The 70,137-nt window shown below is 44.8% G+C and overlaps 3 protein-coding genes and 1 pseudogene across 10 annotated transcripts; 1 reads left to right on the top strand and 3 right to left on the bottom strand.

Annotated features, from left to right (window-relative positions):
- The first annotated feature begins 4,758 nt into the window (after positions 1-4,758).
- Positions 4,759-60,569, top strand: HEATR4 (HEAT repeat containing 4). Of its 2 annotated transcripts, none has more exons than XM_034992686.1 (17): positions 4,759-4,773; positions 21,639-22,588; positions 23,757-23,947; positions 25,136-25,276; positions 29,268-29,471; positions 29,688-29,831; positions 33,630-33,809; positions 35,470-35,630; positions 36,274-36,378; positions 38,786-38,904; positions 39,593-39,773; positions 40,306-40,375; positions 41,199-41,388; positions 42,652-42,730; positions 43,687-43,846; positions 45,223-45,281; positions 59,115-60,569. In XM_034992686.1, exons 2-17 carry the CDS (start codon positions 21,708-21,710, stop codon positions 59,271-59,273), a joined length of 3,024 nt encoding a protein of 1,007 aa, XP_034848577.1. In that variant the 5' UTR covers positions 4,759-4,773; positions 21,639-21,707; the 3' UTR covers positions 59,274-60,569. The 2 variants fall into 2 exon arrangements, with proteins under 2 accessions (XP_034848577.1, XP_034848576.1); XM_034992685.1 differs by lacking the exon at positions 4,759-4,773 and adding an exon at positions 10,773-10,857.
- On the bottom strand, positions 5,448-10,779 carry LOC118002326 (acyl-coenzyme A thioesterase 1-like). Its single transcript, XM_034992692.1, has 3 exons — positions 10,115-10,779; positions 7,844-8,046; positions 5,448-6,210 (listed from the first exon to the last, which is right to left on the bottom strand). The coding sequence occupies exons 1-3, from the start codon at positions 10,683-10,685 to the stop codon at positions 5,626-5,628; spliced, it is 1,359 nt and encodes a 452-aa protein (XP_034848583.1). The 5' UTR covers positions 10,686-10,779; the 3' UTR covers positions 5,448-5,625.
- On the bottom strand, positions 11,882-12,640 carry LOC118002510 (annotated as a pseudogene).
- Positions 22,345-47,647, bottom strand: RIOX1 (ribosomal oxygenase 1). Of its 7 annotated transcripts, XR_004677020.1 has the most exons (4): positions 45,676-47,647; positions 44,391-44,561; positions 27,053-27,110; positions 22,405-22,490 (listed from the first exon to the last, which is right to left on the bottom strand). XR_004677020.1 is itself a non-coding variant. In XM_034992690.1 (3 exons), exons 1-2 carry the CDS (start codon positions 47,401-47,403, stop codon positions 44,427-44,429), a joined length of 1,863 nt encoding a protein of 620 aa, XP_034848581.1. In that variant the 5' UTR covers positions 47,404-47,647; the 3' UTR covers positions 22,345-22,490; positions 44,391-44,426. The 7 variants fall into 7 exon arrangements, 5 of the variants coding, with proteins under 5 accessions (XP_034848581.1, XP_034848582.1, XP_034848580.1 ...); XM_034992690.1 differs by lacking the exon at positions 27,053-27,110 and having other exon boundaries at positions 22,345-22,490; XM_034992691.1 differs by lacking the exons at positions 22,405-22,490; positions 27,053-27,110 and adding an exon at positions 32,803-32,955.
- Positions 60,570-70,137: the final 9,568 nt, after the last annotated feature.

Below are 70,137 nucleotides of genomic sequence, written 5' to 3' on the forward strand. Positions count from 1 at the left end.
GTTGAGGTGTATTCCCTATAACCCTACTTTGTTGAAGGTGTTTGTTTTTTTTTTATCATGAATGGATGTTGTACTTTGTCAAATGCTTCTTCTGTGTCTACTGAAATGATCATATAGTTCTTATCCTTTCTCTTATTGATGTGATGTATCACACTGATTGATTTGTGAATATTGAACCACCCTTGTGACCCAGGAATAAATCCTGCTTGATCATGGTGAATGATTTTTTTTAATGTATTGTTGAATCAGTTTACTAGTATCTTATTGAGGATTTTTGCATCTATGTTAATCAGGAATATCAGCCTGTATTTCTCATTTTTAGTGGTGATCTTTATCCAGTTTTGGTATCAGGATAATGCTGGTTCATAGAATGAATTTGGAAGTTTCCCTTCCTGTTCTATTTTCTGGAATAGTTTGAGAAGAATAGGTATTATTCTTCTTTAAATGTTTGGTAAATTCACCTGTGAAGCCATCTGGTCCTGGACTTTTGTTTTTTGAGAGTTTTTTGATTACTGATTCAATTTCTTTCCTGGTTATCAGTTTGTTCAAATATTCTATTTCTTCCTGCTTCGGTATTAAAAGGTTATATGTTTCTCGGTATTTATCCATTTCTTGTAGGTTGTCCGATTTGTTGGCATATAGTTTTTCATATTCTCTTATGATTGTTTGTATTTCTGTGGTGTTGGTTATTTCACCTCTCTCATTTGTGATTTTATTTATTTGGGTCCTTTCTCTTTTTTTCTTGATAATTCTGGCTTGAGGTTTATCAATTTTATTGATTTTCTTCAAAGAACCAGCTCCTGGTTTCATTGATCTGTTCTATTGTTTTGTTTTAGTTTCTATATCATTTATTTCTGCTCTAATCTTTATTATTTCCTTCCTGTTGGTTTCAGGCTTTGTTTATTCTGCTTCTAGCTCCTTTAGGTGTAAGGTTAGGTTGTTTGAAATTTTCCTTGCTTCTTGAGGTAGGCTTGCTTTGCTATAAACTTCCCTCTTAGAACTGCTTTTGCTGCATCCCAAAGGTTTTGCACATTTGTGTTCATTTTCATTTGTTTCCATGTAATTTTTTATTTCTTCTTTTATTTCCTGGTTGACCTATTCATTGTTTAGTAGCATATTATTCAAACCCCATGTATTTGTGGTCTTTCCAGATATTTTCTTTTTTTTTCTTTTTTTCTTTTTTTAAAGATTTTATTTATTTATTCATGAGAGACAGAGAGAGAGAGAGGCAGAGGGAGAAGCAGGCTCCCAAGGAGCAGGGAGCCTGATGCGGGACTCGATCCCAGGACCCTGGGACCATGACCTGAGCTGAAGGCAGACGCTTAACCATCTGAGCCACCCAGGCGCCCCTCCAGATATTTTCTTGAGGTTGACTTCTAGTTTCACAGCAATGTGGTCAGAAAAGATACATGGTGTGACTTTGATCTTCTTGGACTTGTAGAGGCTTGTTTTGTGAGCTAATATGTGATCTAGTCTAGAGAATGTTCCATGTGTACTTGAAAAGAAATGTATTCTGTTTTAGGATGAAATGTTCTTTTTTTTTTTTTTTTTAAGATTTTATTTATTTATTTGAGACAGAGAGAATGAGAGAGACAGAGAGCACATGAGAGGGGGGAGGGGCAGAGGGAGAAGCAGGCTCCCTGCCGAGCAGGGAGCCTGATGCGGGACTCGATCCCGGGACTCCAGGATCATGACCTGAGCCGAAGGCAGTCGCTTAACCAACTGAGCCACCCAGGCACCCAGGATGAAATGTTCTTAATATATCTGTGAAATTCATGTGTTCCGGTGTGTCATTCAAAGCCATTGTTTCTTTGCTGATTTTCTGTTTAAATTATCTGTCCATTGATATAAGTGGGGTGTTAAAGTCTCCTATGATTATTGTATTATTATCGATTAGTTCCTTTATGTTTGTTATTAACTGTTTTATATATTTGAGATATATATACAAAATATAACTATTTTGTAGAATGTCCGTTAATTTGGGCTTGCTTGAAGCTTTTCTCATGATGAGACTAGGGTTATGGGTTCTTGGGAGGAAGACTGCAGGGGTGAAGTGCCACTTTCAACACACTGGTCATACCAAGGTTACGTGATATCAACACAATTTATCCCTGATGTTTACCTGGCTAAGGTAGTGTTTGTTATGCTTCTTCATTATAGAGTTACTCCCTGTCCCCCTTTCCATGCTGTACACTTTGGTAGTGTAACTAAGTATAGCTGCCTGCCTTTTGACTTCTAAGTTTTCAGTATTTTCTAAATTTCTACAATAAACGTATATTTCCTGGAAAAAAAAAGCCATAACCAATTTTAAATCCTACCTATACTTCAAGTTTCATCTGAAATGCCACTTCTCTTAAGTCCTGCCCACCTTTCCACCAAGTTAGATGTGGTTTGTCCCATCCTTATGTAATACTGTCCATATGGCACTTTTATTCTGTTCTATCTCTACACTAAAATGTTATTTCCCCCACTTGTTTATACATCCATCTTATTTCAGAAAGGATTAGAGGGGCTCCTCTCCTTCCTGTGTCTGCTGCAAGGCCTAGTCTACAAGGGACATGGTCATCCACCTCTTAACTTCTTTTCTTCTGTCCTGAGGCTCTCTCAGGAATCTGCTCCAGAATCTTTGAGGACACTAAGTATTCCAGCATGATAAACAGTGAAGAAATTACCTTGGAGAGTATAGTTAAACCAGTCCAGTTTTTCTTGCCCATGTGCTGAGGAAAGCATGCAGAAAGCACAATCGGTAGTATGAAGAGAAGCCCCCAGCCCCACTATTACCTTCTTGGCCATGGGCAGAAGCATCCCTGAGCCCACTGAGGTGAGTGGAGATTAGAAACTATAAGCACCACATTTTCTTCATGTAAAAACAACCAACCAATCTTCGACTCTTTCATACCTTTTTGTTTCTTTTGGCTTTCAGTTTTCTTCTGGTTTAGTCCTGGCTTGGTAGAGCCAGAGACCACAAGCCTCTCTAATTAGCACCCCTACTAAGAGCTTTTTTTTAATTAAGATTTTATTTATTTGACAGAGAGAGACAGAGCGAGAGAGGGAATGCAAGCAGGGGGAGTGGGAGAGGGAGAAGCAGGCTCCCTGCTGAGCAGGGAGCCCGATGTAGGGCTCGATCCCAGGACCCTGGAATCATGACCTGAGCCGAAGGCAGACGCTTAATGACTGAGCCACCCAAGCACCCCAAGAGCTCTTTTTCAAGACGGCATTTTATTTATTTAGGTGCTGTCTGAATCTGAGGCAGGATTCTCTGTCATGTAGCAATTTAGAAAATTCAATGATAAAACAGAAGTGGAAAGGAAATGTAAGTAAGTCATAATTACTGTAATTACATAATTACAATTTAATTGTTGCTGCTGGAAAAGATCCAGTTGCCATATTTACATCTTAATAATCTTCCTGTTCTTCTATAATTATGAATATGTTTCCAAATGTTATTTGTAAATATTTTCTTGAAGACGTCTCCACTCTGGAAGTTTAATCTTAAGGCCCATGGATGTAACCATCAATTTCCAAGCCTTCCTAATTAATTACCAGAAACAACCTTGCTAGTGTGTAATGCCCAATGTGCAAATATCTGAATTTTGTTAGGGAGAAGAGTTTTAGATTGATATCACAGTCATCTTTTTTTGGTTAAACAAATGTTAACAGCAATCACTGACTCTAGCAGATTACATTTGCTTTAAAATGTGAACAGGGGCGCCTGGGTGGCTCAGTCGGTTAAGCGTTTGCATTTGGCTCAGGTCATGATCCCAGGGTCCTGGGATGAAGTCCCACATCGGGCTTCCAGCTCAGCCAGGGAGTCTGCTTCTCCCTCTGCTTCTGCCCTCCCCGTGCTGGGCTCTCCCTCTCTCTGTCAAATAAATAAAATCTTAAAAAAAAAAAAAAAAAAGGTTATGAACAAGAGCTGTGCTTGCACATATTCTTTCTCTTATCTCCCAGAGTTGTGAGGATTAAATGACTGGCATAAAATTGGTGCCTTGGAAGCATATTTCCTTTCCCAACTGCTCTCCCCCTTCCTGGACTAAAATAAAACCACTGTCATCAGTTCCATGTGTTGCTGTGGCATCAGGTTTGTGTCAAGTAAAAGCTGCCTCTTCCCAGCACTTACTTGTTTTGTAAAATCAATATTTTTAAAATGACATTTATGCAACAAAACACCTTTTTTATTGGTGTATATATATATCCATGTTAAAGCAGGATATGTGAAAGGACACACATGAAAATCATCACAAAGATTATTTTGTGGAGGATAATGGTAGCCTAGGGATTGATGGGCCACTTTGGCTAGATTATTTTGAGCTGAAGGCAATTGAGACCCTGCGGGCTCAAGAGAAACTTTTGCCCTTCCCTTAACTACATGGAAGAATCTAAATTGAGGGTCTTTCCCAGAATAGGGTTATTAACAGAGATAAACTGTGTCTGAGTGACCCATCTGTATGGCCGGGTAAACATCTAATTATCAAACATCTGCTCTTCTTATTGCCCTGTGAAGTGCATTCCTTCCCTCCGAAGTCCTAGACCCCTAATCTTTTCTCCTTAGTTCAGGATGACGTACATACCTTGTTTTGCCTGTCTTTGGAATCTCCATGTCTGTACGGATTTCCTGTGCATATGCTATCAGATTTGATTTTCTCCTGTTAATCTGTCTCTTGTCAATTTGATTCTTAGCCAGCTAGAAGGACCTACGATGGGACAGGAATTCTTGCTCCCCGACAGTAGTGACAGTGGCAAGAACACTGAAAGGAGACGGCATCTTCACTTGTAATGTTCCAATATTTAATCTTTAACAAAAGTTGCTTATACTTACGGCTCTCTTTTCATTCCTGACATAACTTGTATGGAGACTATTTTTTTAAGATTTTTTTTTTATTTCTTTATTTGTGAAAGAGAGAGCACAAGCAGGGGGAGCAGCAGAGGGAGAGGGAGAAGCAGGCTCCCTGCTGAGCAAGGAGCCCCACGCGGGACTTGATCCCAGGACCCTGGGATCATGACCTGAGCCAAAGGCAGACGCTTAACTGACTGAGCCACCCAGGTGTCCCATATGGAGACTATTTTTAATGGTGATGTCATTTAAAGAGAAAGGAATAGGGGCGCCTGGGTGGCTCAGTTGTTAAGCATCTGCCTTCGGCTCAGGTCATGATCCCAGGGTCCTGGGAACAAGCCCCGCATCGGGTTCCCTGCTCGGCGGGAAGCCTGCTTCTCCCTCTCCCTCTCCCCCTGCTTGTGTCTCCTCTCTCACTGTGTCTCTCTCTGTCAAATAAATAAAAATCTTTAATAAAAATAAATAAATAAAAAGAAAGGAATAGGGGCGCCTGGGTGGCTCAGATGGTTAAGCGTCTGCCTTCGGCTCAGGTCATGATCCCAGGGTCCTGGGATCGAGTCCCGCATCGGGCTCTCTGCTCCTTGGGAGCCTGCTTCTCCCTCTGCCTCTCTCTCTCTCTCTCTCTGTCTCTCATGAATAAATAAATAAAAATCTTTAAAAAAAAAAAAAGGAATAAAAACCCAAAAGTGTTAATACAGCAGGTGAACTGTCTTTAATTGTTGCTGCTTAGCATTTATTAGTCTCACCCTCCTAAACTTCAAATAGTGGGTTATATTTTCAGGAGAGTCCCCCTAACTTTTCTCCACCAAGTGTTTGTGGAAGAAAGTCTGGAGCTGCTTCCAAGCATCCACCTGGGCCATGGCATGAGCCCTGGGCTCCCCTCCCCAGATGACGGGACCACCCACGAAGATGTGTAGGGAAGCCCGGCACATGGGGAAGTAAGGAGGCTCAATGTAGTGCCCTGTCCCAGGGTAACAGATGATCTGGGGCTTCTCCCTACCGTGGGCCTGTAAGCACTTAGAGGCCTCATTAGCAAAGAATTCACTCTTCCAATTGTGGTCATCCTGACCTACAAGGAACAGGAAGGCACTCTCTGCCCTTTCCACGGGAATGAAACTCTTCTGGTCAGCTCCTTCCAAAGGGCTGTTCAGGACATGCAAAATGTCTGCCAAACCGTCTTTGGTCAGCCTCACTCGACTTGGGTCTATAGCCAGAGGGGGCAAGGTCTCATCTTTGTAGTGTAAGGCTCCCCCGACAACGGCCACAGAGCCATTGATTATGACGGCAGCGGTGATACCCTTCAGGAATGAGGCCATGGACAGGCAGAGTTCACCTCCTTTGGAACTGCCAAGCAGCCCGACTCCCGGACCCTTTACCTGAGAAAACGACAGAGGAAGGAGAATGAAGCCATGAACAGTGCAGTGTGATGAGCAGTGCCTGGAATTGGAAAATAGGTGCAACTGAGCCTGAGACTGGGCTCTACCATTGGCCAAGTTTTGCAACCTTGGGGTATTCACTTATTCTTCCTCTCTATTTTCCTTTCTGCAATTTCTCCATCATCATTCTTGGTGACTTCAGCAACCATGTGGAGGGTACTCTGCTTTCTCAGCATTCGTTTTTCCCATCCATCCTTCCACATTTCACTTACGTTTGCTTTCCACTGCCCCAAAAGACCATGCCATACCTCTCCTACAACCTCAAGCCTCTTAACCTTTAACCCTGTTCTCTTTCACTGTCAGCTCTTCACACCAGGTGGAGAAGATAAAGCTCTCCAGTAGGGACTCCGCCTCTTTTCACCCTGCGGCGTCTACTTAGTTCCACAGGAGTTCAAGCTCTCTTGCCTTCCCTTGGTTTCCAAAGTTCCTCTGTGCTGACCCCTGCTGCCTGCACTTGGAATCTCCTCCACTCTCATTCTCCAGGACTTGCTCCTACAATTGCATCATCTCTCTACTTCTTCATCACTTTCTTCTCTGGCCCATTCCCATGGGCATGCTTAATGCTCTACTTTCATAACATTTCCATAACAAACCCTTGACCTCACATCCACTCTGCCCTAGTTTTCTACTCTCTTTCACAGCAAAATTTGCGGGGACCAATTGTCTCAGTTGTTCTTTCAGTCTTCCCTTCTCTACCCCATCCCCTCAGGGTAGTTTGGGTCTGCAGCATCCCATGAGGACTGCTCTTGCCACAGTTACCAACATCTATTATAAATGGCCCTCCAGTTCACCTCTCAACAGCAGTCCTTTTCTCCTTCTGGCTTCTACAACAGCACCCTCGACTCTTTTCAACCATTTATTCCTCCTAGAGGAAAAGTACTAGGAAATGAAATGATACATTATGTCATCCCAACTTTTCAGAGGAGGAAAGAGAGGCCGCAAGATCACAGGGCTGGTTGGCAATTGGTGAAATAAAAACTTAGATTTAACTCTTGTCTGTCCACATCTCATGCTGGTGCCACTGCACACTATCACCTTTTCTAAGAGTTCCAAAGCTTCCCATCCACTGAGCTCTGAACCGTAAAATAAGCAGTGCTTATCTCCTGATCCTCTGATACCCCGAGCCTATGACCCTCAAAACACTGCCTAGTACCAAGGTTTCTGGCTGCCCAGTTCTTCTTTAATACTTAACACTGTGCTCTCAGAGGAGCCCCATGAAGAAGAGAGGGTTGTTATACACGAACATTTAACGTAGGGCCTTCTGGAGACAGTGATCCCCTTCCCCTTTCCCTCTACTTCCGGTTTCAAAGCCAGGGTTCTCAAATATGTTTGGGCTTATTATGATATCCTATAAAATACTAGAATTTAAAATTCCAAACCAACTAAGAACATCTTTACTAGCAGGAAATACGAGAACATAAAATTGCATAGAAACGGTCTATGAGAAGCGACTCAGTGGTAGTGTGTATTGGGGACTGGGAGTGGCGGTGGTGAACTTGTCACGTTCTGTGAAAACTAAGAGCAGTTATGAAGACACCGATACATAGATCATAAAACCTTCAGAAGTTCCAACCTGAGGGTGATCCAGCAGGTAGTTCACAGCTTCTTCAAAGTAGTCCAGGTGGAGGATCTCTAGGCCTTTGGGGAGGTCTTCATAGTTATGATAAGCCAGAGCCATCACAGCAAAACCCTTGCCAGCCAGCAGACTAGCTCGTTGTTCCAGAAGGCCACTTCCAACTCCATAAATGTCCACAATCCCGGGAAAGGGCCCCGGTTCTTTGGAAGAAACAAAGCACAAAACTGAACTATTTCCCAAACTCTCTGCAGTGGGGTCAAAAGCCCTGTGTTGCCTACTTGGTGATGTCAAAGTTTTCTACTGACAATCAGAAATGCTAGAAGACCTCTCTGGTCTTCAAAGATCCAGACAGTGGCATAGGCTCAATCCACATTTCTCCTATACCCAGAGCCTCAAAGCCCCACAGATTTTTTACAAAAAGCATGCTTTACTTTTGTAATGAAAAATAATTTACAAGCAGACAATGAAAAGAGCAAAATCGTTACCCCCTCCACCCCCAAAGCTGACAATGCCAAATGCTAGAGAGCAGGTAGAACAATTGGAACACTCGTACACTGCTGGTGGAAATGTAAAATGATACAGCCACTTGGGAAAACAGCCGGGCAATGTCTTATAAAGTTAAACACGTACGTACATATGATTTAGCAATCTCATTCCTAGGTATTCACCCAAGAGAAATGAAAATTTGTGTTCACACAAAAACGTGTATGCAAAAGTTTGTAGTGACTTTATTCATCATCTCCAAAGACTTGAAACCCAGCCTGGAAACCCGTCCTTCAACTGTTGAATGAATAAAACTGCTTTTGGGTTTTGTTGTTGTTGTTGTCTTAAAAGATTTTATTTGAGAGAGCGTGCGCGCGCGCGTGCGCGCGTGCGCGCGCGCACACACACACACACACACAGAGTGGGGGGGGAGGGGCAGGGAGAGAGAGAGAGAAAGAGGAGAGAAAAAGCAGCAGAGACTCCCACTGAGCAGGGATCACGACCTGAGCCAAGGCAGCCATGCTCTACTGACTAAGCCACCCAGGTGCCCCTTTCATGCTAATTTTCTTAAACCTTAATATACTGTGAGAGTTAGAAGCAAAGTTGCTATACTGAGAAATCATTAAAAAAAATCATTAAAAGGGGGGGGCACCTGGGTGGCTCAGTCGTTAAGCGTCTGCCTTCAGCTCAGGTCATGTCATGATCCCAGGATTCTGGGATCGAGACCCGCATCGGGCTCCCTGCTCAGCAGAGGGCCTGCTTCTCCCTCTCCCACTCCCCCTGCCAGTGTTCCCTCCCTCATTGTGTCTCTGTCAAATAAAGAAATAAAAAATCTTTTTAAAAAATCATTAAAGGGATGCCTGGGTGGCTCAGTCGTTAAGCGTCTGCCTTCGGCTCAGGTCATGATTCCAGGGTCCCAGGATCGAGTCCCACACTGGGCTCCTTTCTCAGCAAGGAGCCCGCTTCTCCCTCTGCCTGCCTCTCTCTCTCTCTCTCTCTGACAAAGGGGCGCCGCCTGGCTGGTTCAGTCGGTAGAACATGGGACTCTTTTTTTTTTTTTTTAATTTTTTTAGTGTTATGTTAATCATACATCATTAGTTTTAGAAAGCATGGGACTCAGGGGCGCCTGGGTGGCTCAGTCGTTAAGCGTCTGCCTTCGGCTCAGGTCATGATCCCAGGGTCCTGGGATCGAGCCCCACATCGAGCCCCACATCGAGCCCCACATCGAGCCCCACATCGAGCCCCACATCGGGCTCCCTGCTCCGCGGGAAGTCTGCTTCTCCCTCTCCCACTCCCCCTGCTTCTGTTCCCTCTCTCACTGTGTCTCTCTCTGTCAAATAAATAAAATCTTTAAAAAAAAAGAAACAACAACAACAAAAAAAACGACTTTGAACCACCGGGGCACCTGGGTGGCTCAGTCTGTTAAGTGGCTGCCTTCGCGCAGGTCATGATCTCAGGGTCCTGGGATCCAGCCCCCCGTGGGGCTCTCTACTCAGCGGGGAGTCGGCTTCTCCTTCCCAGTCTTCCTCTGTGCTCTCTCTCTCAGATAAATAAAACTTTAAAAAAACAAACTTGGAACTACCTATGTTTTTGTTTTCACTTACAGCTGTCTTGTCCCTTACGTCTTCTAACTGACCTCTCAGTTTTGGAGAGGCAGAGCCATCTCCCCACCAGAGCCAACTTTGAGGCCCCCACAGACCTCTGTAATGTTGGGAGCTACCTCCTTACTGTCTGTAGAAGTGCAGGAGACAAGAGAAAGGCAAGCCTGGGACCCGGGGCGCTCACCTGGGGGCAGGAAGAGCGTGGCGCGCACCCGGCCCGCGCGCACCGGCTCCCGCCGCACGCCCGGCCGCAGGAAGTCGCGCTCGTGCACCGCCCGGCCCAGGACGCGCCCGGCGTCCGGCTCGTGGCCGTCGAGCACCTCCAGCTCCACGGCGAAGGGCGTCTGCACGTCCCGCTTCACCAACCGCACCAGGGGTTTCTCGGGCTCCAGGGCCCAGAGCAGCCCCATGGGCTCGAGCCCCGTGAAGCTGCCGCCCAGCGCGGGCGCGCGCGCCAGGTCCAGGAGGCCGCCGGCGTCGGCTTGGTACCGCGCGTGGGCCCGGAAGAGCGCGCCCTTCTCGTCGCGCAGGGACGCGCGCAGCGTGACGGGCTGTCGCGGGGCCAGGCCGCGCACGGCGATGCGCACGGGCTCGTCCCAGCTGCAGCGGCCCGCGGGCTCCAGGCTCCAGGTCGCTGTCTTCCGAGCAGGGGCCCATGGGACCCGGCCGCCAGACCACAGCTTTGGAGAGCCCGGCAGGTGGCTCCATCGGCCGAGTCCGGAAGCTCGCAGGTTAACGCCGGTGGAGGACACCATTTTGCCTTTTGATTTTAGTTCTCGTGTCAAGTGAACAGGGCAGTGAAGAAAGTTAGAAACTGCTCAAAGAGCCTCTAGCGGCGGGCTGCCTCATCCGCATGTTAAGCGCCAGTGGGGCCGAGTAGCCCGCCAAATTGATCTTGGAGGGCCAGACTGACTCCTATCCCACCAGGTCAGTGGCTTACCTTTAAAAGCAAGAGCGAAAATGACACACAAGAATTTCATGCTGAGGGCGCCTGGGTGGCTCAGTTGGTTAAGCGACTGCCTTCGGCTCAGGTCATGATCCTGGAGCCTCGGGATCGAGTCCCGCATCGGGCTCCCTGCTCGGCGGGGAGTCTGCTTCTCCCTCTGACCCTCCCCCCTCTCATGCTCTCTCTCTCTCTTATTCTCTCAAATAAATAAATAAAATCTTAAAAAAAAAAACAAAAAGAACTTCATGCTGAAAACCCTGCAGTTTATGTCAGGGAAGACTTTCCTAGCTCTGCTTCTCAGGAGCTCATTGGCCTGTGCAGTTTGCCGCATAAGGGCTGGCCCTGAAGGATTCTGGCAGTTAGGAAAGTCTCCAGTCGCCAAAAAAAAATTTTTTAAGTTAATTTTGAGTGTGTTTTTGTTATTTTTCCACGTTTTTTTTTTTTTAATCATTTTTTAAAAAGTTGTTTGAGATCGAGCACGAGCACGAGTAGGGGCGGGGGGCCGGCAGAGGGAAAGGGAGAAGCAGGCTCTTCGCTGAGCTGGGAGCCGGATGCGGGGCTGGGACCCTGGGATCAGGGCCTGAGCTGAAGGCAGAAGCTTAACCACTGAGCCACCCAGGCGCCCTTCCAGTCGCCAAATTCTTTTTTTTTTTTGCATAACAGGTTTATTTTTTTAAAAGGTATGTAGATAGATAGGGGCGCCTGGATGGCTCAGTTGGTTAAGCGACTGCCTTCAGCTCAGGTCATGGTCCCAGGGTCCTGGGATCGAGCCCCGCATCGGGCTCCCTGCTCCGCGGGAAGCCTGCTTCTCCCTCTCCCACTCCCCCTGCTTGTGTTCCCTCTCTCGCCGTCTCTCTCTCTGTCAAATAAATAAATAAAATCTTAAAAAAAAAAAAAAGGGTATGTAGATAGTAAACAAAGTAAACAATCAGATCTTCACTTCTACCCAGTATTATCTGTCCTAGAACTCTTCCATTAAGTTCCAGTCTCTAAACATCTTAAATTTCAATAATCGTCCTCTTCATCAGAGTCCATGATTTTCTTCTGTTGAATTTAACTGTGGTTTTCTTTTCTGTTTGTTGGTTTACTTTTTCAAGGATTTCTATTAAATCTTGTTCTGATACCTTCCCACTTAGTTGTCCCTATCTTGCCATCTGTATGAGGTAATTCTCTACTGCTTTAGGTTTTTCGGGCTTTACAAGTGCTAAGTTACTGAAGCGGGACCTGGCTGACTGATCCAGGGCTTGGGCTAAGATACTGTTTCTCATTTCTGCTTCCCTGTGCTTTGCTTCCCATTGTGCTGCATCGCCCGGACCCCCGCGCTTCGCCCGCAGTCCCGCCGGCCTCTGCTTCCTCAGAGCCTCCAGCCCCTCCTCCGCCGTGGTGCAGGCGTCCGGGGTTGAGCAGCCGCGACCACACTCCTGGTCGCCAAATTCTTAACAGCTAAGAGGACTGAAGGACAGGAATTGAATTTTATCAGTTTGTTGAGTAATTCACTGTCATTAATTATCATAAGACCTTTAAAAGTGTGCATCATGGTGTTTTGCTTGTGTATTACCTGTGTATAGGCTTAACTTCCTCCCCCATCCCCACATTTAAGGGGCCTGGAGTTTTACTAGCTGTGTGACCACAGCTTCCTTCCTTATAGGTGTAAAAATAGCCGAGTGAGATCATAGTTATTATACTGCCTTGTCGAGTTTGCTGTACTTAGGCAAATGTTCTCTCTCTCATCTGGGACCTCTCACCTTTTCCCCACTTCTTCATAAGCTATGGATGGGTTCCACCTAGTAGTGGGTTCTTCATCAAACTTAAGGCCCTTTCCATGACCTTGTATTTGATTTTACATTCCTGATTTTTTCATATTTATTAGAGAAACCTGCAAATTGTTTAAGCTCGATTCAAGCCCACACCTGTTTGCCACTGCTCCCCATGAGACCACCCTCAAGGACCTTCCCAACCAACCCTTTTTACCTAGTTTCAAATGTTCTTATGTCCTGCTGGTTATTAATCATGCAGTTCCCTGTAGCTCTAATTAGTTTTGCACTGGTTCTGTGGAATATTTCAGTGTATTCTGTGCACAGAAACTAAAGAAAGTAAATAATTATAGTTCTTAATCCTTACAAGAACCTTACGAGAAAATTAAGGCCTTGAGGAAGAGAGGAACTGATTTGCTGAAGATCAAACAACTAGAAATACTGGGATTTATTTATTTTTAAGGATTTTATTTGTCAGAGAGAGAGTGCATGCGCACACAAGCAGGCGGGGGTGGCAGGCAGAGGGAGAAGCAGGCTCCTCATGGAGCAAGGAGCCTGATGCAGGACTTGATCCCAGGATCCCGGGATCATGACCTGAGCAGAAAGCAGATGCTTAACCGACTGAGCCACTCAGGTGTCCTGAAATACTGGGATTTATATCTTTGCAATCAGATTCCAGTCTGTGCTCTGAACCATTATGCTTTAATTGTTCTTACATGATATGTCCTATGTTAAAGATTTGTAAAACATATTCATATATGGTTGATGGATGCATAAACTGGTATGACCTTAAAAAATATATATTTAAAAGGTACATTCCCTTTGACTCACAATTCCACTTCTAGGAATTTCTCCTAAGTAAGTATTTGTGAATGTATGTATATATTGGCTATAAGGATGCTTATCATATTGTTGGGGTTTTTTTGTTTTTGTTTTTTAAAGGTTTTATTTATTTGACAGAGAGAGACACAGCGAGAGAAGGAACACAAGCAGGGGGAGTGGGAGAGGGAGAAGCAGGCTTCCCGTGGAGCAGGGAACCCGATGCGGGGCTCGATCCCAGAACCCTGGGATCATGACCTGAGCCGAACGACTGAGCCACCCAGGCGCCCCATATTGTTGTTTTAATAGAGGAAAAGTGAGAAACAAACTAGCAATATAAATTTGGTTTAATCAATTTAATTGTGATGCAGTTATATAACAGAAGAGATGTAGCCATTAAAGATGTTATAGCAGAATATGATGAGGAAACTCTCATGACATTGAAAGCAGGTAGAGATCCATATAACCTTAAAAAATGTGTATTGATACCTTTAAAAAAAAAAACTAGTCAACAATTACCCAAACTGTTGTTTCTTAGGCTTTGGGGTATTTTGGATAGTTATAATTTTCTTCTTTGTCCAGAATTTCTGTCAGAAATAACATGGCTGGGGTGCCTGGGTGGCTCTGTTGGTTGAGCATCGGACCCTTGATTTCAGCTCAGGTCTTGATCTTAGGGTTGCCTTGGGCTCCACACTGGGCATGGAGCCTACTTAAAAAAAAGAGAGCGAGAGATAAAAGAAAAAAAATAACATGGCTTTCACAATTAAATAGGGTTTCTAAAAATGGTGGTATTATACAAACCTAAAACTTATCATTTTAACCATTTTTAAGTGTATAGTTAAGTACACTCACAGTGTTATGCAGCTATCACCACTATCTCCAGAACTATATCACCCAAGCTGAAAACCCTTGCATCCCCTGGAAACCACCATATTTTTTTTTGGTCTCTAGGAATTTGACTATTCGAAGTACCTCATATAAGTAGAATCATACAGTATTTGTCCTTTTCTGTCTGACTTATTTCAGTTATGTCTTTCACGTCCATCCATATATGTAGCATGTATCAGAACTTCCCTCCATTTTAAGGCTCGTCTACTGTATGGATGCAATACATTTTGTTTATCCGTTTATCTACTGATGGATTTTGGATTGTTTCCACATTGACCATTGTGAATGTACTGCTATAAACATGGGTATACAAATACCTGTTTAAGAATCCCTGCTTTCAGTTCTTTTGGGTATATACTCATAAGTAGTAGAATTGCTAGATCACATGGTAATTCTGTTTAATTTTAAGACTTTCAGTCTTTTCCCCCTTTTGTAAGGGTTTCAGGGTATTTTTTTTTTAAGATTTTATTTAAGGGTCCCAGGGTCTAAGCACAGCTTGAGCCCCGGCACTAAAGTGAGTGTTCAAGTTGGTCAGCAAGATCCGGCGACCACCTGAACAGCCCCAGGTCAACAAGACAGACAGAACCTCATGCCCAGAAATCTTTTCTGCTGTCAGGACAAATTCTTTTCATAAGGGAACTCCTAAAGACCAGTATTCTGGAGGCCTGGGATTTTACTAATAGAAATATGGGATTTGAAGAGTTGCCTTGTAAAAACAGTGTCACCACCTGATTATCTAGCCAGGATTTGAGGAACAGGAGAGATGGAATTAAACTGTGTGATTGAAGGAGATTAAGTGGAGGTGGAGATGAAAGGGGAATGGAAAAGACCCCAAAGACAGACCCATTCTACTTTACTATTTGTTCTATCAGCCTAGTAATCTGAAGCATGCCAGAGTGGGCTGTTCATGTGTTTCCTCTTTCTCAGCAGGACTTATGAATGCTTGTAGGGGAAAAAATATTGAGCTGCACAGACTTAGAGGTTTATTTTCAAAGAATGACCAAGAAATCCGTTGTGCCATCCATCAGTAAATACAATGCAGTTTCCCAAAGTTGTTTACAAAAGGAAATTAAATAAATAGCTGAGGATACCACTGATTGAACCTGCAAATTCTGTCAGTAGACCCATGGAATTCTAAAGAGGTGGTTGCCTGGTAACCAATATAAACAGCTTTGGAACCTAAGAAACGAAGGAAGGTTTAAGATGCAGAACCTTGCTTCCCCTTGAAGACTGAGTTGCAGGAGGCCGTCTTGAAGGTAATTTCAAAACACTGCTACTTTACCAGTATCTGAAAAGAGCTTTTAGCATCAGCTGAATGAGAGGCAGTCTGAAGTAGTTGAAAAGATTTTGGATTAGGTGTCAAAGGGGTCAGGACTGCTTCAGGGATTAACCAGTACTGTGATCTTTATAGTATCTCTTCTCTCTAGGCCTCAGTTTTGAAATCTGAAAGATAAGAGTTAGAACAGAATCATGTTTATGGCAGAGTTTCCGTAGTAATCTCAGAAGACAGTAGTAGATCTGTGTAAGGGCATGGCAAGGAACAGGAATTAGAAAGTAGAGGGGGGAGAAATGAAGGACCTTTCTGATGAGAAAGAGGCAGCAGCGGGGAGGGATGTGAAACGAACCAGGTTAAGAGGCTGTGTTCCCTGATCCTGCTCTCCCCACCATCATGCTTCCTTCATACCCCCCACAGATACCTATTGGGGCTGTGGCTTCTCTGAATTTAATGTGTATAAACACCTGTGAGAGCTGGTTGAAATGCAGATTTCTAGGCTTCACTTACCACCTACTGAATCAATATTCTGGGATGTAGGACACAGAATTCTGCATTTTAACAAGCTCCTCAAATGATCTTGTTACAGAAGGTCCTTAACCATTAATACTGTCCTGGAAGCTGACTGTCCCCTCTTGGGCCCTACCTTAAAACTTCAGAATCTGTGGGTGGAGGTGAGTCTATTACTTTTTTTTTTTTTTTTTTTGAAAGAGAGAGAATGAGAGAGAGCACATGAGAGGGGGGAGGGTCAGAGGGAGAAGCAGACTCCCCGCCAAGCAGGGAGCCCGATGCGGGACTCGATCCCGGGACTCCAGGATCATGACCTGAGCCGAAGGCAGTCGCTTAACCAACTGAGCCACCCAGGCGCCCGAGTCTATTACTTTTTAAAAGCTCTCAGAAATACTGTGCTAATAAGGTTTATTGCTTTTTAGCCGCCTCTGGTGGTTTCTGCTGCTTTAATAACAAGGAAAAAGCAAGGTATTCCTCTTTTTAGCTTGAATTATTCAGCCCACTTCAATTATTTCTGCAGAATAAAGGTCCCAGATCAGGGTGTCAGGGCAGGGGACTGGGAAGGTGAACCGAGAGGTGGAACTAAATTTGGAACCTTTGAGATATCACTCATTTGAATCTGGATTCTTCTATTAGGCTTTACGTGGAGGCATGTGGCCTAACCCTTCTAACCTGACTCCTGCCTGTCTAGCCAGATTCCTAGAGGTGCAGAGATAATGCTAGTGATAGCTGTTTACCAGATTACCTGGTCTGCAGTTATGCCAGGTTTGACGGACTACAGGATGCTGTGTATTCGATTTCTTTTATGTCTGTTTGTTTGTTCGAAGATTTTATTTATTTGAGAGAGAGAGAATGAGCAGCGGATAGGAGCAGAAGAGCAGAGAAAGAGGGAGAAGCAGACTCCCTGCTGAGCAGGGAGCTGGACGCAGGGCTCGATCCCAGGACCCCGGGATCATGACCTGAGCCCAAAGGAAGCACCCAACCAACAGCCACCCCGGCGCTCCTCAGTTTCTTATGGTGTCCGTACATAAAGGCACCTGGGATGTGCCACTCTGCTTTGGCGCTTTTAAAAAAAAAAAGTATTTATTTTTAAGTAGGCTCTATGCCCAGCACAGAGCCCAACACAGGGCTTGAACTCATGACCCTGAGATCAAGACCTGAGTTGAGATCAAGAGTTAGACAGCTTAACTGGCTGAGCCATCCAGGCACCTCCTGCTTTTGGTTCTTAAGGGGCCATTTGTTGGGAGAGGACCTTGCCTCAATGTTGGTCTAGGTAACATTTAAATTTGGATAATATGGAGGCTCCAAACTCCATACATAGGTTTTTTTCTTCCCTCTCTATCCACCTTCTCTTTTAATTGCCAAGGGCCCCAGTATTCCTAACCTGTTCCCTAGATGTCCAATGCACCATCTAACTGTGGGACCCCAGAGACTTACCTTTAGGGGCAATAGTCCATGCTCTAAATCAATGATAATCCTTCACAGTTGTGTAATACTATGAAGCTTGCAAAAAAACTTTCATACATGTTCCCTAATTTTGAGCTTCATAGCTACACTAAATTACAACAGGTATCACACTCTATTTTCAGACTGGCACACTGAGGCAAACCAGGTGGGCTGGGAAGTGCAGAACCTGGCCTTACACTTGTCTTCTGACCCTAAGTCCATCTAGGACAAAACCCTTGACCAAACCCTTTGACATTTTGTCCTGTCCTCTTTCCTTTTCAAAACACGGGAGTTTCCCGCTTTTCAACAAGCCATCATATTAGATGAGAATCACTATCCCTTGACAATTTATAATAACTGATAATGCTAATACGGTATTCTTTCTGGGATGCTGGCATTGTAACCAAAGATTCTGTATGCCACTGGCTAAAGGGTATATATATCTGGGGACACCCAAAATCATTCTGTATAGTCACCTTGGGGTGAAACCAGTCCTCATCCGTTTTTCAAGTGTTTGGGATCAAAATGCCCCCTGCCTTAGGAGCAAGAATTGACACACTGATATGTTAAAAATGATAAAATGTGGGGCACCTGGGTGGCTCAGTCGGTTAAGCGGATCAAGCCCTGCATCAGGCTCCATGCTCAGCAGGGAGCCTGCTTCCCCCTCTCCCTCTGCCTGCCACTACCCCTTCTTGTGCTGTCAAATAAGTAAATTCTTAAAAAAAAGTGATAAAATATTCTATTAGGCAATACACAAGGCATGAGCACATGAATATTGTTTTCATCTAATAATTCATCTTCAACCAGTGAGAGTAGGCACTGTTTCAGAAAATTATCACTTGTGACCCCCTTCTACCCTTGCCATAACTTTTTTGGTCTAACTTTTAAAATACTCCGTGCCCTTATGGCCATGTTGCCTTCAAAGTTGTGAAGAGATGGAACAACTAAATGAGTTTTCTGTGCAAAAACTGATGTCATACTAATAATCATGTATGATTTAATTTGAGTGAGGTTATCAATTCTGGCCTAGTGACATCTAGATAAGAGCAGGCTGAGAACAAAAAGAAATATACCCACCAGTCAGATTTAATAGGCAGAAGAAAGTGGACCAAATTGAGTCCTGAAGAGAGAAGGTCCTGGAAAGCCAGCGTGGCACAGAGGTTACATGCTCTGGAGTTGCAGTCTGGCAGCGAGGTTTAAAACCTGGCTCTTCTACTTATGGCCTGTATGACCTGAAGCAATTCATTTACCCCCTGGAGCCTCCGCTTCTGCCCATACACATTATAGTATCTTCCCTATGTAAAGCCCTTGACCAAGTGCAGGCATACCTCATTTTATTGGGCCTCACTTTATTGCACTTCACAGATACTCCCGTTTTTGACAGATTGAAGGTTTGTGGCAACCCTGTCAAGCAAGTCTACTGGTGCCATGTTCCCAACAGCATTTGCTCACTTTGTGTCTCTGTGTCACATTTTGGTAATTCTTGCAATCGTTCAGACTGTCTCATTATCACTGTATTTGTCATGGTGATCTCCGATCACAACTCGCTGAAAGCTCAGATGATGGTTAGCATTTTTTTTTTTAAAGATTTTATTTATTTATTTGAGAGAGAGAGAGCACATGAGAGGGAGGAGGGTCAGAGGGAGAAGCAGACTCCCTGCTGAGCAAGGAGCCCGATATGGGACTCGATCCCGGGACTCCAGGATCATGACCTGAGCCGAAGGCAGTCGCTTAACCAACTGAGCCCCCCAGGCGCCCGATGGTTAGCAGTTTTTAGCAATATTTTTTCATTAAGGGATGTACGTTGGTTCTTAGACATAATGCTATCACACATTCTGTCAACTACAGTATAGTGTAAACCAAACTTATACATGCACTGGGAAACCAAAAAATTCATTTGACTCACTTCATTATGATATTCATTTTATTGCAGTGGTCTGGAACCAAACCCATAATATCTCTTATGGTATGTTTGTACTTCCTAATTGTCAATTATCATTATTAGACCAAGGAAGGACTTCAGAAGGAAAATTATTATTATTTTTTTTAAAGATTTTATTTATTTATTTGACAGAGAGAGACACAGAGCAGGAACACAAGCAGGGGGAGTGGGAGAGGCAGAAGCAGGCTTCCCGCTGAGCAGGGAGCCCGATGCGGGGCTCGATCCCAGGACCCTGGGATCATGACCCGAGCCGAAGGCAGACGCTTAACGACTGAGACACCCAGGCACCCCAGAAGGAAAATTATTTTTAAAAGCACTAAATGTAGGGGCGCTGGGTGGCTCAGTCGGTTAAGCATCTGACTCTCGGTTTCAGCCCAGGTCATGATCTCAGGATCTTGGGACAGAGCCTTATGTCAGGCTCCGCACTCGGAGGGGAGTCTGCTGGAGATTCTCTCTCCCTTTCCCCGTCTCCCTCTACGCCTCCCCCTGCTTGCGCGCACACACTGTCTCTTTAAAATAAAATAAACCGGGGCGCCTGGGTGGCTCAGTTGGTTAAGCGTCTGCCTCCGGCTCAGGTCATGGTCCCAGGGTCCTGGGATCGAGCCCTTTCTGCATCGGGCTCCCTGCTCAGTGGGGAGCCTGCTTCTCCCTCTCCCACTCCCCCTGCTTGTGTTCCCTCTCTCGCTGTCTCTCTCTGTGTCAATTAAATAAATAAAATCTTAAAAAAAAAAGTACTAAATGTAGGCATTTGTTCTCTACAGTGTTTTCTTTTCTTTTTTTTTTTAAAGATTTTTTTATTTATTTGACAGAGAGACAGTGAGAGAGGGAACACAAGCAGGGGGAGTGGGAAAGGGAGAAGCAGGCTCTCCCCTGAGCAGAGAGCCCGATGTGGGACTCGATTCCAGGACCCTGGGATCATGACCTGAGCCAAAGGCAGACGCTTAACGACTGAGCCACCCAGGCGCCCTCTACAGTGTTTTCCATGCTAGCTAAAACCTGAAAACAGCTTGCCCAATAATTAAGGAAAAGGTGATTTACCTACTTGGTAAAATATTTTGTAGCTGTTAAACATTTTAACAATGAAGACCATGTAGCAATATGGAAAGCAATGTAGCAATACTGGGTGATTTTGAAGGACAGCAGAGACAGAAGACATGGTCCTTGGGCAATATAGTTAGAGAGCCAAATAATTAACAGTGTGAGGTGTCATAGGATTGAGAGTTGAAAGTACTGGTACGCAATCATGATTGTACCCCTGAAACTAATTTAACACTGTATGTTAACTATACTGGAATTAAAAAAAAAAAAAAACCTGGTACAGACTAGGAGTGATTTATAAATTAGTGTGGGATATGGAGGCCTGGATAGGTCAAGAAAGAGTTCTGGAGTGGGTAGGAACTGACCTAGGCCTGGAGGAATGGATAGAATTTGTCAAATATGGAGGAAAGGCTACTGCAGATGAGGGCACAGAAGGAAGCTCCACTGTGTAGAGGGAGGAATATGCAGAGAGGAGTTAAGAGACTTGAGAGGTTATAGCCAGAGAAGGTCATAAACCGGGGTCACACTCATGAAGAACCCTGAATGCCAGGCTGAGTTGTCTGAACTTTATGCTATAAGCCCTTTAAATACACAGAAAGCAATATATGAGGAAAAATTAGAAGCATGGATACTGCTGAAAAGCAGTAATCTAATCCCTCATAAGGAGAGGAGGGGCTGAGCTTTGGGGACAAATGGGAACATTGGAAGCAAGGGGCTGATACAAGGAATATTTAGAATATCGCACCATTTCTTTCTTTTGTCCTTTTTTTTTTTTTGAAGATTTTATTTATTAGAGAGAGAGGCACAGCGAGAGAGGGAACACAAGCGGGGGAGTGGGAGAGGGAGAAGCAGGCCTCCTGCCGAGCAGGGAGCCCGATGCGGGGCTTGATCCCAGGACCCTGGGACCGTGACCTGAGCTGAAGGCAGACGCTTAACTGACTGAGCCACCCAGGCGCCCCTCTTTTGTCCTTTTAACTCACGTGGCTTCCCCCCGCTCCCCCGTCTTCCCATTTATTTCCTTTCTGGACTGCTATGGGCTACCGATTTCTACTGACCTAGAGCTCTCAGCAGTTCCTCCCATCCCCTCAACAGGTATCTGGTCATACCTCCAGCCCTGCATCTGGACCAGGCAGTGTGGAAGGAAGCTTTTGCTGGGAAACAATGACCAGAACCCAACAGGGAAAGACACTTCTTTCCCACCATTTCCATCAGTCACTCCCCCCACGGCTGGGATGGGGCATGAATTTTTCCCACTCAAAACCAGAACACGAGGAGTGTGCCTCGGTGTCCAGTGTACCTCCAGTCTTCCACTTTAGCCCACATCGCTGTGCACACCTGAAGAACCAGTATTTGAAAATGGCCGCTACAAACCTCACCTTCTCTCAGGAGGTGGTATGGCAGCGAGGGCTTCCCAGCACCCCTTACAGCCAGTATAACTTTGACCATCTCTACAAGGCAGGCCACATCATCCAGCCTCCCCAGATCAGCAGGGCCCGATGCGAGAAACCCACTGGCCTCAAGTCCTTGCATTCTTCAGGTCCCTCAGCAAGGGTCACCTCCCAGGCTGTGAAGACAGAAAGGTCTGCCAATCTTAAGAAGCGGCCAAAGGAATCCAAGCCGGCAAGTGTGGGCCAGGAAGAATCTTGCCCTCTCATCCCTCATTCCTGCAGGGATCCAGACATGCCAGGTCTGTCACTTTCTCCAGACATGAACCTGGAGGAGAGGGAAGCCTGGCTGCCACCCCCTGAGAAGGAGGCCAGAGCCTGGGAAGCCATCGTGCTGGAAAAGCTGAACAAGCGCACCACCCGATGGATCCAGAGCAAACGTCCTCTGAGGCCTGGGGTATCCCCCAACAAGTGGCAGAGATTTCTTCGCCAGCAATACGACTGGAGCCACATCCGGGATGAGCTTACTTCCACTAGCGATCTGGAGCTACTGAAACAGCTAGAGAAAGAAGAAACAGCAGAATTTGAGGATGAAAGCGTTATCTTGCCCACCCAGGAGAGAGAGAAGCCGGAGCTGCTGCTCCCTGTTTATTATAGGTATGTTGGCTGGGGCCTCAGGCACACCTTTGAGAACCCGTGGGTCCCCTTCCAGGACTCCGGGGTTGGTTCACATTCCTTATTTCAGAACATGCTGTCCCACCAACCTCTTGTGTTCTCCACTGTCAACTTGTTCTCTACAATCTCCTTAAAGTAAGGTGCTCAACCAGGTACTACTGACATCCTGGGTTGGACAATTCTTTGTTGTGGGGGGCTGTCTTGTGCCTTGTAGGATGTTTAGTAGCACCCCACTGGATGCCAGAAGCATTTTCCAGTTGGGACAACCAAAGATGTCTCCAGACATTGACACATGTCCCCTTAAGGGACCCCAATCACTCCTAGTTGAGAACCATTGCCTTTAAAGGGATTGGCTCCTGGCCTTTCCTAGCAGACTGAGCTATTTTGCTGTCTAGGTGCTCTCAGAAATGTATCCATATTGAGAGAGAGAAGGCAGAGATCTCAAGGCTCTGAGGTTTGGTTCTGTCTCACTTTGAATAAGGAGCCACTGTGTCACTGATGCAAAAACTGACTGGCAACCAGACAGAGAACTAAACAACCTGAGGGTTGATTACTGCATATTTCTCAGATTGCCTTCTTCTCACTTATAGCTCGAGGGAAGACCAGAGCTATTACAATATCTGATTCCCAAAAGTGAACTAAAAGTAAAGTGGGAATCCATCTATTTGTTCATTTATTGGACAAACATAAACTGCCTTCCTACTCCTTGCCAGGTACTCTGCAAAGTGCTGGGAATACAACGTAAACGAGAGACCCTTTAAGGAGCTTATGATCTGTTCACTGGGGTTGACAGTCTTTAAATAGCCACACACACGATAAAGTGAAGTAATGTAGGAATTGGTTTCCTTCCCCAAGTCCATGTAACCTCTAAGGGCACCATGATAAAAAAGGTACTGCTGGGAGCCTGGCCACTCTACCATGCTGCCCAGTGGCTCCACTGGAGGAGGAGGAAGGTGGCTGCAGACAGGCCCTTCTGGCGGGCCTGAATATTCATTTGGCACTTTGGGACAAGGCCAATAGTTAAACATAGGTGTTTTCCAGATGCTCATGTGTATGTAAGGTGAGCTTAAAGAGGAGTGAGCTATGGGTCTGATGGAAGGCAGGAGGTCCATCTCCTATCTTTCCCTTTCCTCCCTCTCCTCCTGCTAAGATTACCCAATTACTTGCCACAAGTGCAGAGAGCTGAAGCTATGCCTGGCAACAATGAGACTGCTGAGGATATCAAAGGAAAGAAGAACATCTGCCAGCCCCCGAAGCAGAGCCACTTCCGGCAGGTGAATCGTCGAGCTGGAAAGTTTGCTTACTCCACAGACAACACCTTTGAACAGGAGATATACTTTGGTAATAGAGCTGGGGTGCTGTGCTGGGGGCTGAGGTGGGCATGGAGCAGGGAGGTGGAAGGCAGCTGGGGAATGAAATAGTCATGGATGTGGATAAGAGGCCCTCGAAGACCAACATCCCCTTGTGACTAGCACAGGAGGGTTGTCTTGGCATGGGGCAGGCAGGTATCTGGTGGGGAGGAATCTGTCACCCCATTCCTTGCTCTATCCCTTTATCTTACTAAGAAGGTTGTGGAGTGTGGGGTTGTAAAGCAAACAAGGTTTGGCTTGGAGAACAAATACCTCTTCTCTGCTCTTCTCCTTTCTCTCCCTTGGAGATAATCCCCCATTGAGCTGCTATGTTAGAAAAAAATCACAGGCTTTGAAGTCTGGAGGATCCTGGTTTAGCCCTTCCCTACTAACTTTAGCAAATTATATCATCCCTCTGAGCCTTATTTGTAAAATGACAGTAACAAAAATGCACTTAAAGCCTGGGTGGCTCAGTCAGTTAAGCGTTTGCCTTTGGCTCAGGTCATGATCTCAGGGTCCTGAGATCGAGCCCCATATCAGGCTCCCTGCTCGCAGGAACCCTACTTCTCCCTCTCCTTGCTCGTGCTGTCTCTCACTATCTCTCTCTCTCTCTAATATATAAATAAAATCTTAAAAAAAAAAAAAACACTTTAAGTAAAGAATAGACAGGAAAGCATTTATAATGCTTCTTGCTCAATGCTCAATAATGTCCATTACCTTCCCCTTCCATCTTGCTATCCTTTCAATGCCTGGGCTTCCAAGATACATGATCTAGGTCTGTATGTTCCAAGCTGTTTATTCTTCCTTGCCCCCATCTTGTTCCTAAACTGTCAACTGAAAGTCTTAAAGTGTTTTAATGGAATTATTCAGATGAAGTTATTTATGACTGATAAGCAATGAATTAGATACCCCTTTATTGGGACTTAGCTTTTCATAGGGGACAATGCCTGTAGGTTAAGGTAGGTTCCGCCTTGGCTTCCAAGCCTCTATGAGACTACTAGCTCCTATTTCCAAGCAACAGTCACCTTCAAAGGATGCCCCCACATCATGGTAATCATGAGTCTTTGGGGCTGAAGAGTAAGGCAGAAGGAAATTGGGTGTGATCCTGGTGACTGAAAACCCAGCAAGAGAGGAAGGAGGGTGGTACTAGGGACTCCTTATTTCTTTTATGTGTTCACAGATCAAGTCCAGATCATACACCAGATTGGTGCGAAGACAGACCACATTTTCCTGGAAAACCTCAATTGCTACAAGAAGCAGCTGTCTAAAGTCTTCCCCGAAACCCCAGAAAGGTGGACTTCCCAGCCAGTTCCTGAAGCACGTAAGCAGGAAGTGGGTAATAGGGGTGATGATGGAAGTGCGCTATTTTTTTTTTTTTAAGATTTATTTGAGAGAGAGAGAGCACAAGCATGAGCGTGTGCACAAGCCAGGGGAAGGGGCAGAGGGAGAGGATCTCAAGCAGACTCCCTGCTGAGCACAGAGCCCCAAGCGGGGCTCAATCTCACGACCCTAAGATCATGATCTGGACGGAAATCAAGAGTCAGACACTTAACTGACTGAGCCGCCTAGGTGCCCCAGAAATGGGGCTGTTTCTTTAAGGACCCTGTTTTATAGGCTGGGCATCACCAGTATGTAGGGGAGTCCCTTCCTACTAACTAAAAATTATCTCATAAAATTATAAAACACTAACTGTAACTAGAAAGAGCCTTTGTGGAACATCCATTCAGTTGAAATCAGATCAAACTTAGGTGTAACCAAGAGATTTAGGGCCGGAAATTACCAATGAGGCAGGACCCATCTTCTTCCCAGAGGAAGTTACATCAAACCCTCGATCCAGCACTCTACCTTGTCCCTTTGGGCTGGTTCTACCTTCCCATTCCATTCTCAGGCCCATATCTGTCTCAAGTACTAGGGTCATCCTCTGTTCTATATTTCTGTTTCATAAGCATGTCTTTCTTAATTCTGTGAGAGAGAGAGGAAGGGAGTTGGCCAAGAAATGAGCTTATGAAACAAAAAGTGCCCATCCTCCAAGAGACTATGCATGTCCCCTGACTTTTCTTTGCAGGGCCACTGTTCTGGTGAGCCCCCTCGTGTGCAGAAACTAATGGTACTAGCGGAGAAAGCACCCCAGCAAAGCCTAGGATTGGGTCTAGGCAAGTCCCCTTCTAAGGCTTCACTGGCTTCATTAGAGCTGAGACACTAATCATTCCTACAGGAAGGCACTTTGGAAATACTTACTCATTTTGTGATATTTATTGATACTTAGGTGACTTTGTGAATGCATTTTATAAACTATTAAGTGCTCAAACTCAAGGAATTATTATTAGTATACTACTCTCCCCACAAGGCAACTGTATTGTGTACGCCCTCCCCTCTGAGAATAGGCAAAACCACAAAGACAGACAGTTGACCAGCAGTTGATAGGGGAAGGGAGGAATCGGCAGAGGGTTTCTTTTTGGGGTGATAAAAATATCCATTGTGATAGTTGTACAACTCTGAATATACTAAAAACCACTGAATTGGGTACATTTTAAAAGGATGAATTTTATAGTATGTGAATTCTGCCTCACAGCTCTTATAAAACACAAATCCCCCTGCTGGATTCAGATGTCTCACCACCTGTCTCACTGGCTTCACAGACACTTTTCCCCGACTGTGCTAGATGTCTGCCCTCTTTTCCCCAGAACATAGAACATCTAATGAACAAAGAAGCTGTAGAATCTTTCCCAAACTTCTTTTTTAAAATAGTATTTGAAATTGAGGGGGCCTGGCTGGCTCAGTTGGTGGGAGTATGCGATTCTTAATCTCAGGGTTGGGAGTTCAAGCCCCATGTTGGGTGTGGAGCCTACTTAAAAAAATTAATAAATAGGGGCACCTTGGGTGGCTCAGTCAGTTGAGTGCCTCACTTCAGCTCAGGTCTGATCTCGGGGTCCTAGGATCAAGCCCCCTGTCGGGCTCCCTGCTCAGTGGGGAGTCTGCTTTTCCCTCTCCTGCTCCTCCCCCCTGCTCATGCTCTTTGTCTCTCTCAAATAATCTTTAAAAAAATATTTGAAATTGATCTGGGAGAAGTAAAGTCAGAAGAGTAACATAGACACACCTTCTTATAACTATTTCATTCATCGTCTCATTCAGGAAATACTAGGTAATGAAAGAACCTAAAAAAGAAAAAAAAAATTCCTGGAGTTAGGAGGCGTGGGTAGATTTTTTTTACTCTCCATTTTGATTGAATTGAAAACCTTAGATGATAATTTCTTTAAAATGATGAACATTCTCAAGATACAATAGCCTTAATTTCCCCCAAGTTGTAATATAAAACTCTCTAGTATACCCAGATCATTACAGTTCTTCTATAGTAAGCACAGGTCTTATGGTACAAAGTGAAAGGCACCATTTGTTTCTGCCAACAAAGTATACTGCGCCTTTTATCCCATAGAAAGCCAAAGGGTTGTCTGTGTGCTCGTGTCAGAGGACTTTTGATGTGGAATGTGGCTAGTGGATGTATTTATACCTGCCTAGAACTCAAAGGACTGGAAGTAAAATTAATATTGGCAGTTGTGCATGTTTATTCCCACACAGGTTAAATACCAGGGATTCAAGGCTTTCTCACATCCTTTTTAACTCCCTGAGCAGGGGGATATAGGAGGAAAGGGACTAGACTAATCCGGCCACTACTCACTTCCGTGGGAGGGATTTCAAGCAGGCTGAGAGGAGAGAAATGGGGGAGTTATCATAGTATCGACTCACTGGGAGCTGACCTGTCTGGAGGTGGTTCTATCTCTCTGGCTGCATACTCTATACCGCAAAGGAAGCCAGCCCTCAACAGGGTGACGGAGTTCCCCCAGCGTGACCAAGCTGGGAGAGAACCATTGGAGGGTATGCTCTGTATAGCATCTGAGCTAAACTGCCTTGGGGTCTCAAAGACTCTTTTTACATTAGAAGAAAGAAATGGCATTGCCTTTCTTGTTCAAAGGAAAGAACGGATTTAGAACAAATCTAAACATGTTAGTCAGAATGAAATCTTGGAAGAGACACAAACCTTTGGTAGTGACAGATTAGAGCATGAGGCTGATAAGCAATGCCACAGATCATGAACTTGGTAATCTGGAAATGTTTTTATATTTTTTGCGTTCTCCACACAACTGCTCTTCTTAGGAAGAGGCTTTCTGAATCTGACACCAGGGAGATCACGAAGTCTAGAAAACATAACAACTATAATTGTATTTTTATAATACATTCTGTCCTCAAATTTCCAGCTGTTGTCATAATGAGGAAAAACTCAGAGATGCTAAAATCTTTCAAACTTAGCAGGTTGTAGCAGCATTCCTCTTCCCAAATTAAAAACATTAAAAAGAAACATAAAAAAGTCAGCACCTGGCTGGCTCAGTCAGAACATGCGACTCTTGATCTTGGTGTCATGAGTTCGAACCCCGTGTTGGCTGTAGAGATCACTTACAAATAAACTTAAAAAAAAAAAAAAAAAGATTTGAGAGAGAGAGAGAGCAAGCATGCGTGCCCAAGCAGGGGTAGGGGCAGAGAGAGAGAGAGAATCCTCAAGCGACTCCCTGCTGAGCGCGGGGCCCCACAAGGGGCTCGACCCCAGGACACTGAGATCATGACCTGAGCCAAAATCAAGAGTCAGACGCTTAACTGGCACCCCAATAAATAAACAAACTTAAAAAAAAAAGAAGGGGTGCCTGGGTGGCTTGTCATTGGGTGTCTGCCTTCGGCTCAGGTCATGATCCCAGAGTGCTGGGATCAAGCCCCACATCGGGCTCCCTGCTCCTCGGGAAGCCTGCTTCTCCCTCTCCCACTCCCCCTGCTTGTGTTCCCTCTCTCGTTGTATCTCTGTTAAATAAATAAATAAAATCTTTAAAAAAAAAAAAAAGAAAGAAAACCTAATAAACTAGGAATGGACAATTACACTCTAAATTGCAATATATCAGATACTGAATTTTGAGCAAAACCTTATTACATATAAACAAATTTTATTATATTGTTATATTATGTATACAGATTATATATATATGTTAATATATATACATTACATATATATATACACATCATATATATATTATATTAAATGTATAAAAAGGCTTATATATATCTCAGTCTCCCCCATCATGGCTTTATCATGTCTGTCATCAGGACTTTTCCTAACTCCCTATGGGTTGTACTTAGTTCCCTGTATAACCATGGGAAAGTTTGTTCTCAAGAGTTTTGTTTTGCCTTGGTGTTGGTCAGGAGCAGGATGTAATGGTAGCTGGGAACCCAGGGCCTAGGGCAGGGGGGTAAGCCTATCTCACACTGCATAGCCTACAGGCCTATGAAAGGAGCTCCGCGCTGGACGGCTTTGCCCACTCCAGTCAGAGATCTGCTGCTCCAGGTGGGTGAGGAGGATGTTGCCATTAAGACCAGGAGACAGAAGAAGCAGAAGGAATCACCAAAGGAGGATGTGGCTTGGGAACTGGTGGTCCTGCAGAGGATGCTGCAGGAATGGAAGACTGCCTGGGCTCTGAGTGAGTGAAGGGGCAGGGGTGGGTCCAGAGATACCAGTAAACATGAGAGGGAGGAGGTTCTTACCTTGGACTCGTGTTTCTCAATCTATGAAAAACCATCCCTCTCTTGTAAAAACATACAAATCTGGTTACCTCACCAGGTTGTCACTAGCGGAGAGCCTTTCTATCTAACCCTCACCAGATGGTTTTCTTTTCATTTCCCTCCCTGTGGCATAGTCATTGAGTGGCACCATGAAACAATAGAGGGCCTGCTGCAGGGCTTGGTGGATGTGCATGATGACATTCGGATCCAAGCCATCATTACATGTGCCACGGCTGCTTTGGAACGGCCCCGGATTGCCACCAGCCAGGGGGACTCAGGTGAGAGCCAGAACTTAACTACTTGAGAATATAAGCAACTCACACAGCCATAGACAGTGATAACTGGTGTGGACCTTCGAGCTTATCTGAGATCATTTTACAAACGAAACCAAGGCCCAGAGACTGGCCTGAATATACACAGCTTCTCAGCAAGAGATAAAATTCCTGACTTCTGGTCCAGTGCTTTTGGCACACATTTCATCACATTTTGTTTGCTCAGCAGCTTCAAGGAAGTTCACATTGTTCCACCCTGAGAGATCCCATTTGTAATAGCCCAAAATTATATATAGTTTGTGTGTATATGCATATACATTGTATATGTATATACACACACTTTCCCTTCCTAACTCTATTTTATTTATTTATTTTTAAAAGATTTTATTTATTTATTTGACAGAGAGAGACACAGCAAGAGAGGGAACACAAGCAGGGGCAGTGGGAGAGGGAGAAGCAGGCTTCCCGCTGAGCAGGGAGCCTGATGCAGGGCTTAATCCCAGGACTCTGGGATCATGACCTGAGCTGAAGGCAGACACTTAACGACCGAGCCACCCAGGCGCCCTCCTAACTCTATTTTAGCCCTTCTTTTGACAGCACATCTGAAACCCAAACTGAACTAATCACCCTCACCATGGACCCCTCCCCAAGTTCCAAACCTCAATCAGCAGCACCACAATCCATCTAGTTTCTGAGCCAGGGCCCTGGGAGTCATCCTGGACAAACCCTTCCTCTTCCCATAACCAAACGACCAACAGATTCTACTGATTCTGCTTCCCTCTTTGTGTATTCACCAGTCAACAGTGAAATACAAGAGGTCATTCCCTTCCCCCCAAATTCCCAGTCCCAGTCCCACCCCATGCCACTCCCCAGGGTAACCAATGTTCAGTTTGGCATTTCACGTCTTTCTCGATGCTTTTGGAAATAATATGCCAACATACATGTAGGCTTTTCTATTTATTATAAAAATGAGTGTTGAATTTTACTATCCATTTTCTATTTTCTCTCCTTTAATTTGTGGATATGATGAATTCTGTTGTTAAATTCTTAGAATCTAACAGATCCATGATATATTATTCTTTTTTTACTCCACTGGGTTTGATTTGTTGATATTTTAGAATGTTTTACTACATTTATAAGTGAAATGAGTTTATTTTTGTTAAGTTTTAGTTTTTGCTAGCTTTATAAAATGAATTAAGGACTGAGCCATTCTTTCCGATGGTCTTAAATCTTTTGGAAAAGAAATGTCAATAGCTTTTTGCTTTACTAGCAATAAGTAGTTAAAAAGGAAAATTTCCCATCTACAATAGCCAGAATTGTAATCTGAGGAGCCAGTTTAACAAGACACAGGACCCAAATGATAGAAACTATCAAGTGCTACTGGAAGGACACAAAACCAACTGGCTTACTTATTTCTCAGATGCCCTCAGATACCTTTTATGTGAAGCCTGCGCTAATGCTTCTTCCTCTCTGCTGCTGGTAGCATCCTAATAATATTCTGTCCTAATATGTATCACTCTGTCGTAACTGTCCATTCACTTTTCTGCCATTCCTACCAGACAAGGAACTCCTTAATGGCGGGGACTAATTTTACTTCTACAAAAGTGTCATGTTTTTAAAGTTTCACATATTTCCTAGCTGAGTTCTAGATATGGGCATTTTTGCTACAAGTTTTCAAATTTGCTGCCCCATCTGCCAGAAAACTCTTCATTTCTCTTTACCTGATTAACGTCTATATTTGTCCTTTAATTTTCAGCTATCACCTCCTCTGAGGAGTTTTCCCTGCCCTACCACCCAGACTTGGGTCATTGTCCCTACTATATGCTTCCACACATATACTTTTTTTTTTTTTTTTTTTAATATAAGCTCTACATCCAACATGGGCTTGAACTCACGACCCCGAAATCAAGAGTTACATGCTCTTCCAACTGAGCCAGGCAGGTGGCCCCCCACACACATATACGTTTTTTTTTTTATTATAACTGCTTGTTTCCTTGGGTATTAAATGGATGATATATTTGCAGTGCCTGGCACAGAGAAAACCTTCAATAGGCAGCCACAGATATTATTCTTATCCCCAAATCTTCCACAAAGAACACTTTTGTCTGCCCCCAGAATTATGCCTTCATGTGATCCCTTTCACATGTCCTAGGTATCTAGATTTTAACCTGTCTTTGTCTTCTTTCTTCCCCATACCTTCCCAAAGAAAACTATCTTACTCATTACTTTCTTCAAATTCTCATTTGACTTCTACGTATTCCTGTAAAATATACCTATTCCCATCTAGCCTATTCTTTTTTTTTTTTAAGATTTTATTTATTTATTTGACAGAGAGAGACACAGCAAGAGAGGGAACACAAGCAGGGTGGGTGGGAGAGGGAGAAGCAGGCTTCCCCCTGAGCAGGGAGCCTGATGCGGGGCTCAATCCCAGGACCCTGGGATCATGACCTGAGCTGAAGGCAGACGCTCAATGACTGAGCCATCCAGGCGCCCCCCATCTAGCCTATTCTTAACAAATGGCATAGCAGCCTGCAGTGATAATAAGACAGACAAATTAGAAATCCTAAAATCTTAGTCACAGATCCAGCTCTGCCACTTCCTGGGAAGTCAGCCTATCTGAGCTTCAAATTCCTTATCTCTAAAATGAGGATAATTGTGGACAGAAGGCCCTTTTTAACAGGACTTTTCCCCTTCTACTTGAGAATCTGGGCTTTAGTTAAAATGCCTACCTGTTGCCCTGATCTTTATAGGCAACATTACTTATGGTAAACATGAACTCTGACAAATCACATCTGGACTGGGAAAACTGCAAGTGAGATAGAAATGCCTTAAGGAGGTGCCATCCCTTGGGCTTCCACGAGTGCCGTGACTTCTAATAGGCAGGCCCTTTGTGGGCCTGGGACTAGATCTATGGACTTGTTATAAGACATACTCACTCCTGTGGAACATAGCACATGTCCCCAGAAGACTCTGTGGATACTGTCCGAAGTGCCTGGAGAACTCTGGCCAGAAGGAATGCCTGGTGCTGCCCTGTCGGCAAACCATGCTCCCATCCTAGATCCTTCGAAGATTGGTGCTTTGTGTGGTCTGTGAGGCTTGTGAGTCTGACTGCTCCAATCTAAAAAGACTCCTGAAATGACATATTTCAGGTGAGCTCTGCAGTTAATACTTGCCTACTTCCGTGAGGGCTGCCATACTGAATGAGATGACTACAAAAACACTATAAACGGCAAAGCACCTTCTAAGTATAATTGCTATTATTATTAAAAATACAAAAATATAGGGGTGCCTGGGTGGCTCACTTGGTTAAGTGTCTGCCTTCGGTTCGGGTCATGATCCTGGGGTCCTGGGATCGAGCCCCGCAGTGGGCTCCCTGCTGAGCGGGAAGCCTGCTTCTCCCTCTCCCTCTGCCCCTGCTGCTCCCCCTGCCTGTGCTCTTTCTCTCTGTCAGATATATAAAATCTTAAAAAAAAAAAATACAAAAATACATATGATAAAGACATTGATTTTCATCAGTAAAACTAATGGTGAAGGTCGCCATAGTCTAGCTGGAAACCTTCTGTGGCTTGAATCCAGCTCTTTAGAGGCCGGGTGATCAAGGATTGGGAACAGGCATACCCAGCACAGAAGTGGGCCATAGAAGCCTGCCCATTGCAGGAGCTCAGCTAAACTCTAATTCTATTAACTAGCAGTAAGCACCAGCAACTGAGACTGAGGTCAACCACTATGTGGCTATGGGAAAGAAACTGTTGGTGGAAATCAAAGGGGCTAGCACCCTCTTACCTGGTTCTCTTTTGATCACAGACAAGGAGACTGGGAAAGCCCCATCTGTCCAGGACTTGCCAGAGGTTCTACAGACCGCTCTGGAGGCTGCTCTTTGTGACAAAAGTGCCAATGTGCGGATCGCAGCAGCACTATGCCAGTACGTCATACAGTCGCATAATCCCCTCGCCCGGGACATCATGCACAGTGTCCTTATGAAGGGTGAGTAACTCCCGGTCACTTGTGACCTGGGAATATGCGGTAGAGACAGGATACCTCACTATCAGCTTTTCCTAATCCTTTCTTCTCCAATATCATATTTGTGAGGTCTACTGTATTGGGGGATTTGGGTTTACATTCATGAACACCCAGAGATAGTGGTTCCTAGGCACTTTTATAAAATAGGTACACTTCCACCTAGTGGTACTTGGGTGGCTAAGTGTTTCACAGCTGCATCTGCCTAGACACCATGCTCCCCGTTCACACAAATTCATTTGAGAGAGCGAGCGAGCATGTGAAAGCGAGGTGGGGGAGGGGGCAGTGGATGGGGGGAGAGGGAGAATCTTACACACACTCCACACCCAGAGCCGAGCCCGACGTGGGGCTTGATCTCACAACCCTGAGATCATGACCTGAGCAGAAATCAAGAGTTGGATGCCTGACCAGCTGAGCCACCCAGATGTCTCACAAATTTACTTTAAAAAAAAAAAAAGTTTGTTTACTTATATATGTATGTATGTAATCTCTACACCCAGCATGGGGCTCAGAATCACAACCCCGAGATCATGCTCTTCTCACTGAGCCAGCCAGGTGCCCCATGCACAGATTTACTTTTAATTTAAAAAGATGACATAATATTAAAGTATACTTTCTGAAACTTAAATCACCACTTGAACACATTGTGCTTCCACCTTTGCACATTAACTCACCGATATCATCCACACACACTGTTGGAGTAATACAAGCAAGACAGCTGTCAGGTGCCCAACGTGCCTGACTGCTCTCTGAAAGAGTGCCTGTTCCTTCCTGTCCTGGGGGCACTGGGGAGATGGGCAGACAAGGACAGCTGGCTGACTGGTTTGACCTTCTGCATATAGACCCTCAACAACTTAATCCATTTGTCTTAAGAAAGTCTCCACTCCAGGGGCACCTGGGTGGCTCAGTCAGTTAAGCCTCTGCCTTCAGGTTAGGTCATGATCCCAGGGTCCTGAGATCAGGTCCTGAATCAAACTCCACATTGGGCTCCCTGCTCAGGGAGTCTGCTTCTCCCTCTGCCCCGCCCCACTGCTTGCACTCTCTCTTGACTTCTCTCTCTCAAATAAATAAAATCTTAAAAAAAAAAAAAGAGAGAGAGAGAGAGAGAGGGAGTCTCCACTCCAGGCTTCCCAGTCTCTAGGGGAAGGAACAACTCTCTCTCTCACCCAGGACATAAGGGCCTACTGCTGTTAACCAACAAGAGCCTTTTAGGATTTGGGGCACCTGGGTGGCTCAGTCGTTAAGCGTCTGCCTTCAGCTCAGGTCATGATGCCAGGGTCCTAGGATCAAGCCCCACATCGGGCTCCCTGCTTGGCGGGAAGCCTGCTTCTCCCTCTCCCACTCCCCCTGCTTGTGTTCCCTCTCTTGCTGTGTCTCTGTCAAATAAATAAATAAAATCTTTAAAAAAAAAAAAAAAGAGCCTTTTAGGATTTGACTTCTCAGATTAAGATTTTCAGTCTATATTTAAAACCTTGATATGATCCATTTAAATACAGGCTTTGACTTCTATACTGAGCGGGGCACAGGGGAGTAAGATACCAGGCAGGTAACAGCCTTGGGTACCAACCCTGAGGCTGTTCTCTCTGCGGGGAGAACAGATAGCTATTTTTTTCACCCCACCCAATAGGTAATAGCGTGGACAGCTGGGCTGCAGCTCAGTGCTTGGCTCTGGAAGGTGCTGCCACATACCCCGTGATTAAGAGGATCTTCCAGCAGCTGTTCAGTAAGAAGAATGACGACACTGAGTACCAGTCTTGTATGCTCCTGAGCCATCTCAGTGAGAAGACAGTATGTGTTCATTACAGGGTCAGAGAAAGAAACCAAGTTATGGGGAACATTTGAGTCTGAGGTCAGTTCATGTAAGGAATCGAAAATGCAGGTGGCTGAGTAAGATTATAAGTATAGTTAAAAGACTGGACTAAATGTGTGGGTGACCTGGGGTAGAGAGGTATGTGTACAGGTAAAAGGGACACCAGCCACCTGAGACAAAGGTGAGAAAAGTAGGCTGCAGATGGTTTCTGTGTAGGCAGGAAGAGTTGTGATATGTAGAATTTGCTTCTGCCAAAAGTTACCATTGAAAACTGTACAGACCTACAAGTGTGTTTACTCTCAGTAGAAATGTGAAACTCACAAAGATTGAGGCATATACAAATCATCTTAGGAGTAAAGATAAAGAGAAGGCCCCGGGAATTTTCTGTTCAGGTTACTAAATGTGTATTTGTTCCCTGATTTAGGATTCCAAAGTCAGTTGGCTCAGATCGAAGAGTGCCCCGTATCTTGTAAACCCACTCTTTCCTTGGCCAGGGATGGGCACCTCATGTACTTGTGACGTTCATTAGGCTGAATGCCGTGTTAGGCTCTAACACTTCTTCCAGGCTCCAGCATCTCTGAAAGTTATCCGGAATATCCACCTAAGTCTTCCATTCCTCAGACCCTGATACACACCATGCTTGCTGTGGAGCTGAACAGCTACCAGTGGAAGGACCGGATCATAGCCTGCCGGGTTCTCTCACAGGTCGGCGGGAATGTCAGTTTGGTAAGCCTTCTGTGTTTCCAGGACAGAAAGTCTAAGCAAAAGGAGGTTGGGAAGCCCTTCCACTTTTTGCTATTTAATATCCCATTCTTACTGAGCAGATCTTTGTCTCTACCTTGCTACCTTAGTCCTAACCCAGAATTATCTTCACATGCCAACATGTCTTTCTGACTCAAGGCACCTGGCTTCTTAGCATGGTGGCAGTTCACCAGTTGTAACCCACTCACGATGAAATAAGCAAAAAACAAAAACAAAAAACAAACCCTAGGAAAATTTAGAAACTTTTATAGTACTTTGACATTGCCTTAACATGAATGTACTATATAAGTACCAGCCAATAACATTCCTCACCACCACCCCCACCCCCGCCAAAGCTGGTCCTTCACCAGATAGTTTGAGAAGCACTGACTTAAACTACCCAACAACCCAACCATACTTAGTGTCTATGTTGGCTCTGAGTGTTCAGCACATAGAGAAGGTATAAAACACAGTCCCTACTTCAAAAAGACTGACATTATAGTTGGAATAATAATACTAACGTACATAAATGATTCAAGGGCAAGTGATAAATGTACAGTACGCTCTTATAACTTTTCAGAGAGAGACATTAGTGTAGGCTGAATCTATCAGAGTTCTGGGAAGGAGTGTGGAACAGCTGGGCAAGACTTGGACAGAACAGAAGAGGGACTTCCAGGTGGAGGAAACCCTGACCATCATTTGAGCTTTCACTTGACCTGCTTCTTGCCATTATTTTTAAATCATCTTCAGCTGTCCAAATGGGGGCTTCCCCTTCTTCCTATGTGCCACTATATCTTCTCCTTATAACACTAAGTACCTCCAAAATGGCCCAGAACACTGCCATTCTCATGAGAAGTTAACACCCTCCACCCTTGGACTCTCACATTTTGAGCGGAAAGCACAAAATCTGGTCGTTCAGTATCATCATCTGAAGATGTTTTAGTCTTGAGTTAATTGAGTTAATTCTGCCCCAGTTGCCAGGGACCCCTCCTCTAAAGTCCTCACCAGCAAGTCTTCACCTGGGAGCTTGTGAGAAGGGCAGAATCTCACCTCAGGCTCACTCAGTCAGAATCTGCATTTTAACAACATCTTATTCATTTGCACACTCACCTCCTTAGCACTTGTCACTCAGGATTGCCAACTGAAAATAAAAAGACATGCAGAGCAGACAGGGGACTGACCTGGCAAAGATGAGAACTTCACGTCAGGTTGCTGGAATGAAAGGCACCATGTCCATCAGTCCTTCACTCATTCAGTAAGCAGTGTCTGACCACATCCTACATGCTCAGCACTATGCCAGCATTAGGGATGCAAAAATACTGTCTTTTCTTGGTAAATGTTATAAATAGCTGTAACAGAGGCAGCTGTAAAGCATTATGGGAATTTCCTATGCTTACAGAGGGCAGAGGAGAGTTCACAGAGATGCTTTCTGAGAGAAATCCTAAAAGAGTAGGGAAACATTCCACCACGTAGAGGTGGAAAAGAGATGTTTCAGGCAGGGAGAATAGCTTGAGCACATTAACACAGTGATGAACTACAACTGTAGTAATCTTGGTCTCTTCCCTTCTGAATGAAGTACTAATATATAGGGTGGCCAACTGTCCTGGTTTGTCCAGGACATAGGAGTTTTAGTACTAATCCCAGAAAAGTTCCAGGCAAACTGGAATGAGTGTCACCTTATTAGTGTATAACCATCAAATGTTAAGTCCCTCAAGTACAGGTAACGTGGGTCCTGACATAGTACAGCAGTTTTTTGTTTGTTTTTTTTTTAAAGATTTATTTATTTATTTGACAGAGAGATAGAGAGCACAAGTAGGCAGAGAGGCAGGCAGAGGGAGAGGGAGAAGCAGGCTCCCCGCGGAGCAGGGAGCCGGATGCGGGGCTCGATCCCAGGCCCCCGGGATCATGACCTGAGCCGAAGGCAGCCGATTAACCGACTGAGCCACCCAGGCGCCCCCATAGTATAGCAGTTTAAAGCATAAGCTTATAAAACAGACTGGGTCTTGAGTCCTGACTCTAGCATCCAACAGGTTAATCTTGGGCAAGTAAACCTGAGCCTCCATTTTGTCATCTGTAAATGGTAATCTGCTTCATTGGATTGTTTGGGAGGATTAAGTGATGGGTAAAAACACCACACAGGGGCGCCTGGGTGGCTCAGTCGGTTAAGCGACTGCCTTTGGCTCAGGTCATGATCCCAGGGTCCTGGGATCGAGTCCCGCATCAGGCTCCCTGCTCTGCGGGGAGCCTGCTTCTCCCTCTCCCCCTGCTTGTGTTCCCTCTCTCGCTGTGTCTCTGTCAAATAAATAAATAAAAATAAAAAAAAAAAAAAAACAGTACCAAGCACAAAACTGACATTCAATAAATGGCAGCTAATTATTACTCCTATTTATAGGATATGAAACATAAGTTGATCCAGATGATGCTGAGTGACTGGAATAAGGAAGTAAGACATGCAGCTGCCCAAGCTCTGGGGCGAATGAGCTTTGGGAAAGAGGTGTACAATACCATCAGGTAAAACCTAGTTAACATGAACTCAGTGAGACTTTTCTCTTAAGTGTTCAGGAAGCCTGGGATCCAGCCAGCCAGCATCTGTTGAGCTGCTTCGTATGCTCAGCATTGTACGGGGTCCCACTGCAGGATTATTTTTAAAATAAAACATTACCAGCCCTTATAGACACTAACAATGTGGCTAAGGAAAGAATCAGAGTGCCCATTAGGTGTTAGACACTGTTTTGGATGTTTCAGAGTTCGAAAGTACGACATGATTCTGATTATATAGGCAAGATACACAAATGCTTTGTAAGGTCAACTTTCACGGAGGATGGATTAGACTACACAGGCAGAGAGAAGGAAAGACATTCCAGGCTGGGAGCCGAATATAAATACAAAAATGAGGGTGGCACATGTGAGGACAGTGAAGAGAACTTGACTGTATGTAGCAAGAGGTACGTGAAAGTTTCCTTTATGGAACCATTCAACATCGTTTTGTACCCAGCATATGCTAGTAATAGGGGTTGAAATAAGTAAGACAGTTGAGGTCTGTCCCCAGTGAAACTTAACCTCATGGGCATAAGGCTGACTAGGAAAGGGTGGGAATGGATAATGGAGAGCCTACAGACATTGGATTTTATTTTGAGGGCATTAGTGGTGGGAATGCCAAAGTTTAAGGTGGGAAAATAAAAGCACTCATGCCTTCCAGAGTCAAGCTGAGTCAAGGAAATTTCCAGGAGCGTGTGGAAGCTCTCTCCCTGATTGGTGGGCTCAAGGTCCTGACTGTCAGGCTTCTCCCAAGCTTCCTGAGCTGCTTCTCTGATGATTTCATGGCAGTTCGGCGGGCAGCCTGTTTGGCAGCAGGCGCCCTGCAGATTCGCAATCAGATGGTAAGTCAAAGAAACACTTTCCCATCTTACCTAATTAACCTCTAGAGGGCATTACCCTGAGCTTCCCTTGTGCATACTACACTCACCATTCTGTGGACACACAGAATCAAACAAAGATTAGAACCAGGAAGGTGAGGGGGTAGACTGGCCACATCAATGAGTCAGTTAGAACCACATTTAGCTCCCAGGGAGCACAAGACTTAACTGTTCTCAGTTATGGGCTTTAGGATCAACTCCAGTGAATGGAGTTATAATCCCTAATTATTAGGGGAAAACCTGATTGGAGGTGTTCTAAAGAAGCCTGTATGACCACAGAACTCTGGGTTGAGGAAAATCAATCTAGACAGGAGATAATTCAGCTAATACACTATGTGTGCAGGCTAGTACTTCAGCTTCCAGCTCATTTGTCACTAGAATTGATAGAAGCCCATTTTTCAGTGATAGCACGTTTTAGAGATGAGAGGGGTCCCTGTCTCTGGTTCATTCTTGCTCTGATTCTCTCCACTCAACACTGCCCTTTTATTCATCCCAGGTCCTTGAATGCCTTTTGAATCTGATACAGAGGGATCCTTACTGGAAAATCAAGGCATTTGCCATTCAAGGTAGTATGGGAGTGGCCCCAGCTTCTCAACCTCAAATACCTTCTCACATGCTGGTATAAATCCCCAGACTTTCCCTAGGAAGGGGTAGAATGTAGGGGAAGAGATGGTTACACCTTCTCAGAAGTTCTTGCCTGAGTAATTGAAGGTTATTTTCTTCTTTCTAATGTTTCGTTCAGGATTCTGAATCTAGGTTTATGTCAAATCTGTTATGGCAAAGGGCTAAAAGGACAGTCCCTGCCAACAGATTTAGTACTAAGTTCTAAGTAGGTATCCGCTATTGGATACACTTGCTCTGGAGGCCTCAACTATAGGACCCTGTAAAAGACGATTCAAGACTGCTGCCGATTTAAAACCCTGACCTCAAACTTTCCTAGTTTCTTTTTAAGGATTTTTGGCATTCCTGCTCTCGTTGACCATCTCTGCTTTAGGTAAACCTGTTAAGTAATTGTGTCTCCTTTCCCCATTATCTTGCCTTGACTAGGCTGGTCTTCTGGGTTATCTGTCCCACATCTCATTCCCTACATAAATAAGTAGTGTATTCTCACATCCTAATGGGCAAGGATGGGATGGATCCTTCCTCCTCATCCCCACAGGAATCCTTTGGAGATGTCCTACTCTAACCCATCCCTAAAATTCTAATGATAATTGTCATCCAAAAGAGAAGATACTAACAAAATAGTTTAATGTTTGCAATACTTAATTTAGCAGGCAGCTGTCTATATATTATTACTGTTATTTGTTAATAAGGCCATTTCTGGATGTTAGGATACAGCCAACTCCATCTTAAGTGACAGTGGAACATGCTGCCCTCTAATCTCTGCAGCTTTGGGTCAGATTGGCCAAGTGAGTCCCCAGGTGACAGACCTCCTGCTCTGGGCCATCCATTATGAAGAGTCACCAGGTGTACGACTAGAAGCTTGCCGTAGCATCCTAGCCCTCAATCTTCAAGGGGACCGGGTCAGGGACACCTTCCTAGACGTGCTGCTCCTAGAGAACCATGAGGCTGTTCTAAAGTAAGCTCTAAACCTGAATCCTGCCACGACCTCTTGTACCACCAATTCTCCCATCCTTTTTAACAGAATATATCCCTGCCTTTCCAGGATGCCTAATGGCTGTAAGTGCAGGCTCACCTGCGCCATTCACCTGCCTACTTAAGTGGGTAACAGAAAAACTGGCCTAATTGAATGGAAAGTCAGGTTATGTAGTTCACATACCTGTTCTCCACCCCAGGTGGTTTTAAATGATTCATTTATTCAGCTAACATTTATCAAGTGCCTACTGTGATGACAGGCTTTAGAGTCAAAAAGACCAGAGTTTTTTGTTTTGTTTTTTTTTAAAGATTTTATTTATTTATTTGACAGAGAGACACAGCAAGAGAGGGAACACAAGCAGGGGGAGTGGGAGAGGGAGAAGCAGGCCTCCCGCCGAGCAGGGAGCCCGATGCGGGGCTCGATCCCAGGACCCTGAGATCATGACCTGAGCCGAAGGCAGACGCTTAATGACTGAGCCACCCAAGTGCCCCAAAAAGACCAGAGTTTGAATCCCAGCTCAGGCATACACTAGCTATGTGAACATGGGTAGTTACTTAAACTTTCTGAGCTCATTTTTTCAGATATCAAATGCAGGTAATTGTCTGCCTTATGGGTCTGTGGTGATGATTAAAGAGATGACATGTTTAGTATACACCATGAAAGTGTTCAATAAATGGTACCATTAGTATCTTCAAATATATCATCTTAAAAACTATACAACATCTTTATAAGCTAAGCATCATACCATTTTTGCAGATAAAGCTTAGCAAAACTGCAGTTAGGATTGGGATTGGAATTTAGGATTCTTGATTGATCCTACTCCTCTATTGTCTACCTTATGCTTTTTTTTTTTAAGAATAAGAACAACCTGGGGCACCGGGGTGGCTCAGTCGGTTAAGTGTCTGCCTTTGGCTTAGGTCACGATCCCAGGGTACTGGGATCGAGCCCCACATCGGGCTCTCTGCTCAGTGAGGAAGGAGTCTGCTTCTCCCTCTGCCCTCCCCCCCCCTCCAGCTCTCTCTCAAAAATAAATAAAATCTTTAAAAAAAGGAAAGAAAAAAGAGTAAGAACAATCTGGGACACCTGGGTGGCTCAGTTAGTTAAGCATCTGATTCTTGATTTCAGCTCAGGGTGTGGAGCCTGCTTAGAATTCTCTCTCCCCCTCTGCCCTTCCCACCCCCAACTTCCTAAATTAAAAAAAAAAAAAAGGTAAGAATGATCTAAGAAGTTCCTTTTATCTTTCAGGGAAATTCATCAGGCAATGAAGATACTCAACTTAGAAAATGAAGGAAACCAAGAAATGCTTCAGAAGATCAAGAACAGGGTAAGTTAAGTGCAAGCCATGTTTTCAAGAGAAAATTCAGGACTCTCAAGAGTTCCTTAGACCCTTTTCTCCATCACAGAAATACTTTCTACAACCACACAGGTACCATATTTTCTGAAGATACAAAACATTTATGCAAAAATCACATTATAAAATCCTAGTAAAGACAAAGTAAAAACAATAATCCTGTCAGCCTTATCAAGTAACCCTCAAAGTGGGTTATTATTTCTGAAATACTTGTTTTTCCTTCCCTTACCATTTTCTCCCCACCATCAACTAAACCCAAGTTGTTCTTTTTTATAAGTAGACCTAGAGAAGGAATGAGTGACTGGAGCTAGCCCCCTTAATTTTTTTCTTTTTAATTTTCCTTAATCCCTAAACTGGGGTTTTACCAAAGGAATGCTCTAGCTAAACAGGCGGTTCTAATTTTTCAAAGCTGTTAGATGAGATGAAGAAATAGAGGGACAGGGGCGCCTGGGTGGCTCAGTCGTTAAGCATCTGCCTTCGGCTCAGGTCATGATCCCAGGGTCCTGGGATCAAGTCCCACATCGGACTCCCTGCTCAGCGGGAAGCCTGCTTCTCCCTCTCCCACTCCCCCTGCTTGTGTTCCTGTTCTCGCTGTCTCTCTCTGTCATATAAATAAATAAAATCTTAAAAAAAAAAAAAAATAGAGGGACAAAGACTTTAAAAATATAAGATTCTTTCTTCATATAATTCACAAAACCAGCTTCACACAAAGCAAGCATTTCTTAGCAGGTTCCTTTCATCATGCCCAAAAAGCTAAAGTAGATTTTTCATTAATGGGTGTAAAAAATGTCCAGCCAACATCAGAAGAATGCCGAGGGATTGTACAACCTAATACCAATTAAGCACAATGCAGTAAGTTACTTTATTAATGGTTTTTGATGATTTGCAGCCTAATACAGTTTTTTTCAACATCATTTCTTCTGATCTAGATTCAAATACTAAGCCAAAAGGACTTGCTGACAGAGAAAATATTCAAGATGGAGAGGGTCATAGGAAAAGTGAAGGAAGAAACAAAACGTGTTTACTTGCAACCCAAGGAGGGGCAAAAACCACTGAAACTCCATACTTTTCTACAAGAAACTTTTCAGGGTAGGTTTCCAAGGGGTGAGTCGTATGCCTCGACTCCTTTAACAAGCCTCTTCCGGGATCTGGACATTTGGGAAGTTTAATTTCTAGCCCTGTAGGATGAGTCAGGAAAGGCTGCTACCTTTCGTTTTTGGCCACCATCTTCTCAGTCCTTTTATTTTTTTCCTGCCCGCTCCCTGGCTTTTAATTTGCTATTTTGTCCCTTAAAAAAAAAAAAAAAAAGAATGAGGTAGTTCTAATTTAACGGATTTGAAAGTTAGGTCAAAAAATGAGAGGTTAGGAAAACAAAACAAAAACTACTGTTATGTTTGATTATGCATCCAAACAAAGCCTTGTAAGTTTAACTTTTAATAGTAGTTACCTCTGGAAAGTGGGGTTGGAGAGAAAGCTATCACTTTATGTATATCCATGCTTTCCCAACTTAAAAAAAACTTCATAAAATTCTCAACCTTATATAACTGCACCTGTCAGTTATGGTGATAGGATCTTAAAGTTCCAGACAACCTAAATGAAGTGCAGACATCAAGCTATACCAAAATATACTTACAAAATCTGTGTGCCCAGGTGTAGCAGCAGCCTCAGCTCATTCAGGCCTACCAGCCACCACCCCAAACCCAGGTCTTCTGGCTCCAAGTCCGGTGCTCTCTCTGGTACACCAGGCTCTCTTCCACCAACCATGAGAACAGTCACTTGCCAGGTTTGGGGAAGATTCCTCCAACTGCCAGAAAAAAATGAGAGTGGAAAGTAACTTGAACACCAGCCTTCCTTTCCTTCATGGCCAGCTTGCTACAAGTTGGTTGACTGAGGCACAAGTAGGTGACATGCTGTCCTTTGGGAGCAATGCCAGCTACTGACGCAAGCAAGCACTGAACAAAAACATAATACACTCTTAACTTTTCCAATAGGATTGTGATGTTTGGGGTTCAAGTAGCATGATTAAAATAAATTACCCCCAAAGTTATATAATTGGCCCCAATCCTACAGCCACCCCAAGTTACCTTTCACCTCAACCATTACAGATTTTCCCCCCCCCCCCCCCAATTCCTTCAAACACGTCACATAATAATCTAGCCTTAAAAAAGAGAAACATTCTTTGGCACTTTAATAACTTTTCTAACATACAAACTCACAGTAACAAACAGGATACTGACCCCAACCCTCCCCCCAAACTGAGGAAAGAGAACTCAAATGAAGGATGCAAATCCCAAATAAAAACATCTGATGTCTCAAGCAGAACCACACAGCAAGTGCTACACAGTACACTGAAGCCTGGGGGTGATGATGAGGCTGGTGCTCTGAAATAATCAGGGATCAAAGTTACTTCTGCAGAAAGAGCTCCTTTTTCCACCTCCAACTTCTGCTTTTGCTTTTGTGCCTAGATGAAGTGGTGATTCCTAGAAAGCCATCTGAAATTTGTGACATTAAAGCAGTCATAAAGGTAAATGTAAGCAGTCATAAAGGTAAATGGTTCTCAAGGTAAGAACATGAGTCCCCCCACCCATCCCCCAGCCCCCTGCCAAAAAGGTGGTAATGGTAGTTAAGAGAATCACCACTGTCTTGCTTCCAGCAATCAACAAGAAACTAGTTCAGGTTAGAGGCATCTTGGTGAGCAGCAGCCCCTTGTCATATAACATGGTTGCCAAGGAAAGCTGGTCCTCCACAGTGTCACAGGGCAGGTCCCCTACTCTCACAAACTCTGGGTAGGAGCGCAGCAAGAGTTCCATGGCATCAGCTTGCTGAGGGTATATCTCCAAGCACTTGGGCTCTTCCAGATGATAAACACGGGAGTTCTCCACTGTATAATAGAGAAACAAATGGCCTCCCTCACCCACCAGCCGAGCTATCCCATCCTGCAGCATGTGCACTTCTGTTTCCGTTGTCAACTGGGCCCCCACGTTCACAGGTTCGCCAGCCTCCCAGCGAATTGGGAGCCCATAAACACTTAGTGCCCTCTCCCTATCAGTCAGCACAGGGGGCAGAGAATCGTGGATGAAGTCTTTGGCTCGCTGGTCAGCCACAGCATCGACAGGAGCAAAGTGTCCCAAGCGGGCAACCAGGACTCGCACCTTCTCCATAAAAGCCGTTCTTCGTGGATCCTTAGAATCCGAGTGCTGGGCCCCCATGTAATCCATGAAGTCTCGGGGGAGACCCCTTCGGAATTCCACATTTTCTTCCATTGCAGCCTGCACTGCCAGAGGCAGTACGGCCTCCAGGAAGTCGCCCCAGGTATTGCGCTGGTACGTGGACAAGGTGAGGTGCAGAGAGTGCACCCCATCCTGGCATTCGGCTTGGTGAATGAAGCCCCGAGGAAAATAGAGCAAATCTCCGGGTTCCAGCACGGTCTGCAGCACCGGCTCACCGAGGTCGTCCTGGCTGAAGTTGGGACTGGATGTCAGGGCCAGCTCCTCCGTCGGGACCCGGGGTCGGTACACGCGCCAGAGTTTCCTACCTTCCAGCTGCAGCACAAAAGCCTCGATGTCGTCGTAGTGGGGGGCAAAGCCCTGCGAATTGGGGGGCGTGAGGTAAATGTTGGAGCCTGCCATGCTTCCAAACTGCTCCTGGAGCACAGCCAAAAACTGCCACACGGTGGTCGAGAAGGCCTGCGGACAGAGGAGGCGCAGGGAGCAGCCGGCCTGGTACAGGGACCAGGCGGCGGCGGGCAGCGCGCGGCCGGGCGGGTTCAGGGTCTCACGCCGCCCGTTGACGTAGCGAGCGGCGTCCAGGTGCTGCCCGAACTGCACCTCCTCGTGGCGCAGCAGGGAGTCCAGGTCTGCGGTGGAGAAAAGCCCCTGGTAGTAGGCGTGGTCCTGCCGCCGCACCAGCACCGCCTCCCGCTCCCACAGGCGCCGGTAGAAATGGTCGGGCGGCATGGGCGAGATGAGCCACTCGAAGAGGCGCGCTGCCCGCCGCCGGCTGCTGGGGATGCGGTTCAGCTCGGCCAGGACGCGCTGCAGCGGGGAGTCCCAGGCCAGCTCCCCGCCCGTGCTGTCCACCTGCGGCCCCGACAGCGTGGCGGGAGCTACGGACAGAGGGGCGGCCGCCAAGTGCTGGGCATTGCATAGCAGGGCCGAGGTTTCTACCACGCGGGCCGGCGCGGCGGGCACCTCCACCAGGCGCGCGGGCGGCGCGGAAGCCGGCACCAGGCGGGCCGGCGGAGTCTGCGCCTCCACCAGGCGGGCCGGCGGGGTCTGCGCCTCCACCAGGGAGCGGGGTGTCTGGAGGGAGCGGGCCGCGGGGGAGGCCTCCAGCAGCTCTGCAGGCCCCAGGTGGCCATACGGCTCCCGCCGGGCCGCATCGGGGATGGCCGCCGCCCCACCAGGCAGCGGGTCCCCCGGATCGTCGACCGTCGACTCCACCCTCGAGTCCTCCGAGTCCTCGCTGGGCAGCGTCTGGGCCCTCAGTGCGGCCATGCGGGACGCCACGCTTCTCCTAAGCTGCCTTCGGATCTTCCTGGGCCTCAGGGGCAGGGCCAGGACCGACCCGCTGTGTGGCTGCGGCTGGCGCCGGCGTCTCAACCTCCCGCGCCTCAACAGCCCCGTGCTAGTCCGCAGCCCGTCCATGGCGGGAGCCCCTTCCGAGGCCGGCGGGGCTGGGTAGAAAAGGGATCTCGCGGGGAGCCGCAGCGAGGCACTCTGGGAAGGGGGCGCGGCCTCCAGCCGCCTCCCGGGTGGCCACGCCTGCCATTCTTCCCCCCGGCGCCTCACGCTCACCCGGCTGGCAGTACCCAGCTTCTCACAGAATAGCGGTGTCCCTGCTGAATTAGCAAGGGTTCCACATTTGCAGGGCAATTTAAAAACCAAGTTGCTGGGGACTCCGGGAGAAAGAAAGTTGTCTACTTAATTAACTCTTCATCTTTAATCTCTGTATATTGGGGTGTTCCCTAGGACGTCCTCATTTCTGAACAGCGTGTTCTTCCCCAACTTTGCACGGAAAAGCGCACAATTCCTATTTTCAAGGAATGTTCTTGGGCAAAGATCGAGATTCTTCGGGCAAAGTTCAAACCTCGGGTCCACCGGGTCTTCTTTCTCAGCAGATGACGTCACTGATTGACTCCCTAATTTCCTTCCTTCCTTTGACCAATACAAAAAATCTCAGTCTTTTGGGGTTGGGGGGAGCCCCTGGCTGGCTCAGAATGTAGAGCAGAGCGTGTGATCCTTGATCTGAGTTGTGAGTTCAAGCCCCACGTTGGGGGTGGAGCCTACCTTAAAAAAAAAAAAAAGAATGCAAGGATATACAAAATCTGAGTCATTGCCCTCTATGATATGGGAATAAGTTATAAGAGTTTCTACTTGCGTTCTTGATATCTGCCCTTTCCACCCCATCTGGGGTTTTGTTTCCTTAGCTACGACTTCTCTCCTCAGAATCTTCGATCACACTTTCTCTGAATCTTAAATTGACCTCTTAAATCTGAGCCTCTCATTTAACAGGCACTATTAAATGTGGTAGGCATGAGGGTGCAATTGTTGAGAACAGCAAGGTCACTATTCTCTGTAAATACTGTTGCTTTGTACATGAAGATTGTGTCTTCATTTGAATCATTTGAGATAAATTTCCAGGAATGGAATTGCTGGGTCAAAGGGCAAGATAGCTTTTGTGATTGTTAATAGGTTTTACCAAACTCCCTTCAAAAGGGTTTACCAAATTGCCCTTCTGAAGTTTACAGTGTTGCAAGCAATTAGGAGTATGTTAGACTACATCTGTTTGATCCTTCCATCCTCTTCAGTCACACTTCTATCCAAACACTTGCCAAAGCTTTTATGTTTTAACCCTGTCCACGGGTCACATTCACCTTTTAAAATTTCTGACTGTAATATGGTCTAATACAGTTGTCCTCAACTGAGGCGATTTTGCCTCCCAGGAAACACTGGGGATGGGGCGGAATGTTAAAATATGCAGTGGGTAGAGGCCAGACATGCTGTTAAACACCTGCAGTGCAAAGGACACTCTCCCCCTCCAGATATTTATCTGATCCAGAATGTCATTAGTGCTGAGACCAAGAAACTTTGGTCTATTATAAGTTTCCCAACTGGTCTCTAACTTTGATCTCTCCCTATGCCAGTTTATAACACAGGTAGTGACAACAAAATTTTCTCAAGTTGTGGCCCCAGATTTACCATTACCTCTCTCAAAACCCATCTGGTACTCCGTCGACCATTCCGAGCTCTGTAGCTAGGTTCTGAAGTCACGTAATGTTACAGCTTTATCAGTCACAGTTCCCCTAAGCTCTACTTCTAGAAGTTTAACTATTTGCTCTTCCTTGCCTGTGTTTGCCATACCTTTCTTTACTCATGCTGTTTCCCCTAAATGCTGTCCTCCAAACGTCTTTTGTGAAAACCCTTATTAAAGCCCATTTCACATTCCATCTCCTCAAAGGCCCTCGCATCTCTAATCACAAGAGAACTTTGACCCTTTCACGTGAACTTAGCACCTTATGCCTTGTATTGGTATATTATGTACTTGTCATTTTCCTTCCTAAACTGTAAACTCTTTCAAGGATGGTGGGATTTCAAAGAAAGGACTGCTGTATGCCTTTTTCTCTTGAGTTTAGTATACTGCCTTTCATACAGGAGGTGCACAGGAAATGTTTGCGGGAAGCCAACTAGAATTGATTCCTTCTCACTCATTATCTGTGGCATTAGCTGAGTCAAGTTACTCTCTTCGGTCTCAGTAATCTCATCTGTAAAATGGGAATAATAATTGAACCTACTTCTTTTTTTTTTTTTTAAGATTTTATTTATTTGACAGAGAGAGACAGCAAGAGAGGGAACACAAGCAGGGGGAGTGGGAGAGGGAGAAGCAGGCTCTCCGGGGAGCCAGATGCGGGGCTCCATCCCAGGACCCCAGGATCATGACCCAAGCTGAAGGTAGACGTTTAACGACTGAGCCACCCAGGCTCCCCTGAACCTACTTCTTCATTGAGTTGTTGTAAAGATAAAATAATGCATCTAAGGCACTTAGCACAGGGTCTGGTACAGAGCTAAACACTTAAAAAATGATAGCTATAGTAATAATAATTTATTATTATGGAGCAAAGCCCTGTAAGATGGCTTGTGTGTCCCTAGCCTGGTTTGGGGTGTGGGGATGTGGAGATTAAGATTATTTTTGCATATGTTCTGTAGAAGTTTAAGTAAATCATATCAGACAAGTCCATTGTGTGAGGAACAGACCAGGAATTGAAGTATGAGCTAGGGTGGGCTGGGGGGAGCAGTATGAGCTGATACCAAATGATAGTCTCCCAATTCCTGTGCCCTAGTTTAGGGCTGCAGTGTCTAGAAAGGACAGCAGGAGGGGGAGCCCTCTTCCTAACTGACACACAGGCTGTGTGTGCTGGCAAGGCCGTAATATCAGATCCCTTGGGGAAATGTTGAAGAGGGCAGGTCTGGTTTGTCAGTGGGAGCTTTAATTGCCTTTGAGGGAGTGGTTTTCAATACACATCCTGCAGTGAACTAGGGGGATGAGCTGTGCTCCTCCGCTCACAAAGCTGGGGTATAAACTCAGCTAGAAGAGGGCTGTGAATGTATCTTTTCTACATCCTGTACAAACATCTCCTCCTCCCAGTCCTTCCCGTGACCTCATCTTTTTCTTTTCTCAACATTTTGTGATTTCCTCAAAGAATGTTGTTGCTGTCTGTCTTTGAGATTCCCTTGTGACTGAGAGGCATCTTTTGGAGCCTGACTTATTTTAAATTTCATCACTTTTCCTGTGGTGCTACTTAGTTCTCACTCTAAGAGCAGATTTTAATAACCATCTTCAGAAATACAATTGAATGACATGGAGTAATGTTCTTAATGTATCACTGGGTGGGGAAATAAAAGACAAAATAAGTGTTGTAGTAGGATCCCATTCGGGGGACATTTACGTTTGTGTAATGTGTATGTGTATACCTGTCTATCCATACATACATCCATACTGTTAAAAAACAAAATTTGAATACATTTGAAGATCTAATTGGCTTTATTCAACAATTTATGAATCAGGCAGCATCCCATCTAGCAAGTAGCAAGGAACTCCAAGTTGTACAAAATGGCAGGTTTCTTGCTGGCAGAAAGAGGGTGGGACAAAGAAGTTAAAAGAGTGGATTATTTCAGGTAAGGTTACCTTCCCTTAGGGGAAGGCAAGGGGTCTTATCATGCAGTTTACCTCACTAGTGCAGATCTGGAAATTCCAAAGTAATTGGTATAAAATTCCACTGCTGGGAATGGCTAGAAGTACAATTAGGTTAGGTGTTGAGGCTTGGTGGGGTTTAGCAAAAGTGACTCCACTGGGGCCTGTTGTTTCTTTCTAAGAATACATATTACTCAAGAAAGTTGGGGAGTCTTTACGCCACAATATTTAACAGCGATTATCTTTGGATGGTGGGATTCAGGTGACTTTTATTTTCTTCTTCTTTACTTGTTTGTATGTTCTGGGTTTTCTACATAAAACATACATCATTACTGAAACCCAAGTTTGGCTGCCCATCACTCAAAAGGCCAATATTCAAGAGACAAGTTTTTTGGAAAGGAGTGTGAGCTTTATTCCGGAGGCTGGCCACCTGAATAGGCCAACTCCCAGGCTTCTGCCTGGCCCAAGATTTTTAAAGGGGTTTAATCAGTTAACGGAGTGCAGTGGTCTGTGACATATCTTGAATATAGATGCGACGATGCCAGCTACAGAGTTATTTTGGTACTCGGAGGTTGTGCAAGAAGTTCTGGTTCCAAGGCACCTGGGTGGCTCAGTAGGTTAAGAGTCCAACTCTTGATTTTGGCTCAGGTCATGATCTCAGGGTCGTAAGATGGAGCCCTGCATCAGGCTTCACGCTCAGTGGGGAGTCTGCTTGAGATTCTCTCTCTCTCCCTCTCCTTCTGACTGCGCCCCCCCCGCCCCACGCTCACACTCTCTCTCAAATAAATCAATCTTAAAATAAATAAATAAATAAATAAAATAAGTAAGTAAGTAAATTCTGGTTCCTTGGTGCCCGGGGGTTATGCAAGAGTAAGTACTCTGTTCTTTCTGCAAAGGAGGGCAAGTTCTACAGATGCGCAAAGGGAGGCCAGTGAAGTCATTTTGTGTGACCTTAAAAATGAAAAACATTTTGCTAAAAGATTGCTGGGCTAATCAGAAAGCTAAGGGGGCTTCAGACTTGCTGGCCTCTGTGGTGGCCTGGGAACGTTGTGGTCCTTTATTCCCCAAGGCCAGTGGCCTGCAAATCTCAAAGAAAGTAAATTATTCTTTTTCTTTTTTAAGATTTTATTTATTTATTTGACAGAGAGAGATAGTAGGAGAGGGAACACAAGCAGAGGGAGTGAGAGAGGGAGAAGCAGGCTCCCCGATGAGCAGGGAGCCGATGCGGGGCTCAATCCCAGGATCCTGGGATCATGACCTGAGCTGAAGGCAGACTCTTAATTGGCTGAGCCACCCAGGCGCCCTGAAAGTAAATTAGTTCTGTTACAGATGAAGAGCCTTAAGTCAGCAAGCAAGGAGTGTGTTAACTTGAAGCAAGTTAACCCTTCAGACCAGCTGGAGTGCTGTGACAAATCACTTGTGTGATTAAAAAATACAGTGTTTTCAGGTGCCTGGATGGCTCAGTTGTTAAGTGTCTGCCCTTGGCTTGGGTCATGACCTCAGGGTCCTGTGATCGAGTTCTTCACTGGACTTCTTGCTCAGCGGAGAGTCTGTTTCTCCCTCTGCCCATTTCCCCTGCTTGTGTGCGTGCTCTCGCTCTCTCTCTCACTCTCTCTTTCTCTGACAAATAAATAAATAAAACCTAAAAAAAAAAAACTGGTTTAAAAAAAATACAGTGCTTTCTAAGCAACAAACTTCACGTTCCCAAACTCATTTCATATTTTGTGATCTCGAATCATTGCCTGCCTTGCTCTTCTGGTTTTTTTGAATCAGTAGAATTCCCCTTTAAATAAATCAAAGGAACCTGACATTAAGATTATAGAAGTTAATAATTGTTCATCAGAGAAGCTACTATAGAAAACAAGTTGAATAAAGCCAACTCCATGTTTAAGCTTACATAGAATGATCTGAAGCCTCTCAGGAAAATGCCCCAAATTATCTCCCCTGCCAAAACCCATTGTTAGATAGTTATCCCTTTGGATTGGTCATTGACTTTTTTACTCATTCTTTATTTAAAATTCAAATACATTGGGAGGGTATATGAGTTTGCTAGGGCTGTCATAACAAAATACTACAGACTTGATGGCTTAAACAAAAGAAATTTCTTTTCTCACAGTTCTGGAGACCGGAAGTCTGAGACTGAGGTATTGGCAGAGCTGGTTTCTGAGAGCTGGCCCCTTGTCTTGGCGGAAGGCTGTCTTCTCCCTGTTTTCACATGGTCTTTCCTCTGTACAAATCTGTGTCCAAATTTCCTTCTTTTAGTTCATATTGGATTAGGGTCCACTTTAAATGACCTCATTTTAACTTAATTACCCCTCTAAAGACTATCTCCAAATATCACATTCTGAGATACTAGGGGTTAGGACTTCAATATACGAATTTGGGAGGGAGGGGACACACTTGAGCCCATAATCACACCAGCTGCCTGGGTCTGAGGACCCAGAGGGGGTCCTCAGCACCAACCAAGAGGGTCCTTGGCTTCACGCAGGACAGAAATCAAATGTGAGTGGACAGGAAGTGAGAGCAGAGTTTACTGAAGACAGAGAGTGCAGATGCAGACAGAGTGTCTGGGAGACTCAGAAAGGAGAGTAAGTCTCGTCTTTGCTTGGGGTCTGGAGTTTTTATTGAGGACGGTAGTCTGGTGTACGAGTCCTCTCCGGCATCCAGGAACTAGTCAAAACAAGGATGAGTGCTCAGATGTCCTCCATAAGTCACTCATGCCCCGGAGTCAGGGGTCTTGGCATCAGGAGTCAGTGGTGTCTGGAGCCCGTGGTCTTGAAAAACGTACATGACCACCCCACCCGGTCAGTCCTTAGATACTATTGTGCTGGGAGACTCCAAAGAAATCATAAGCTCCTTGACCTTACAAGGAGGACATACATTTGTACTAGAAGCCATGATGCAGGGCAGGAGTACAGGTCCTAGTGAGAAGACAAGCAGGGAAAGGAGCAAAACCAAACAAACAAACAAACAAAAAACAAAACAAAACAAAACCCAAACAGCTTTTTTTCATGGGGTCCCTTCAGTTTCCCTATCTCAATAACAGAGGGGTGTTGTATTGAAAAACCATTTTCCCCTCTTGTATAAGGAAAAACCCAGTTCTTTCCTCCTCCCGTGTCTTTCTTATGTGTCTCCTTTACCCTTCGCCTACAGAACATTCACAACACTTCATTTCTGACACTCTGGTCACCAAATACATGAGGGTTTTCCCCCCACCACAAGCAGTTCTCTGCAACACCAGCTGGGGTCCTACAGCTTAACTAAATTCGAACACTATCTACCTGGAGATAGCATCTGATTCCACAGGTTAAGGGCTCAGGCCCACAAGACTGTTCCCACCCTACTTCAGACGCCAATTACAAGTACTGGGTCCCCAGGTTACCCTCAACTTCTGTCCAATTTGACTACAAAACAAACGGGGTTGTGAGGTTCCCACAGCCCCCGCCTCAGGTTCTATTAATTTCTGAGGGTGGCTCACAAAACTTGGAAACACTTACATTGACCAGTTTATTAAGGATATGATAAGGGAGGGCGCCTGGGTGGCTCAGTTGGTTGAGCGACTGCCTTCGGCTCAGGTCATGATCCTGGAGTCCCGGGATCGAGTCCCTCATCGGGCTCCCTGCTCAGCACGGAGTCTGCTTCTCCCTCTGACCCTCCCCCCTCTCATGTGCTCTCTCTCTCTCATTCTCTCTCTCAAATAAATAAATAAAATCTTAAAAAAAAAAAAAAGGATATGATAAGGGAGACAGATGAACAGCCAGACCAAGAGCTACATAGGGGGAGGTCTGGGAGGGTCCTGACAGCAGGAGCTTCTGTCCCTGTGGAGTTGGGGTATGTCACACTCCTGGTGTGGATGTTTCACCAACCAGAAACTCTCTGGGCTCCATACTATTGGTATTTTTATGGAGGCTTCCTTACACAGGCATGATTAATTATTAACTTGGTTTCTAGCTCCTTTCCCCTCTCTAAAGGATGAGGGGTGGGCCGAAAATCCCAAGCGTCTAATCATGGCTTGGTCTTTCTGGTGACCAACCCCAACCCAGAAGCCAGTCTACGGTTGCCTCAATAGACCAAAAGATGCTCCACGTGCTCTTATCACTTAAGAATTTATGAAGTTTTTTTTTTTAAGTTTTTATTTATTTATTTGACAGAGAGATACATAGCGAGAGAGGGAACACAAGCAGGGGGAGTGGGAGAGGGAGAAGCAGGCCTCTAGCTGAGCAGGGAGCCTGATGCAGGGCTCAATCCCAGGACCCCGGGATCATGACCTGAGCCGAAGGCAGATGCTTAACGACTGAGCCACCCAGGTGCCCCAATCTACAAAGGTTTTAAGATCCCTCTGTCTGGGGAGGGGTCAAAGACAAATATTAGAACAAGAAGTGCTCTTAGTGTTCTTGTTATTAGGAAATTATGAGGGTTTCAGTACTCTGAAATGGGTGGTGGGAGAAACCAATATATATTTTTTCTATTATCTCACAAGTGGTATGTACTGAATCACAGTTCCTTTAAGTACTTTTCCTTCGTGAAGGAAGGATAATATAAGAGGTTGTTGAAAGGGGAATAGGAAAAAAAGTGAAATAAAAGGAAAAAAAAGAAAACAAATGTCCAGGGCCATGGTTCTCCACCCAGTGATTTTGCCCCCAGGGGACATTTGGCGTTGTCTAGAGACACTTTTTTGGTTGTCACAACAGGGGGGTTGTTGCTGACATATAACTGGTAGAGGCTAGAGATGCTAACAAACATTCTACAATGTACAGTACAGCCCTACAACAAAGACTGAAGCCCAAATGTCTATGATATCAAGATTGAGAAACCCTAGGATAAACTTTGGGATGATTGCATCAGTATAAAAATTTGAATGTCTTTAAACCCAGTAATTGTACTTTTAGGAATCTGTCTCTTGAAATATTCACCCATGTGCGCCTGGCTGGCTCAGTTGGTAGAGCATGCAACTCTTGATCTTGGGGTTGTAAGTTCAAGCCCCACAATGGGTGGAGGGATTACTTAAAAATAAAATATTTAGGGGCGCCTGGGTGGCTCAGTCGGTTAAGAGTCTGTCTTTGGCTCAGGTCATGATCCCGGGGTGCTGGGATGGAGCCCCGCGTCAGGCTCCCTCCTCAGCGGAGCTTCTGCTTCTCCCTCTCCCTCTGACTCTCCCCCACTGCTAGTACTCTCGCATGCTCTCTCTCAAATAAATAAATAAATTTTAAAAAAGAAAATCTTTAAAAAATAAAAAAGAAAATATTCACCCATGTGTACAAAGATACACAGGTGTTCATTGCTTATAATTTCAAAATTGGAAATGATTCAAATGCCTATTAATTGGTAATTGTTAAAAAGAATGACAAGGAAGATGTTTAAAATATATTGTAAATTGAGGGGCCCCTGGGTGGCTCAGTTGGTTAAGTTCCGAACTCTTGATTTCAGCTCAAGTCATGATCTCAGAGTTGTGAGATTGAGCTCCACACTGGGTATGGAGCCTGCTTAAGATTCTCTTTCTCCCTCTCTCCACCTAAAAAAAAAAAGTATATATAATAAATTGAAAAATCAAATTGCAGAACAATATATATGTTGTCTTATTTTTTGTTAAAAAAACATAACTCATGGGGCACCTGGGTGGCTCGGTTGGTTAAGCGTCTGCCTTTGGCTCAGGTCATGATCCCGGGGTCCTGGGATCAAGTCCTGCATCAGGCTCTTTGCTCAGCGGGGAGTCTGCTTCTCCCTTTGCCTGCTGCTCCCCCTGCTTATCTGCTCGCTCGTTCTGTCAAATAAATAAATAAAAATCTTTAAAAAACCACAACTCATATACATTTATATATTATATATACATATATAGTTTATTTTTTATTTACTTATTTTTTGAAAAATCCTTTAATTTTATGTAATCTCTACACTCAATGTGGGCTTGAATTTACAACCCTGAGATCAAGAGTCACATGCTCGGGGCGCCTGGGTGGCTCAGTCGTTAAGCGTCTGCCTTTGGCTCAGGTCACAATCCCAGAGTCCTGGGATCGAGGCCCACATCGGTCTCCCTGCTCAGCCGGGAGCCTGCTTCTCCCTCTCCCACTCCCCCTGCTTGTGTTCCCTCTCTAGCTGTCTCTCTCTCTGTGTCAAACAAACAAATAAATAGAGTCACATGCTCTGCAGACTGAGCCAGCCAGGCACCCTAGTTTCTTTAAAAACATATATGTTGTGTGCATATGTATGTGTATCTGCACAGCTGAATATCTGGAAAGATAAATACCAAACTGAAGACAGACGTTGCCTCTGGGAATGGGATTATTGGCAATAGAAGAACTTTCATGTTTAATTCATCTATTTCTGATTTATCTTGCTTAAGGCCTCAAGGACTAGGCCTTTGCTTTGGCAAATGTGAGACAGATTACAGTCTAGCTTTGAGACTACTGATTTACTAATTTGTAAGACTTGGGGCGCCTGGGTGGCTCAGTCGTTAAGCGTCTGCCTTGGGCTCAGGTCATGATCCCAGGGTCCTGGGATCGAGCCCCGCATCGGGCTCCCTGCTCGGCGGGAGGCCTGCTTCTCCCTCTCCCACTCCCCCTGCTTGTGTTCCCTCTCTTGCTGTATCTCTCTCTGTCAAATAAATAAAAATATTAAAAAAAAAAAAAGACTAATTCACCCAATTAATATAAATCAGGGGTCAACAAATTGTGGCCCTCTGACCAAATCCAGCCTGTGTCCTGTTTTTTTATACACTCTGTGGACTGGAATGATTTTTATATTTTTGAATGGTTGAAAAATCAGAAGGAGAATAATATTTTGTGACATAAAATGTATACAAAACTCAAATGGCAGTGCCCACAAGTAAACCTATATTGGAACACAGCCACACTCATTCATTACAAACTGCCTGTGGCTACTTTTATGCTACAACAGCAGAGTTGAGTGGTTTTGAGACAGACCATCTGCCCCTCAAAACCTAAGATATTTATTATCTGGCCCTTTATAGTAAAAGCCCGCTAAGTCCTGATACAAATCATGAAAAATGCTGTCTAGAATGTTGAACTTCCAACTCTTTTGCTTACGTACCCTCTAAAAGAACTGTGAAAAGCTTTGTCGTCTTTTTAACGTTTTAAATTGACATCCAAAGTATTTTCATTTTGGGACATGTGGCTGGCTCAGTCAGTAGAACACGTGACTCTTGATATCGGGGTGATGAGTTCAAGCCCCATATTGGGTGTAGAGATTACTTAAAAATTTTTTTTATTTTTTTTTAAAGATTTTATTTATTTATTCATAAGAGACAGAGAGAGAGGCAGAGGGAGAAGCAGGCTCCCCGCTGAGCAGGGAGCCCGATGTGGGACTTGATCCCAGGACCCTGGGATCATGACCTGAGCCGAAGGCAGCCACTTAACCATCTGAGCCACCCAGGCACCCGAGATTACTTAAAAATTTTTTTAAAAATCTTTAAAAAAAGTGTTTTCATTTTAAGTTTAAATAGATGCAAAGGATCTAATTTATTCTAGCATTTACATGTTGCTGTTTTATTATTTAAGAGAGGTGTGCACGAGTGGGGGAGGTGCGAAGGGAGAGAGAGAGCGAGAATCTCAAGCAGACTCTGCTCACGGGGGAGCCCAACAATGTGTGAGGGTCCTTTTTTCTCCACAGAGGACATCCCTTTTATTAGCCCATGGAGTAATGCAGAAAACTTGATTCATATTAGAACAACCTAGACTCCTGAGGATGCTGTAACCTAGGTACAAGCTCAGCCCTGGCCAGCACTACATTGGTTTATGGGGTTGAGATAGAGCAGTGCTCTGTCCCCTGGGACTGTTCACCCTGAGTGAATCCACCTTCTCAGCATGTCCCTGGAATAGGTCTCTTTAGTCACAGATACAAGGGCGTCCCATCACTGCTGCTACTTCTGCGTAATAGTAAAGACATTAAAAATGCAGGCTAACCCCAAAGGTCATGCAGATGCCCAAGCCTTCTTGGGAGGGAAATTCAGGCATATTTGCCACGTTAGGCTTCTGACGGGGGTCAAAGAAGGACAGGTCTTGAAGTCCTAAATTCTACTTTCTTATTTATTGTACTAATTCATAGAGCTATTCTGATAAACCGTGGCTGAAGAGGCTTTCTCTTTGGGTCTACCTTTTACATGAGACCATGTGTTCGGCATAGGCACTCATGTATTAATATTTCTCTGCAGCCTGTGAGGCCCCGCACACCAAATCCCTGGTCACAGAGTCCAGTCCTGGACCTACACACAAGAAGCAGAGGTCAATTGTCATCTGTGAAAGATCTGCGCACTGCCCGGGAAAAAAGGATTATGGTGGGACCATTTGGATCTGACAACCCGGATCTCTAGCTGGGTAAATACTCAGAGAGAAATGTTTTCCAGGGTCATGTCCTCTTCCCCTGAAAGGAAAAGTGATCATTTCTAGCATGAGCCTTTCTCTTACTCCAAGACAGACAGCAGTGGACCCATTCTGCCTTTTTAATTGATCTTGTACAGTCTTTTTGTCATTATGTTTATAAAGAAAAATCTAACAGTAGTCCTGGTTTTTTAATGTGCACCATTTACACAGAGGGTTAAAGAAAATTGACATCACATTAGGTGATTGAACCTATTTCTCCATACTCTAGAAAGGTTATATACTAATTATAGGTCAGAGCTCCAAATTTTACTAGAGTACAAATATTAAAAGACCCATCATCCTTTGCAAGCTGTATGAAGAGCCCTCTGAAACCCAAACTAGAATACCATTTGTCTAGGAAAGGGACAGCTTAGGTGATTTTTTTTTTTTTTTAATCTACAATTCTAGTCTTGTTCTAGAGCAAGTTCTTTACAAGAGTGTTACAAGAAGACCAGGCTGGCACGATCATTCTCCCTCGCACCACATAGGTGGGTATGAACACTCTGAGATCCCTTGGAAGCATCACTGAAGTTTCACAGTGCTGACTGACAATTCTCAGCAACCTCAACATACCCTCACGCTTTCAAGATTTAGACATGATGGAAGAGGTGCAGACTGTATATGTATCACTGGATGGCATTCTATCAGAGCATACTGATGTAGGCGGGCCAGGGCAAGGACCCAGAGGGGTCCTGCAGGACCAACCAAGAGGGTCCTTGGCTTCATGCAGGATAGAAATCAAACTTGAGCCAGCAAGAAGTGAGAGCAGAATTTATTGAAGGCATAGAGAGAGCAGATACCGATGGAGCATTTGGGAGACTCCAGAAGGGAAAGGAGCATGAGTCTTGTCTTTGCTCGGGGTCTGGAGTTTTTACTGAGGATGGTAGTTTCATCTACGTGTCCTTTCTGGCATCCAGGAACTGGTCAAAACAAGGATGAGTGCTCAGATGTCCTCCATAAGTCACTCATGCCCTGGAGTCAGGGGTGTCTGGAGCCCGTGGTCTTGAAAAACGTACATGACCACCCCACCCGGTCAGTCCTTAGATACTATTGTGCTGGGAGACTCCAAAGAAATCATAAGCTCCTTGACCTTACAAGGAGGACATACATTTGTACTAGAAGCCATGATGCAAGGGCAGGAGTACAGGTCCTAGTGAGAAGACAAGCAGGAAAAGGAGCAAAGAATAAAACCAGCTCTTTTTTCATGGGGTCCCTTCAAGTTCCTTGTCTCAACACAATACCAAAAAAAAAAAAAAAAAATCACTATGGGAGAGGAGAGACCCAGTATTCAAAGTAGTGTGACTCCAGCTTTCTTTCTTAAAAATTGATTGTTATTTATGCCTTAAAGAGCTTTGGGAAATTTAGAGATGAAAATACAGGCAATGTGAATCGCTCTTTTTTTCTTGTCCTAATCACATCCCCTATTCCGGCGGCACTGTCATCACCAGCAATATAAAAAGCAATAATTTCCACTATGAATGCCTCGCAGTTATGGGACACAGGGGAAAAAAGGACTTTGGGGAAGTATCAGTTCACTGCATAACAGAAAATCTTTCCTTTTCCTGACCCGCATAACCCATGTTTTTATTTATTAGTTTACACATTCCATCCAAGTGAAACAGGAATCCAAAAAGCACCATCGTGTATATGGAGGTTATTTCCACATCTATTCAACCAGAGGATTCTGGGATCTGGCTACCAAGAGGCATTTGAGACAATAAAGAATTCTGTTCGCGTACTTTCTCAGCCCCTCTAGCTTTGACTTTGTCATTTCCTCGTGAAAGGCCTTTATTGTGAGCTTTGCATTGCTGGCAAGAACAAGAGAGCCCAACTGAACTCTTCAGTCAGTCAGCAAGGCCAAACAGAGGGTCTCTTAGAAGGTCTGAACTGTGGGAGATGTAGCAGCCGCCAAAGAAATGGCCCTTGTGCTCGAGGGGTTTACAAGGGTTCTATAAGGCATACATATAAGGATCTTTCACAGACAATATGCTCAATCTAGTAGGAAGTGTGTGGCACCCAGCAGATGTGCTGTAGGAGTCGGGGTGGGGGTGGGAGGTGCAGGAGTAGTCATGGAGACCCAGGAACTCGCTTGGCTCTCAGACCGAGCACAGGACTCGGAACGTACCAAGGAGAGGAGGGAAGACCTTCCAGGTGAGCGGAAGGACAGGCGAAAAGGCTGGAGAAGGAGTGAGCTTGGTAGGGGCCCATGACAGCTCCTTTTTCCTCTCCTGTTTCTGAATTGGTTTACTTGGTACTTTGCAATAAAGAAGCTGGACATCCATTCTCCTTACCCTCCTGCTTTTGCTAATCTGTTCATATGAACAAAATATTATAATGATAAAATACTCCAGGAGTGTCACATTCCTTTATAAAGACCCTCACCTGTTCCTCCCCACTGAGACATCTGTAGCACACTCTCTTCTCAGTTATCTCCTTTTCCTTGTTCCTCTTTTCATCTTTCCTCTCCCTTTCTTCTGCCACAACATTCATTAACTCCACTGGTTGATTAAACAAGTGACAGCTTCCTATCCTGTCCCAAAAAGAAGCTTCTGGGGGCGCCTGGGTGGCTCAGTTGGTTAAGTGTCTGCTTTCAGCAAGGGTCATGATCTCAGGGTCCTGGGATGGAACCCCCCCCCCTTGTAGGGGGCTCCCTGCTCAGTGGAGTCTGCTTCTCCTTCTGCCTCTGCCCCTCCCCCCACTTGTGCACTCTCTCTCTCTCTCTCTCTCTGTCTCTCAAATAAGAAAATCTTTTAAAAAATAAAATAAAATAAAAGGAAGCTCTGTTTGGCCCAGCATGTGGGAGAAACACCGTGCTGTCCTTCTCTTCGTTGAGATCTAGAGAAAACTTCCGTTTTTCAACCAAGATTTATATCTTTATTAGTTTACACATACCATCTCAGTTAGTATCCATTAGTGAATTACCATCCACAGTAAGCTTCTTGACCAGACCAACAGCAAAGTGGGGCTTGTGGGTCAAAACGAAGCATCTGTGTTAGAATTTACTCTCTGTCCTTCCACAATCTCCTATTGGTTATCACTTAATCCTATCACCCTACCATCATTTCTTGATGACGGTATTGTCAGCAAATACTTACCAAATGTATGTGTTATTTACTCATCATGGATACACCAGGAAGCGTAAGACCATTTCTCTCACTTTGAGGAATTTTTTTCTCTAGTTGGATAAAATGGGCTTGTTTGTTTGGAGGCAGCATCAGATCCTCTCAGGGGTCAAGAACAAATGAGCTGGATACTCCCACGTTTTTGAGACTCCAGCTCTATTTTAAAAAATAAAGTGCCAAGGGCGCCTGGGTGGCTCAGTTGGTTAAGCGACTGCCTTCGGCTCAGGTCATGATCCTGGAGTCCCTGGATCGAGTCCCGCATCGGGCTCCCTGCTCAGCGGGGAGTCTGCTTCTCCCTCTGACTCTCCTCCCTCTCATGCTCTCTGTCTTTCATTCTCTCTCTCTCAAATAAATAAAATAAAATCTTAAAAAAAAATAAAAATAAAAAAATAAAGTGCCAAAACTGTATTTTAAAAATGGTGGTAGATTTTTTTTTTAAAGATTTTATTTATTTGACAGAGATAGAGAGAGGGAGAGCACAAGCAGGTGGAGTGGCAGGCAGAGGGAGAGGGAGAAGCAGGCTCCCCGCTGAGGAAGGAGCCCGATGCGGGGCTGGATCCCAGGATCCTGGGATCATGACCTGAGCCGAAGGCAGCCGCTTAACCGACTGAGCCACCCAGGCGCCCCCAAAAATGGTGGTAGATTTTTAATGTATACACTTAAGTGATTGCTTTTAACACAAAACATTACAATGACTAACTTTTGAAATATCAAAAATCTAAATTGACATGGATATTCACAGCGGCATTATTCATAATAGCCAAGATGTGGAAACAGTGCGAAGGTCCATCAACTGATGGATGGATAAATAAAAGTTGCTATATCCGTACAATGAAATATTATTTGTCAGTAAGAAGAAATGAGGGTACTGGTACAAGCTGCTACAAGGCTGAACCTTGAAAATGTTACACTAAATGAAGGACGCCAGTTTTGAAAAACCACACACTGTATGATTTATATGAAATTTCCAGAACAGACAAATTTATAGAGACAGAAAGTAAATTAGTGGTTGCTTGGACGGACAGAATGGGAATGGGGAGGGGGAGGAGAATAGGAATTGACTGCTAAGGGGGTTCCTTTGAGGGGAGACAAATACGTCCTAAAATTAGATTGTGGTGGTGGCCGTGGTGATGGTTGCATACAAAAAACACAACCCATTGCATTGTACACTTTAAATGGGTGAGTTGTATGGTATGTAATTATATCTCAGTAAAGCTGTTTTTCAAAAGTCTAAATTGAAAAGCTTTTTTACGATTATGAAAGGCCCAGCAGCGTACGACGCTGAGCAGTGTGGCACAATGGACAGAACGCCAGTTTGGAAGGCAAGCCCATCTGAGTCCAAATATTCTGCTACTTATCAATTGTGTGGCCTTAGGTGAATTACTTGAATTCTCTGATATTTCTTTTGTTTACTGTAAAATGAAAATAATAATTCCTCTTAGAGAACTGTTTTTTGAATAACATTTATTTAAAAAATACTTATTAAACAGTCATTATGTTCCAGGTACTGTTCTAGACTGGGGATGTGGCAGGTGACCAGGACAGTCAAGGCTCTCTACATTACATCTCACACAAAAAATTGAGATTTTTACATGAAATCTCTCCAATGTTAAAATATTGACAACTAACTTAAAAATATTCCCCCCGCTCTCTCTCTCTTTCAAAAAAAAAAAAAAGAAGAAGAAGGGGGTGCACCTGGGTGGCTCAGTTGGTTAAGTGTCCGACTCTTGATTTCTGTTCAGGTCATGATCTCAGCGTCCTGAGACAGAGCCCCACATCTGGGCATGGAGCCTGCTTGAGATTCTCCCTCTTCCTCTGCCTCTCCCCCCATCTCTTTCTTAAAAAAAAAAAAAAAAATGAAAACACTATAAACCAATACTGTGCCAAACACATCTGTGAACCAAATTCTGTCCTTGGGCTGACAGTTTTGACCCCTGATGTAGGCTTTTCGCATGGTGAGTTTCTAGAATATTGCCCAGTTAGCTGAACTTTAGCACTCTCAGCCTGCTCCCATATGCTGCCCAGCACCAAACAAAAAAACATTTCTCAAAATGCAGGGAAATCATCCTAGCAAGTCATGGAGCCAGGCAGTGGCCTGGATCCCGTCTCTATAAGATGCCTCAGCCTTCCTCACTTATCCAATGAGGTGCCATTCATTTTGCACGCCTGGGCTGAACTGGCACTTTCTACATGATGGGTTTGGAAGAGATTTGCTTTGTACGCCTTTCAAGACCATCCATCTGGGGGCACCTGGGTGGCTCAGTCGTTAAGCGTCTGCCTTCGGCTCGGGTCATGATCCCAGGGTCCTGGGATCGAGCCCCGCATCGGGCTCCTTCCTCAGCGGGGAGCCTGCTTCCCCCTCTCCCACTCCCCCTGCTTGTGTTCCCTCTCTAGCTGTCTCTCTCTCGCTCTGTCAAATAAATAAAATAAAATCTAAAAAAAAAAAAAAAAAAAGACCATCCATCTGTCCCCTTAGAACTTCTGTGGGAGGTCAGTTTAAGACACAGTCTTGTATGGGGCGCCTGGGTGGCTCAGTTGGTTAAGCGACTGCCTTCGGCTCAGGTCATGATCCCGGAGTCCCAGGATCGAGTCCCACATCGGGCTCCCTGCTCGGTGGGGAGTCTGCTTCTCCCTCTGACCCTCTCATGCTCTCTCTGTCTCATTCTCTCTCTCAAATAAATAAATAAAATCTTAAAAAAAAAAAAAAAAAAGACACAGTCTTGTATGTTAGGGTTTAGACCCTTTCGTTTTCATTTACCTGCTGCCATCTATCACAACAGTTTTGGCCAAACGTGTAAGTATGCAGTAGCACAGTATAAGCAGCTCTTTCCCGAAACTCAGTAACAGACGTGTAACTTAATCTGTGTTAATTCTCTTTCATATTCATGATATCAGAAAAGAAAAAAAGTTAAAATTACCTTGTAGCTATTCACTTCAGGATCAAATAACCACATTGCTCGTTTATCCATCACCAGAGCAGTTGAGTTTAACGCTCTGGGAAGAGAGAGTCTAGAGAGAGGACTCAGGAAATAGGTGCCTGTATTGGACCATTCTGCTGCATCACCACCAAACTGTTGTTTGGGGGACTTCACCCCAGAGGGTCACGGAATTCCCCAATGCCCCTAAGTTTGAGACTCTCACAGCTAAAAGCTAAGCGGAGCACATCCGACTTCTAAAAATCTTTGCAAAGGTGATGCGATGTGGTAGAAAAATGGTGTGCTCGAGTTCAAATTTCCTTCTGCTACTACTAAGTTGGAGACTCTGTGCAGATTACTTTACCATTCCGAGCTTTACTTTGATCATTTGTAACATGGAAAGCATAATTATCTCATAGGTCTATTGCTATGATTCTCAACCGGGTTGCATATTTAAAGATTTTTATTTATTTATTTATTTAAGACAGAGAGAATGAGAGAGAGAGAGAGAGAGAGAGAGAGCACATGAGAGGGGGGAGGGTCAGAGGGAGAAGCAGGCTCCCTGCCAAGCAGGAAGCCCGATGCGGGACTCGATCCAGGGACTCCAGGATCATGACCTGAGCCGAAAGCAGTCGCTTAACCAACTGAGCCACCCAGGTGCCCCGGGTTGCATATTTAAATTCCTTTTTAAAAAATGTCGCAGCTTATGCTGCACATACGTCCCCCAAATTAAGTCAAAATTTCTGAAGGTCAACTCCAGACCTCCGTAGATTTTTTTTTTTTTAAGATTTTATTTATTTATTTGACACAGAGAGAGAGCACACAAGCAGGCAGAGCATCAGGCAGAGGGAGAGGGAGAAGCAGACTCCCTGCTGAGCAGGGAGTCCCATGCAGGACTTGACCCCCGGACCCTGGGATCACAACCTGAGCCGAAGGCAGATGCCTAACTGACTGAGCCACCCAGGCGCCCCGACATCTGTAGATTTTAAAAGCTTCACGAGTCATTCTAATATGCAATCAGGATAGAAAATAACTGGTAAGGATGAAATAATGTTGCTTGTGTGAGGCAGGTACTCCGTAGTCCCTCGTTATTCCCCAGTTTAAATTTCACACCAGCAATTGATGTGCTTCTGGTGTGTGTTCTAAGATTGCACCACTAGGTGTCGGTTTGACCACACAGATTGGTTCTTAGGAGCTTCTGGTTACCTGTTGTCAGGGTAACGACTAAGTACCATGACCACAACTATTTGTTGAGTACCACCTTTATGCCAGTCACAGTGCTGATGACTCTTAAAACGTGTGATTTCTAATCCTATATCAAGTGGGCAAGGTGCTTGTTGTCCCAATCATGAGGAAGCAGAGGGTCAGAATACTTCTGTCTCTTGTACAGGACGTACAGTAAGTAGCAGAACTGAGATTCAAGCTTCATTCATTCATGTTCTCATTCAAAGCCACTTACTATGAGCAAGGTACTGTATGTATCTGGTATTAGAGATCCAAAGGTGAATAAGGCATTCATCCTCTGGAAGTCCATTTCTATGTACATTTAAAAAGAAAAGATGGGCGATCTTCTGTTACAGTTCTTGATGTTGGGCTAGCTATATCTTCTGAAGAACTCAAACGTTTTGTTCCTAAGAGGGTGGAATGACCCTTAGGTAGAATTTCCCCGGGATGGCTCTTCCACTGTACTCAGCCACTGTAATAAAATAAAAAAACGTTGAGAGCCCGTTAGGTACCAAAGAGGCCGGAGACCACAACTGGTCTGTTTTAACACTGTCGTATTTACTTGTTGATATCCTCACTAACAAACTACTAGCATAGAGTATGTATCTAATTTTTAATCAGTGAGCATTTACTGAATGAATAAATGAATGTCCAGTACTCTGCTAAACACTGCAGAAAGAGCCACAAGGGAAATGTTTCAAGAAGTCTGCACCTTACTCTGGTAAGCAAATCTGAATATTTCCTTCCAAAGGTAGTTCTAAAAAGCCCCAACTGATTCATCCCTATGGTGGGAAAGTCTCAAATCTTGGAGAAGTTTCTAAATGAGTCAGGGACCAGAGGATTGTTGTACTACTGGATTTGATCAGTGGATCCAGAGTCTGAAGGCTGCTTTGGAGTTTGTTCCATGTCACAAGGATACCAGCTGTGCCTATCTCTACCCAAGCCATTTGACAGTTAGAATCATAGGGACTACCGGGCTGGGTCAAACCCATAGGCCATTCGATAGTCTCTCACTTTGTAGAAAAGGTTATCTGAGTAGTGGAACTTAAACCTGGTTATGAATCAGAATCACTTGGGAGAGCTTTGCAAAAATAACATACAGATCCCTGGATCCTACTCCAGCCCAGTGAAGTGAAATCCCTGCAACTAAGAGAGGGGCCTGGGATTGTGATATAGGACCACGGTTGAAAAATGGCTGCTTCACTTATATATGGCTCTGCAATCCATGTATTTACTGTATTCTGATTATATTCCCTTCCTGGATAAGAATGTCATGCATTTATTATTTATAATGTGAAGTAATATTCCTTTTTATCAATACTAAGCTTATTTATACTGGAAGTTTGTAAATGACATTGAAATCCTAGGATTTGGGGATTTCAGAGATGAGTCCATGTTGATCTTACCCATGCTCTTTGTGATATTGTAGGTTTGGCTCAGCTTTCCCCCTAAGCATGCTTTACCAGTCACATGCCCATTCTTGTGATTGTTTGTTTGTTTGTTTGTTTGTTTACAAGCAGCTCTGGCTCTATCAAGGGATCCATTCTGCATTAGCTAGACAACCTTTGTCCACTTTGTGCAATAGCAGAAAAATAATACCTGCTCCTGTGATGATTGTGACCTGGGGTGGTTACTGCTTAGGTCATTCAGCACAAGTCAGTACTTGTAGATTTGGGTTAAAGTCTTATTATGAGTCTAGACAGCCTGCTAACTTTGAAGAGATCAGGAAGGGGGATATACTTTTACTGAATTGCTCAATGACTAACATCCCTTTGGAATGACAATCTGGATGGTTTGCAGAAAGCAACCAGAGAAGGGAGTGGGGCGGAAGTATTTATAGGAAAGTGTACAAGGCATTGAATAGAGAAGAATACCAGGGTCACATACCTGCCAAATAAAAAGGAAAAGGGTCTGATTTAACCACTTCCTTTAAAACAAAAAGGCTGAGTGGTTGGAAATGGAGAGCCACAACTGGGGTGATCATTTTGGAATCTCCAACTGTCCCTTGATGAGTCAACGTTTCTAAGTACATGTAAAAAAGAGAAAGAGGAGAAAGAGAGTTTGGGAGAGATAGAGAGAGGGAGAAGCATGATCAGGTCATAGCTTGTACACTCCTCTAGGCAAGTGAGGCCTGGCCAGAATCTATCTGCACAGAAAAAGTGTTAGAGCTTGGTTGGAAATTTCTAATACTCCAGAGATGAGATTTCTGGTTTTATTCCTTATGGACCTCGACAATGACCCTGTTCTCAGCTAAGGTTGTTAGAAAGTAGATCACTAGGGACTAGTCCACCCAAGATGAAAACACTGTGGCCTCTGATTCCAATACAGGAGTTCAAAGATACTCTGGCTTCCATATGATGGGACACTCAACATAATAACTTTTCCTGGTAATTCTTTCATCTAGAGATTTCATGGCATCTCACAAACATCTGCCCATACCCTAAGTAGCTGATTAAGCCACATCTTTGACATTCATTTTTCACTTAAGGTCCTCCTATAAATTGATGACTGAGCTGAAAATAGTGTGGGCCTCCCGATTCAAGGTCTCACACTCAATGCCTTCTCCTCTGGGCTACCCTCAGTCTTAAGTAGTTTGTGGTGCTCCCACAGGCCTGTGTATCAGATCTGTCTGCTTCTTTGCTGTCATTACCTCCCACTGGCTGCATTTCTGGTTCCCCGGTGTCCTGGCATCTGGGCTGTGCCTCGGTTGTCTGGGATGCGAGAAGTGTTGAAGAAGCTACAGGGATTCTTCATGTCTTGTCATCCTTCCTCCCAGTTTGCACCTCCCCCCACAGCCTCGGGGCCATCAAAGTACCATGTCCTCAGCTTACTCTTCCTCCTTCCCTATCTCCGTTCTCACCACCCCTCAGCAACAGGAAGCCATAGGCCCAGAGCTTGTGAGGGAGGAAGGAATGGGAAGGAAAAGTTGTTTGTTTTTTTTTTCCTCTCAGATTGCCCCCTTGTTCCCAGGGAGGGGGCTGAGGCCATGAACGTTGGCCTCAATGGGAAGAACTTTTGCTTCTATCACTCATCCTGAGGGAGTTAGAGGTTTTATTTATTTATTTATCTATCTATCTATCCATCCATCTATCTATCTATTTAGTTAGTTAGTTATATATAATTTGGAGGAGGGATGACTCAGTGCAGACCCTTAAAGGGAAATCCGTCTCAGAGCCTGATGGCCACCACTGGCCCTGTATTTTAATTTAATATCCAAGCCAGAACGGTTTCACTGACTCAGAGGAAACTGAGCTCTCCCTGTCCCCAGTGTTGGCAACTCTGAACAGAATTTCCCCCAAAAGGAGTAACTCTGCTAGGGGAGTCCAACAGAGACAGGCAGTGGGATTCCAAATTCAGGGTGCAGGGATGGGCCCATATCCACTGGTGGAGGGCTTTATTTAGTCATGCTCTGCCACTGTGCTTTACCCTACTAATTACTGTAACCACTAGTGATCATTATATGATAATTAGCACATGCCTTTTTTATAATTCCCAGAGCACCACCCCAGAATAAATGATGGGGTAGGGTGGTGAGGCTGCTCCTAGAGACAACT

Source organism: Mirounga leonina, unplaced genomic scaffold, assembly GCF_011800145.1.
Source record: "Mirounga leonina isolate KUSES-001 unplaced genomic scaffold, KU_Mleo_1.0 Mir_82, whole genome shotgun sequence".
In the NCBI taxonomy this organism is placed as follows: domain Eukaryota; kingdom Metazoa; phylum Chordata; class Mammalia; order Carnivora; family Phocidae; genus Mirounga; species Mirounga leonina.

What these genes read in the sequence shown, in the direction of transcription:
- RIOX1 (XM_034992687.1), bottom strand. Translation starts at nt 47,403, where the DNA reads ATGGACGGGCTGCGGACTAGCACGGGGCTGTTGAGGCGCGGGAGGTTG.
- LOC118002326 (XM_034992692.1), bottom strand. Translation starts at nt 10,685, where the DNA reads ATGGTGTCCTCCACCGGCGTTAACCTGCGAGCTTCCGGACTCGGCCGA. An exon ending in CACGCTCTTCCTGCCCCCAG is followed by an intron (nt 8,047 to 10,114) that starts GTGAGCGCCCCG and finishes TTTCTTCCAAAG; the next exon opens with AACCGGGGCCCTTTCCCGGG. An exon ending in ACCTGCTGGATCACCCTCAG is followed by an intron (nt 6,211 to 7,843) that starts GTTGGAACTTCT and finishes TCGTTTTCTCAG; the next exon opens with GTAAAGGGTCCGGGAGTCGG.
- HEATR4 (XM_034992686.1), top strand. Translation starts at nt 21,708, where the DNA reads ATGACCAGAACCCAACAGGGAAAGACACTTCTTTCCCACCATTTCCAT. An exon ending in TGAACAGGAGATATACTTTG is followed by an intron (nt 23,948 to 25,135) that starts GTAATAGAGCTG and finishes ATGTGTTCACAG; the next exon opens with ATCAAGTCCAGATCATACAC. An exon ending in TCGGCGGGAATGTCAGTTTG is followed by an intron (nt 36,379 to 38,785) that starts GTAAGCCTTCTG and finishes TCCTATTTATAG; the next exon opens with GATATGAAACATAAGTTGAT.